This window comes from Arvicanthis niloticus, chromosome X (genome assembly GCF_011762505.2).
Source record: "Arvicanthis niloticus isolate mArvNil1 chromosome X, mArvNil1.pat.X, whole genome shotgun sequence".
Classification (NCBI taxonomy): domain Eukaryota; kingdom Metazoa; phylum Chordata; class Mammalia; order Rodentia; family Muridae; genus Arvicanthis; species Arvicanthis niloticus.
In genome coordinates, this window is record NC_047679.1 from 125,484,275 (window position 1) to 125,545,274 (window position 61,000).

General features: G+C 42.7%; 1 protein-coding gene and 2 pseudogenes across 2 annotated transcripts in view; 2 read left to right on the forward strand and 1 right to left on the reverse strand.

Annotated features, from left to right (window-relative positions):
• Tmem185a (transmembrane protein 185A) overlaps positions 1 to 18,238 on the forward strand; it is a 24,124-nt gene extending 5,886 nt beyond the window's left edge. The window contains exons 2-8 of one of the 2 annotated variants that reach the window (XM_076918997.1): positions 882 to 962; positions 1,911 to 2,087; positions 4,584 to 4,791; positions 11,929 to 12,012; positions 14,631 to 14,807; positions 15,351 to 15,474; positions 16,660 to 18,238. In XM_076918997.1, coding sequence (XP_076775112.1) covers positions 2,029 to 2,087; positions 4,584 to 4,791; positions 11,929 to 12,012; positions 14,631 to 14,807; positions 15,351 to 15,474; positions 16,660 to 16,904 — 897 coding nt within the window. In that variant the 5' untranslated portion in view covers positions 882 to 962; positions 1,911 to 2,028 and the 3' untranslated portion in view covers positions 16,905 to 18,238. The remainder of the gene's footprint in view (positions 1 to 881; positions 963 to 1,910; positions 2,088 to 4,583; positions 4,792 to 11,928; positions 12,013 to 14,630; positions 14,808 to 15,350; positions 15,475 to 16,659) is intronic. The other variant, XM_034486073.2, reaches the window with a different exon arrangement.
• A 17,642-nt stretch (positions 18,239 to 35,880) lies between these two features.
• On the reverse strand, positions 35,881 to 36,615 carry LOC117695178 (melanoma-associated antigen 10-like; annotated as a pseudogene).
• A 23,333-nt stretch (positions 36,616 to 59,948) lies between these two features.
• LOC117695179 (melanoma-associated antigen 10-like) lies at positions 59,949 to 60,716 on the forward strand (annotated as a pseudogene).
• The last annotated feature ends 284 nt before the right edge of the window (positions 60,717 to 61,000 follow it).

Here is a 61,000-nt window from a genome sequence, read left to right on the forward strand (position 1 = left end):
CCCTACAGATAGAATAGATAGAACTTATTATTTCCACCATGTTTCCACTTACCTTTGTCTTAATGAATCAACAATATAAGAAATCAGATGAGATCTATGCTATAAGGATGATTGAGTGTCCATCTTCTTTACTAGCCTGGTATTGTTTAAGAATGGTTTTTTTTCTCTGCATTTTGTGCTTTTGTATATATTTATTAGTCAGATTCTCTTAAACATTTTATCTTAATAAAACAAGTTAATATTTCTACTAAAATATTTTCATATGGTAATAAAGTTTTATTTAGCTTAAGAGGTACAGTCCTTTTAATAATTTGTGAAAATAACCATAGTTTGTCAGTTGGAGCCAGTCTCCCAAGTCATAAACAGAAATATGTCACCTAAAGTGTGGTATATGTGTGGGAGGCTAGCTTACTTGCATTCATATAGACCTTAATCTATACTCTAGGCAATAGATTTTATTGGAGAAACCCAATGACTCTAAAAAGAGTTCAGCTGTATTCATTTAATTTAGAACTTTTATATGTAGTTTTAAAATATAATTTAGAACAATCTTCAGAACTTTTAAAGTTAGAGTCTTCTCTTTTGTGACTATCCATGAGTCTGAGCAGTAAGCATTTTATATATTTCAGAAAGGACAATAGCTTTTATGGGCTGGCTCATGGCACACCGCCCAGTGGTAATGCACTTATGCTGTGAAGTCAGATGTGGATGATATAACTCCATTTTAAAGACACATCTATGGTTTGAATTAGAATCAAAATTTTGTGTTTTGGAAACATAATTCTCAACTTAGTATTTTTAGAAAAATTACTGTTTTAATTTTGTATGAGTGTCTTGCCTGCATGTATGTCTTATTTACCACATGCATGCAATACACACAGATGAGAGAAGAGGGCATCGAAGGATGTCAGTTGCCATGTGAGTGCTGGAAACTGAACCTGAGGCCTCTGCAAGAACAACAGGTATTCATCACTACTGAACCATCTTTCCAGCCCTTTAAATTAAAATCCTAATGGCATTAGAGGCAACTTGAGAGATTATTAAGATACCACATACTTGTATTTTAAAATGTCAGCTTCAGAAGCAGGAAAAAACAATAATTTTATGTATCTTGACATCTGGGTTCAAAATTAATTCAATACTCCATGTGATGAGTTGGGAAGAATAGCCAGTCTGCAGTAGATTGGTGCAGCAGTGGTCAAGTGGAGGAAAAAGTACTGCTGTGCCTGATTTTCATGCGATTGGAATAATTTAGAACAATAACTAACGGATGAGACTGATTATTTGTATTAGGATCTTTGATTTTCCAGTTACCTCTGGAAGCAGTTTTGTGGTCACCACTTCTCTTCTTCCTACTGCCTCAGTCAGATCCTATACTTTCTTTTCCTAGCTCCCATCTCACTTTGTCCGTCCTACCATTTATACAAATGTTCCACATTGTAACTGTGGCTTTCTGTGTAGACTTCTATCAGAAAACCTTTGGAAGCAGGAGACTTAATTACTCACTGTTGCTTTCCCAACCCCAATATAGTATGTGTTCTACATGGAACTTTCAACGAAATTGTATGGAATTAGTGACTTTAAAATGTATTTTACTTTGTTTTATGTCTATGAGTGTTTTGCTAGCACATATATCTGTGACCTGGTCTGTACAGGGTCCCTGAAGTCCAGAAGAAGAGGTTGTACTCTCTGGAACTGAAGCTATAGTCAATCATTAACTACATTTTAAGTACTGAAAACTGAACCCATCTCCTCTAGAAAAGCAGCTAGTGATCTTAACTGTTGACTCATCTCTATAGCCCTGAATTAATGACTTTTTATGAGCTGAAATGTTTCTGTTATTTCTCCTCATTTCATTATCAGATATTTGTTAAAAATGAGCTCTTTTTCACATTTTGCTTTCCTTCTAGTAAATTCCTCATCTATGCCTGTCTGCTGCTGTTCTCTGTGCTACTGGCCCTTCGTTTGGATGGCATCATTCAGTGGAGCTACTGGGCTGTCTTTGCTCCAATATGGCTGTGGAAGTTAATGGTCATTGTTGGCGCATCAGTTGGAACTGGAGTTTGGGCACGAAATCCTCAATATCGGTAATACTGCTTTATAAAACCCACTGATGTATATCTTAAGAGAACAAAATCATGATGGTTCTCACTAGAGATAACATTAGGACAATTTCTATTTGAAGTTTGTTTTGTAGTCCAACAAACATTCCTCATCGGGGTTTTGAAAACAAAGACACTTGTTATGTATTTTCTTACAGAACAGTGTTAGTTTGGATGGTTGAGTACCTAGAAAGCCTACAAGCATAACACCAGACACCCACAAATATAGAAATATTTTGCTGTAGCTTACTAAAAAGCACAGAAACACTCTATCTATAGTTCTCTGGCCATGTCTACCAAGGATCTGACTTCTATAATTTACTTTTAGAACTAGGCTTCCCTTTCTTCTACTCCTCTAATCCTGTTAGTTACACCAGGGAATAAACTTGGGCCAAAGGCTATGAGTCCCTTAGATAAGGTAAACTATCTGAGACTGAGGTAAACTGAGAACCAGATGTTAAAAAGAAGGTAGAGATTTGGGGGTCATGGAAATGGTGGCAGCCTGTTGTAGCTGGATTCTGTGGGGGTCACTACATTTCTTTTCTCAAAGATAAGGGAGGAGAGGGAGGAAGTAGAGAGAGTGAGGACCATTAGAAATCAACATCAGGAAGATGAGTGCAGATGTTCCTGATAGGACAGTGAAAGAATATAGAAGATGGGGCCACTTCAGCTTTAAAAATTCTTGATTATCAACTTTTAAAAGAACCTATAGTTTAGAATGTATAAAATGTATATCCCATAGAAATGTAGGACTTTCAAAGGGCTCTATACAACAACAAATTGTAGCAAATGAAGGACATTAGTGTGTGAATATTTCTTTTCTTTTTTCCCCTGAGATTATAATATGCTAGGGAGTGGTGGCATATACCTTTAATCCCAACATTTAGGAAACAGAAGCAGATAAATCTCTGAGTTCAAGGCCAAGCCTGAACTATAGAGCAAGTTCCAGGATGGCCAGGACTACACAGTGAAACCCGGTCTCTAAAAACAGAGGAGGGGGAGGGAATAAATAAATAAATAAATAAATAAACAAACTATTTCAAGACTTATGTTTTATTGTTATTCATATGAATGTATATCTTATGTATGAGGATACCCATGGAGGCCAGAAAAGGATGATGAATCCCTGGGCTAGGGTTATAGGTGGCTGGGAGCCATCCCAATGTGAGTGGTGAGCACTAAACTCAAGTGTTCTAGAAGAATAGCAAGCAGTCTTAACCGCTGCACCATCTCTCCAGCCCTAATCTGTGGTTTTATATCTCTTAAATCTCTCCCTTTCTTCCTCCTCCTCTTCTTCCTCCTCCTCCTCCTCCTCCTCTTCTTCTTCTTCTTATCCTCTTCATCCTCTTCCTCATCCTCCTCCTCCTTTTGCTCCTCCTCCTTTTCTTCTTCCTCCTCCTCCTTCCTCTTCTTCTTCTTCTTCCTTCTTTCTTCTTCTTGACAAGGTTTCTCTGTCTAACAGACCCAGCTGTCCTGGAACTCACTTTGTAGACTAGGCTGGCCTCAAATGCACAAAGATCCACCTGCCTCTACCTCCCAAGTGCTAAGATTAAAGGTAAGCGCTACCATGCCTAGGTTGTATATCCCTTTTCTATGGGAAAAATTCAGATATCTAATTCTTGTTTCTCAAAAAAAATCATTAGTTGATATTTAAAAATTATATGTACTTTTTCCTCTGTTTTGATATTTTTAAGTAAGGAAAACCAGTTATGTTTGGGGCTGGCTGGATGTATGGTATACACAGGCACAGTTATTCCCTTGTGACCATTATTCAGTAGTATGCTAGTGAAAGCTACAGGAATTACCTGTGACCTTCTTTTCTCTTTGCTCTAGTCCCTAGAATATTTACCACCCATAGGGCAAGTGTGTCACAAATCTTTCTGTATTTTGAATGAACATTATAGACCTTTCAAATGCATTATAAACATTTTTAATTTTAGTTTATTAATAGTTTATGTTTATATTTATACAGCTAATTAAACTAATTTTTGAGCAAAACCTTTAACTTTTTTTTAATTTATAGGTTTTAATTCATTATCTTACTAAAATAAAGATTAATAAAAGAGTTATTACTTTTTATTTGCATCTTAAAGTAGCACCTAAGAAAATTGCCATATCTTATTGAATGTAACCTACACTTGCAGATGAAGCTAAAATTATATTTATAGAATTTCATGAAATATGATTTGTCTAGTTTTTAATTCAGTGAGAAGTGAGGATCATGAGATGTGACAGAAGTAATTAATAGAATAATTTTGAAAGTAACTCTGATAGTTGAATTTAAAGTTAGGAACCTAAGTGTTCCTGGATATTTGCAAGATTGTCTATTAAAGATAAGCTTAATTTAGCTTTCTACTTCATCTTTTGTTTTTCATATTTACAGTTGAAATTCAGAATGGAAATTGACTTGGTATTTGCTGTGCACTATTGAGGATTCTGAAAGTGTTTTTTTCTTTCTCTTCTTCTTCCATCCCCTTTTAGAGCAGAAGGAGAAACATGTGTGGAGTTTAAAGCCATGTTAATTGCTGTGGGCATCCATTTGCTCCTGCTGATGTTTGAAGTTCTGGTCTGTGACAGGATTGAGAGAGGAAGCCATTTCTGGCTTCTGGTCTTCATGCCATTGTTCTTTGTTTCCCCAGTGTCTGTTGCAGCATGTGTCTGGGGCTTTCGACATGACAGGTCACTAGAGGTGAGATTTGTTTATTTAATCATGTTTTTAAAGCATTTACTATAATGTCAGTCCCTTATCCTTCATCAGGAACAGACTAATCCTTAACTCTAGATTGTGGTTTACAAGAGAACAAAGACCTTCAGCTTTTTCCTAGTGTTCTGTTTTATAAGCTACCTGTGTTTGTCAGTCTTGTGAAGCAACCAATAGGATAGATAGAGACATAGCTACAAAGAGAGAGACTTTAAGGAATGGATCCACATGGTTGTGAAGCTGGCAACCTATATCTATAGAACAGACAGGCGGGCTGAGGACTCAGCAGGAATTGACACTCTAGGTTGGCTGAATTTCTTCCTTTCCAGAATAAAGCCTCCAACTGTTTGGAAGAGGGCTAGTTACCCTATATTATTGATAATAATATCCTTTAAAAACTTGATGTTGTCACATTAACACATACCCTAGTATTTAATTAAATATCTTGGTAAAATAGTCTACCTAAATGAATACATAAATAATTTTAATTTTCTCACTACCTGATCCCCTATGCTGTCACTCCTTAGCTGCCCTCTAGTTGCCTTATCCTGTTATGCCCATATATTTATTTGTTTATTTTTTAATCAAGTACCTCTATATGTAAGCCCTTTAGGCCCAAGAAGAGGACATATAGAATTAATTTAAAATGCTAAGACTAGTAATAGTAATAAAGAAAACAATTATGGATAATATTGATAATATCCTTAATCTATGCCAGACATTTGGATGGTCACTTCACAAATAGTAGCAACTTAGTAAATATTTACAACAACCTATGAGAGAGGTGCAGTTGTTTTCCCAGGAAGGATAATTTATTTATGGCCACACATTAAGGAGAAAGGCTAGAATTCCATTTCAGTCAGGCCAAATTCAAAGCCAGGAGTATTAACTAGAAAGAAACTGCGGACACAAAGCAATAAACTAGTAGATTTAGAGGAAAATGGGAAGCACTAGACCCCCTTTCCCCAACACACTTCTTATCTGAGATAAGATTCACTGCCTTATTCCTTACTTAATCTGTACTCACTCAGCTTTACTCCACATCATCCAGGACTTGGCAAAATGTCTGGGGCCCTGTACAGTAGGTTCCTTTCAATAATTTATCTTTTCAGACCACTGACTACTATGTGTTAGCTTTTGCATCTAGTGACCAAAATACCACAGAGAAACAGCTTTTAAAAGATAGAATTAAAATGTAATGGACTAATTAATCTTCTAGAAGAACTTCTAAGGTAGTCTGCCATTCGATCTGCAGAATGGATATTACTGGCAGCTTTTTGTCAGATTTATAGTGAGAATTGTGTGCAAAAAGAACAGAAAAGGTTGAGAACGTCTGTCATTTGGGTTTTGTAATAGTTACTGTCTTAGTTGGGTTTTCACTGTTATAAGGAGATACTATGACAGAGGCTACTCTTATAAAGGAAAACATTTAATTGGGGCTGTCTTACAGTTTCAGAAATTTAGTCCATTATCATCTTGGCAGAAAGCAGGCAGGGAGACATGTTGCTGGAGAAGTAGTTGAGAGTTCCACATCTTGATCCAAAGACAGCAGATCCACTGCCACGATAAGCCTAGCTTGAGCATAGGAGACCTGAAAACCCACCCCCAGTGACACACTTCCTCCAACAAGGTCATACCTCCTAATAGTGCCATTCCCTATGTGCTGAGCATTCAAACACTTGAGTCTGTGGGGACCATACCTATTCAAACCACCAAAGTTATTTTTCTGTTGCTGTGATAACATACTCTTACCAACGCAAAGTATAGAAGACAGAGCTTTTTTGAGTTTTCTGTTCAGATGGACATATATCCATGATCACTGAGGCAGGAGGCATGATGGCAGTGGGGGAAGCTGAGAGGTCAACATCCTCAGAGTCATGAAGCACAGAGAGACTTTAATCTCAAATCCTATCCTCAGTGACATTTTTCTAAGTTTCCTGAGACACTGCCGCTAAGTTGGAACCATGTGTTCAAATGCTTGAGACTGTGAGGGACATTTCTCATTCAAATCACCAAGGGTATATAAGGCCATGTGAAGTTGTGGCTAAAGAAAGCATGGCATTGAGAATATTAGATTTATTAAAAAAGATTTCAACTGTTTTAACAGTATGGCAATAGGAAGGTGTCTCTGTGGGCTTGGTAGGGGTTTCAAATTCAAAGGTGTGAAATTTCTCACCTGAACGATTTTCCTTTTTTGCAAGAGAAACACTTCAGGGTTCTCTGTTTGCACAAGAAAATCTGGATGTGGAGAGCTTTGGGGGCGGCTGTTTGACAGGAATCTGACATTTGCCAAGGACAAGGAAATGGGCTTCAGGCAGGAATCTGACATTGGCCAAGAACAAGGAAGTGGGCTTCAGGCAGGAATCTGACATTGGCCAAAGACAAGGAAGTAGGCTTCAGGCAGGAATCTGACATTGGGCTAGAACAAAGAAGTGATTTCAGGCAGGAATCTAAATCTTAGGCTAGAACAAAGAAGTAGGCTTTAGGCATGAAAATGACTTTGGGCTAGGATAGGGAAGTAGGTGCAGATATTTTGGTCATCCTGATAAGTCCTTAGAAACAGTGATCATGGGAGCATTCATAGACCTTTGTTTATTGCCTTGCTTGTTCTTTGACTATTTGTGTTTATTGTCTTGTTTGTTCCTTGACTATTTGCATCTATTGTGTTGCTAGACCCTCAACCTAGAACTGGCCTTAATACTTGCATGTAGTCAAAATGGTATAAAAGCAAAAAGGAGGAGGGGGGATGGGATAGGGGTTTTATGGGAGGGATGGGGAAAGGGGATAACACCTGAAATGTAAATAAATAAAATATCCAATAAAAAAGTAGGCTTTGGAAAAAAGAAAGAAAAAAGAAAATCTGGAAATTGTTTCCCCATGTTTTTCTATCCAGGTACTCAGTGGCTGCTATAGCTATGGTATGAGCAGTGGTAGACCTTGATGTCATCTACATGTTGCTAATTTTGCAGGCAAAATGCAAAAGTTACAGAGTCACAAAGAATTATACTTATATTTCAAAAGAAAGCCTGTGATGCCTGGCAATGTGTGCCAGTCTCACAGTCCAGCAAACAACCTCTGATAGGACAGTGTGCAAAGCTGTGAATGTGAAGCCAAGATTCAGTGGAGAGCACAAGATATTAGATATACCAAAAATGTAGAATATCTATCAAGGGAAGCTGGAGGAATTGAGAAGTTCTCACAGAGATAGAAAGGAGGACCTTGGGCCTGCCAGTGGGCCCCATGTTGGGAAAGTAGAAACGGACCATATTTCAGGCATACTAAAGAATAAAGACAAGAGAAACTCTTTAGCCAAGCAGACCACAGAGTAGCTAAGGTGTTTCTGGAGTAGAAATAGGAGAGAAATGTGGAAGCTGGGGAAAGCCTTTGCACAGAGATAGCCTGGACAGGGACTACATCTCCAGCTGTCAAAATATGCACTGCTGAGAGATAGCTCACTGATTAAAGTGCTTACTGTGAAAACATGAGGAGCTGAGTTCACATTCTGTCTTAGCTTTACTGCTTTGAAGAGACACCATGACCAAGCAACTCTTATAAAAGAAAGCATTTAATTAGGAGCTTGCTTAAATTTTCAGAGGTTAGTCCATTATCACCATAGTGGAAAGTATGGTAGCATCCAGACAGGTATGATACTAAAGAAGTACATGAGAGTTCTATATTCTAGATCCACAAAGAATGAGAAACAGACTGGGTCTGGAGAAAAACTTCAAACCCTATCCTCAGTGACAACTTCCTCCAACAAGGCCATACCTCCCAGTCCCTGTAATATTTCCAAACATATCTATTCCCTAGTGACTAAGCATTCAAATATATGAGCCTATGGGGGCCATTGTCTTTTTCATTAATTAATTAATTAATCCACTTTGCATCCCAATTGCAGCCCCCTCCTCCTGGTCCCTCACACATCTCCTTTCCCCATTTCCCTCTCCCCTTTTCCTCTGAGAAGCGGAACCCACCCCCTCCTGGGTATCATCCTACCCTGGCACATCAAGTCATTGCAGAATTTTGCATATCCTCTCCCACTAAGGCCAGGCTAGGCAGCTCAGTTAGGGGAACAGTATCTACAGGCAGGCAACAGCTTTAGGGATATCTCCCACTCCAGTTGTTAGGGGACTTGCTTGGAGGCTGAGCTACACATGTGCTACATATGTAGGGCCTAGGTCCAGCCCATGTATATGCTCTTTGCTTGGTGTTTCAGTCTTTGGGAGCCCCAAAGGATGCAGATGAGTTGACTCTGTTGGTCTTCCTGGTGGAGTTCCTATCCCCTTCGGGTCCCTCAATCCTTCCTCTAACTCTTCCTTGAGCTCTGTTCAATGTATGGCTATGGGTCTCTCCATCTGTTTTCATTGGCTGCTGGTGGAGCCTCTCAGAGGAAAGCATAGTAGACTATCATTAATAGTGTCAGGGATTGGTTTTTGCACATGGGATGGGTCTCAAGTTGGTCCACTTATCAGTTGGCCATTCCCTCAGTCTCTGCTCCATCATTGTCTTTGTACTTCTTGTAGGAGGGGCAAATTTTGGGTCAAAGGTTAAGTCAAAGGACATTGTCAATATGACCAAAGGGCAAGATAAAGAATTGGAAAAGATCTTCACCAATCTGACCACAGGTTAATATCCAATATATATAAAGAACTCAATAAGTTAGACACCAACAACCCAAATAACCTAATTAAAACATGGGGCACAACTAAACAGAGAATTCTGAACAGAAAAATCTCAAGTGGCCAAGAAACACTTAAAAAATGTTCAACATCTTTAATCATTAGGGAAATACAAATCAAAACAACCCTAATATTGCATCTTACACCTATCAAAATGGCTAAAACTTAAAAACTCAACTGACAGCACATGCTGACAAGGATGTGTGGAGCAAGGGAAACACTATTTTACTGCTGGTGGGAGTACATAGTTGTACAACCACTCTGAAAATAAATCTGGCAGTTTCTCAGAAAATTGGGAATAGTTCTACTTCAAGATCCAGCTATACCACTCCGGGAGGGGGCATTTGTATTCAAACTACCACAGATTTCTAGAATCCATGTAAAAGCCTGGCTAGAGGCATATTTCTGGCATGCCAGTAGAAGGATGCTGAAACAGCTAGATCCTGAGGGTCTAGCTGACCCTAGAGCCTAGGCAATAGGTCAAGCTAAAGGTTTAATAAGAAACCATGTCTCAAAAATAAAGTAGGAGCCTGACATAGTGTCCATTTTTAGTCCTAGTAGTCAGGAGGCAGAGGCAAGTGGATCTCTGAGACCATCCTGCTCTGCATAGTGTATGTTCCAAGCAAGTCAGGACAACACATGAGACCCTGTCTCAAAATAGATAAATGGATAGATATAGATACATATATACATGCATACATACATACATACTTACATACATACATACATACATAGATGCATGCATGTACAACACACTAAATTTCTTTAAAATATACAAATGAGGTGTTCTCATCATCCTAGTGAACTCACAGTACACCAGGAATAATATCCAATTTGAGGAAAACTGACTGATACCTGTACCATGCACATCCCTGGCTTGAAATGGTTTGTAGCATTTCCCCCCATAGGTTCCAGTGCTTTACCTGTATTGGTGCAAGAGGATTAAAAACAGAATTTTCAGCAGTTGTGATTAAAATCTGGTATTTCAGGAAAATATTGGTGAAGAGCTGGTAGAGAGTTCTCTAGAGTAAAAATGTATAGGCAAGGACAAAGACTCATCAGAAGAAAGCCTCCTGGGGATCCTTGGGTGCAAAGGTTCATCTATCTTGAAGGGAATAGAGCTGTGGAATTGCGATTTGGAGGGTTGGTGAAAAAATGGGTCATACTTAGGAAGTCACATGTAACTAAAGGAAGCAAGGCCTCCAAGAGAACATTAAATGGGAGAATGGGCAGAATGTGATAATTGAATATGAGAATGTAGAGGCTACTATAGGCTATTGTGTTGCCTTACCGTAATGGAAAGTAGAGAGACAGAGTTCAGGAGAGAGTGAGCTCAGTTGGGGATCAATTTAATGCCAGGTACTTCTAGGAGAGCCATTTGGCAACTGCACACTGGACCTGTTAGATAGCAGTCCAGCTAGCTTGCAGGCACATTTCAGAACTAATCAACTAGGCAATATGTTAAGCTGCAGTGTTGCTGAAACTTTCTCCACCCCAGGTGGTGTGAATGAGTGCTAGTGTGTGATTCAGTGAAAGGGATGTCTGTTTGGGATGCTAGAAGTATAGCCATTTAAGGAATAGAAAGGAAGCCCAAGAAAAATTTCTCTGAGTGCTCACAGCATGCCAAGACTGTATAATATGATTCTTGAAACTCAGTAATACAAGAGAAAATAATTGGTCAACCTTAAAATGCTGTTGAAATAGCCCAGTAAGATACAGATATAAATATTCTGCTGCCTATTGGTACTGAGGCCCTTGGTAAATAGGAGTTGTCAGTAGCTTAGAATGGAAGATGAGGCAATGGGGCCTTATGTAGCCATTCTTGCCTCACAAAACTGGAATGTACCCAAAAAGTGGGTTAGGCCAGGAGTGCTGAATCACAAGAGACGTGAACTTACTTCTATTTGGACATTTTGGGTTTAATGGGAAATTGGCAAGTAGTTTTATTTTTAAACTGGGAAAGATCAGTAGCACAGTAAGAATTAATGATGCAATACCAAATCTATAATTGTTGGCTTAAGGTGACAGGGTCCTCAGAGAACTGGGAAAGAAGGCATGTGATTTATGGCAGAGCCCTAGTTAGAAGTAGAAGGAAGTTTTAGGGTATAAATCAGCTATATACTGGTTATTAGCAGAGGCATAAAGAAATCTATTGTAGACTGCCTCTTTTTTCTCTCTTCTTTCAAAAGAGGTTACTATTAGGCCAATATTCAGATCGTAAACAACAAAATGGCCAAGGCACCAGCTTACCTTAAGAATGGGACAAAAGACAGTTCCCCTCAGCATGATCCTTCTCTGCATTTCTGTTGCCAAAACAATCAGAAGCTTCCTGCCTAAGATCATTAAAGTTTTAGAGTAATAAAATTTCCATTGCCTATGAGTGTGTTAAACAAATAACCACTATGTTCAATGCAACTTCTTTAACTGTTTTTTTCTTCATTTTTAGCTAGAAATCCTGTGTTCTGTCAACATTCTTCAGTTTATATTCATTGCCTTAAGACTGGACAAGATCATCCACTGGCCCTGGCTTGTACGTAGCCTTTTTAAATTTTTTTTTGTTTTTTTTTTTTTTGTTGTTGTTGTTTTTTTTGTTTTTTTTGAGACAGGGTTTCTCTGTGTAGCCCTGGCTGTCCTGGAACTCACTCTGTAGACCAGGTTGGCCTCAAACTCAGAAATCCACCTGCCTCTGCCTCCCAAGTGCTGGGATTAAAGGCGTGCACCACCACCACCCGGCTTCCTTTTTAAATTTTTAAACACACCTTTTATTATAAAAGTAATTCATATTTATTTCAAAAATTTTGGAAAAAAAGCCAAGCAAACATGAGTAGCAACTAGTGATCACATAGTACCAATACTGGGAACTAACACAGTGGGCTTTGTTCCCTTGTACACACATAGTTGAGATTCTTTTGTATCCAGCTTTTTTGTTTTAATATAGCTTAAGCATTTGTTCATATCAGCAAATATTGTAAAGATGACACATAAGGCTTCATTGACTCATAAGTTGCATTTATGAAACATATCTGTTTCTAAATGTTTCAGTTGCTGCTCATATTTGTGATATTAAAATGTGCCTCTTTGTATACCTGTTTTTAAGTTTTCTAAATTTTTAACTACACCCTACTTATATATGTTTATGAAGAACAGTAGAACCTTTCATTTTGTGTTTTTAATATGTAAAAATCAGATCAGTTTAATTACCAGTTTACCTCAGACATTTATCATTTATTTATGCAAGGAATGATCAACATACTATTCTCATTTAGCTATTTTGAACCATTTAATTATTATCAATCATAATTATTTTAATGTTCTAGAAACATTACAAGACTTTTTATCTCAAACCTCTGGTGTATTTTTGTGTATAAAAATTCTTGTTTATTATTTTAATGTTTTCTTAGAAATTATTCTAGAAAAGGCATTACTGAGTTATAGATAATTTTTACGTTTTTGAGATTTTATTATTTTTATGTGTATGAGTGTTTTCCTGAATGCATGTCAGTGCCCCATATACCTTTAGTGACTGAGGAAGCCAGAAGAGAGCATATAGGATCTCCTAGGACTGGAGCTACAAATGGTTGTGAGCCACCTTGTAGGTGCTGGGAATCAAACCCAGTTCCTCTGCAAGACTAGCAAGTACCCTAAATCCACTGAACCATCTCTCCAACCCCAAGATAGAAAATTTTTAGAGAATTTGTTTTCTATTGATGTGTTTAGTGTATCAAATAATGGGTTTTATTTTTATGTTTTCATATGAATATATCATTCATTTTTATTTGCCTAAATTTGCCCCATCCCTCTCTCTCTTGTTTTTCTATCCTGCTAGCCTTTTCTCCTCTATAAGCAGATACCTTCTACTTTCATGTTATATGAAAGATCCCCAAACTGTTCAAAAGGCCTAAAAGTTATGTAACAACTAAAATCACAAGTGTTTAAGTTAAAATGTCAAAATTATAGCACTGTTAGAAGAAAAGGGAGGAAAAATTATTGAAATCTGCAAATCAGTAAAATATTCTTTATACATGGCACCAATAATATGAGGCATAAGATGAAATTATAAAGTTAGACTTCATGAAACAAAATAAAGGGAAAGACAGGTCACTGACTGAGGAAAAGCTCTTGCAAATACAAAAACTTTGACTTTTAGCAAATATATACCACGGAGTCAATTAAAAATAAGGACTTATTTATGTGTACACAACCAGGCAGACACATCCAGACACATAGGTGATTGAGGGAGTCAGTGACTGGTGTTGAATAACTCTGAGTGAGAATAAATGTGCAGGAGTGAGTGCTTTAGAAGTGTAAGTAAACAGATATGTGAGCGACTGAATGAGAGGGAGGGGGACTCTTGGAGGGAATGTAAGAATAGGGATGTGGGAGGAAGTGGGAGGAAGTGGGAGGGAAAGTTGTCAGAATAAGAATGTAGCAGTGAGGGGTAATCCTTCCATGAACAGCTAGACAGATTGAGCATGAGGGACTGTTTGAGTAAAAGGAGTATATGAATGAGTGCCATGTAAGAATTAAGTGGATGAGAGCGAGGAGTGAGGAAAACACAGGGGAGGAAGAGGGGATTCTGCTGTTCTGGGGTCCATGTGTGGTGCGTGAGGGAGACTCAGTGGGGGTAGGAGAGAGGAGTACATGATTGATGACGAGTGAGGAAGTGAGTGGGGTGACAGTGGGTATGTAAGGGGCAGTGAGGACATAGGAGAGAGCAGGTAAGGAAGATGTAACTGGGTTTGGGAGCAAGCCACTGGGGATGCAGCAGTCAGTGACTGCGAGTAAGGGAGTGGAGGAACTGAGAATGAAGGAATGTGGAAGTGACTGAGAGGTGGGAAGCATGGGAATGGGTGGATGACAAAATGGGGGACTTGAAACTGAAGGAGTCTATTCAGAAGAAACTTAAAATATGCTATGTTAGAGGACCAGATGCCAGGTTTGTTACCTGAATGCCTAATGACATTATTTCCTGGATGGAAGTCCTTTGATGAATGTGGTGTTTCCCATGCTACCTCCATGACAGCCCTGGGCAGTAGGACTGTAGTCATGCTTCTCCTTGACTACCTGAACAGACCTAGTAAAATGATAAAGGCAGCTGCCAGAGCTGTAGAGAAGCTCTCAAGACATCATGTTTCTACTCCTCTCCAGGTTGTGTGTGTCCCTCTGTGGATTCTCATGTCCTTCTTGTGCCTGGTGGTCCTCTATTACATTGTTTGGTCTGTTCTGTTCCTGCGCTCTATGGACGTGATTGCAGAACAACGCAGGACACACATAACCATGGCACTGAGCTGGATGACCATTGTTGTACCTCTTCTTACTTTTGAGGTAAGCTTTCTACATGAAATCTCTTCTGCTCCCACATTCTACTTTTATGTGGGACAGCATCTACCATAGCTAGCTAGATATACTGCTATCCTTGTGGGAGAGAGAAAGTTCAGAGGGAACTTGGAACAATGAGACTGTGCTTGCAGGACTCACAGACAGCAGTATCTCTCTGCCCACAAGGCATTTGACCACATCCAGCTTCTACTCTAAAAGGATGTTGGACAATTTGGTTTTGTATTGAAGTTCAGTAGGGAATACTAGACTAGATACTATTGACTCCTTTGAACAAACCCTGGGAAGAATTTCTCATAAAACTCCTGGCAGTGGGGGATCTTTCAGCTGGTAGACTTTAGTTTGGCCCTGGGGAAGGATATGAAATTTTCCATTGTCTTTTTCTTCCCCTGGATGGATGCTGCCATTACTTGTGGTGGCCTTCTCTCTTCTCAGATACGACAGAGGGAGGGATTACAATGTGGACAGCTGCAGACTTGGTCCATTTTATGGTGATGCATCAACACTAACCTTAACTTTGTCTTTTTGTAGATCCTGCTGGTTCACAAACTGGATGGCCACAATGCTTTCTCCTGTATTCCAATATTTGTTCCCCTGTGGCTCTCGTTGATCACACTGATGGCAACAACATTTGGACAGAAAGGAGGAAACCACTGTATGTCCACAGACTAAGAAACAGTGTGTTTGTGTGTGTGTGTGTGTGTGTGTGTGTGTGTGTGGTCTGCACATGTGCTGCTCTTTACAAAATGCTGAGACTCAGGACCTCAGTTTAGAAGTTGTTCTGTGTATTTTAAAGATGAGGAAGGGGAGCAGTACTCCATAAGAAGAGCATGCAGTCTCTGCATTGGGATGCGCATCTGCATTCCACCTCGTTCCAGTGCACACTATAAGTGGACAAGTGGAAATAGGGCCATACATGGCAGCTTGTCTCTTCGAGTTCCCATTCCCTGCTCCTTAAAAATTGGCTCATGATGGATTCAGGGAAAATCCACATATCCCACCAAAATTCCAAGAGCATTCAGGACCCTTTCTGTCCCTCTCTCCTCAATGGAATGGAATATTTTCAGTTTCATGGAGCTAGACGACTCTGTCTTGACTAATATTATATGGCATGTGCTTTGGAGATGGTCTTTGAGGAAGATACTATTCTCATAAGGCTGTGAGCTCCACTTCATGTGACCCAGAGAACTGCCCACTTTACATCTTTGGAAGGGGAGAGTGTACAGTGCAGTGCAGGCTGAGCTAATATTTTTATACTGGTAGAGCTGGCAATCCCCTACTGAAACAGCATAACTCACTGACCCAGTTTGAGGGGTTCCCATGAGGTCAGACTCAACTTTGGCCAATTCCTTCTTGTGTCTACTCAAATTTCAGATAGTTACAGAAGTCTGCTTAAATATCACTCTGTCAGCAGTTAGTTTAACCTGGGTCTAGAAAATGGGAAGAAGGTGGACTGGTCTAGGTTTTGCAAGTATTTGAGAATCGCTTTCATAGTTCTGCAGCCCCAGCTTCCATCTGAGTCAGTGGCTGGTCAGGTAAAGCCACACTCTCTAGCCTACCTCACCATTTTCCAACCAGGAGCTCTGATTACAGGCTAGAAAATCACTGCCCCTCAAATAAGGACCTGTGGATGCTGCCAATACTAGCCTGGGGTCTCACTCTGAGAACTTTGGAGCTGGAGGTCTTCATTCCTCTGCTTATTGGGCAGTTAGATCCTGGCCAGATTTTACTTCTGAAGAACCTGGGTAAAGTGATACATAGTGCCAGTAGAACTCCTTGTTCAGGAAAGATGTGTGATGTGAAAGCCTACAGTTTGAAAGGGAAAATTCTTATTTTTCAGGGTGGTTTGGTATTCGCAAAGACTTCTGCCAGTTTCTGCTTGAAATATTCCCATTTTTGAGAGAGTATGGAAATATTTCATATGATCTCCACCATGAAGATAGTGAGGAAACAGAAGAAACCCCAGTTCCAGAACCTCCTAAAATTGCACCTATGTTTCGCAAGAAGGCCAGGGTGGTCATCACTCAGAGCCCTGGCAAGTATGTCCTTCCTCCACCCAAACTAAATATTGAAATGCCAGACTAGAGGACGCCACCAGGGCCGGAGTGTGCGTACACTGAGACTCACACTCCTACTTCCCTTGCCCCTGACCTAGACCTGGAACCTCGGACCTCCGTTTGAAGCCTCTTTTGCATCCAGTGTCAACTAGCCACTCATAACAGAACATAGGTGGCAGGGACTAAGGCTATCTATCAATATGGATGCCAGTGACACATGAGCAAATCACCCATTTCTTTCTATATGGGTACCTAAAATGTGTTCTCATTCCTGTGGTACCCACCCAGGGATGACTGCTGCCTAGGCCCACAGAAAGCATATCTGTGCTCTGGGCAGATTTTCTAGTGCTAAAATTCCTATTAAAGTATTGAACAATGTGGTTCTTATGGGACCACTTACATTTGTGGCTCAGCTGTGCTGCTTATAGGTAGCCAGTGGGGACTGTAAGTAGGTCTGTACACACCTATTGTGTTCAGATACAGCCCAGCCTTGCTTTCCTTGTCCCTGCTGTACAGAAATTTCGCTTTAGGCAGGATGACAGCAGGTTTGCAGGGCTTCATCAATGAGCCCTTCCCAATGGCATGATTCCATGCCTGTATAGTATTTATACAGCTATTTTAGCACTGTAATATACAGTGTCAAATTCTAGTTCTGTACAGCATATTCTCTGTTAAAGTATTTTTTTACAAGCTTGTGCTGGAGCTAGATGGGTTAAGCCATGGAAGAAGCAGAGAGCTCAGCTGCTGTGTCTCAGACAGATGCCCCACCATGACTACTGACACCCTGGAATTCCTGCCAGCACAGCTACTATAAGTGAGGAAAGCTCTGTGCTTTTCTAACATGGGGTGTGGAAGAAGTGGCTTACAAGCCCAAGAAATGCCCCCTTGAGATCAAGACACTAGAGAAGGTTGCCAAGGCAGGCCAGAAAGAGCCAGAGACTCCTGTCAAAGTCCAGAGCATTCTGTCTACCAGCAAGAACACTGCATACTGGGCATGCAGGTACCATCACCTGTCAGCAGTTTCTCCAGGCTCTGCTGGTATAGCCAGCCCAGAACCCATCATACCAGAAAATAACCTTCAGTCTAAATCAAATGATTCATTTCCCAATGGAAGTAAATGGAGCCTTGATCTTCCTGATCAGGAGGTACAATGTGTTTTCATGGTCACCTGATCAGTAGCTTCAGTCACACATCATTGGAGTCTACTATGACCCTAATCCTTCCCTTGGCACAGGCCTCCAGTGAGCCTGTTCTGTTTCAGGAGAAAGGGGAAACAGTGTAGCAATTTTTGTTCAGTCTCTTTAAAATGTGGTTGAATCCACTATTTTTTGCTCCTGTAGTTCAATAAAGTGGTTCATTTTACATGTGTATGTGTGTATTTCACTTTGTAGAAAAACTGGAATTATTCTCGCCTTATGACAAGGACATCCTCTGGCTACCACAGGCAAGTAAAGCAGGCAGATAGGGCGAGCATCCTTTACTGTTTCTTCAAGCAGCAGTAGAGGGAAGAAGCTCTTGCCATCCATCCCCAGTGGCTGCTTGATGGCCTTCTGCCATTGTGAAAGCTTGGGGGGGCCTTCTAGACTGTTTCTGAGGTTCTAGAACATGCCTGCAATTGCACTACACAGTTTTATCCAGTCTCTTAACTGCCTCTGCAGCTTAGGGGGAACATTACTAGGAGGTCTTTCAGGTCATGGTTGACAGCATCTGGCAGGAAGATCAATTCCTTGGCTGTTGATTAGAAATACCCTGCATGTAGCCAGAGATCAGGCATAAATTCTTTCTCGAGCTCCTTGGATTTCAGAAAACACTTTGTTAAGTCAAAGCAGTAGCAGATACTCAACTGCCAGGTGCTTTACTCCTGTTTGAGGTACCACTGGTTCTCAGTCTTGGCACTTGGATGCCACTACTCTTCTCCCTTTGAGAAAATGAAGAGATGTCTGCCACTACTGCTCCCAAAGGCCCAGGACTCTGGGGTCACTATGTCTCCAGTGTGGAGATTTTATTTATTCATGGAAATGGGAAGTGGAAAGTAGTCCTGTGTGGGATGGCAATGGGATACCAGAGCTGCTTTGGAGTAGATGGCTGTCTTCATCTCTGAGCACCATACCCTAGATGAATGATTGTATAGAACATATTATATATGCAGGTAAAAAAGCCAACCCACATCTCTATTGCTGTTTCCTGGTCAAGTTAATTGAAGTTATCTGTGAAAGCCAACTGCCAGATTTCTTGACCTTTGCATAACTGCAAAGACCCAGTAGTAGTCTATGTTTAGGAAGAGAACATATGAAGGCTAAAGAGATACCAGAAACAGGCTGTCATCTACTTTTCTATATACTGTGACACTAATAGGTAGCTGAGCAGCTTTTATAGGAGGGTCTTTAGGAGATTTCATGCTATGCCCTATTTGTGTCAGAAGAAACACATAACTGTAGCTCCATCACTGTTCATCATCCTTGAATTAACTATGTTTTGATAAGAATCAAGGTTATACGAATACATGTAGTCTATGGGTTCTCTCCAGGAGCTTATGTTGCTTAGCCACTACATCCTGTGACAGTGCCAGTTCTGAAGAGTGTTAAAACAAAGAGGCATCGCATGGCTTGTGCTAAAACTTTGCTACATCACCTTAAATGGAAAAGGGTAACAATGTTGTCTTTTATTATGGGGCAGAAAGTTGACATGCTGACATCACTTGTCTGGCTAGGACATTTAAGAGATGTCCAACTGGTTGTGTTGTGATGCTCCTCTCTTAGGAGACCTGGGTCATGTAAGGTGCCTTTGGCAGCATCTGGATCAAAGGGTGCTATTGCCCACATTGCACTCTCATGTCTACATCACTAAGTATAGCTCGATATAAGGAAGATGACCTGAGAGGCTGGGGACTCATTTTAGGTTTGGAAAGATACCTTGTCCTCTAGATACAAGGGATCCCTGGATGAACAGAGAAATACTGCTCCAGAGGAGAAAGACCCTCTCTCCAGCAAGGCCTTCACTGTGCTTCAGAATAACTAATGTCTTTGCTGCATAGAGTGTTACAGAAGTACTATTAGGTCCATTTCTGTATGAAACACCACTCCCCATGATTCCTTGGTGAATTTCTGTCTGGATTGAGTTTACATCGCTAATAGGGCATTGAAGTCCTGTATTAACAGGGTTGGAAACATGACTCAGCAGATAAAAATGAATACTGCTCTTGCAGAGGAACTGGGCTTGGTTTCCAGCACCCACATGATGGTTCATAAACTTCTGCAACTCTAGTTTTAGGAGATTTCATGTCCTCTTCTAGCCTTCTTGGGCTCTTGTACATGAAGTCATTCAAACACAAACATGCATGCATTTGCATGCACACACATATACACATGCATGTGTACCTGCACACACACACACACACGTCTTGTTAAGCCTACTTATATTTTATGTCTATATTTTGGTGATCCAACATTGGATGTTCCTATGTTTAGATGAGAGGGTGGAGGCTCCACTGTGATCTCAATTTCTCACTTTTACTGCCCAGGACCTTGGCCTTCTCTTGGCTGGAGCAATGCTCTTTGTAGGAAAATCCCTAAGCTCTCTCAGACCTGGATATGGAAATCAGGAATCACTTGCATATCACCTCTGCACAGTGGTTGTCTGGGTTCAGAGCAGGGATATTACTGGATCCTATCCAGCATACTCTCAGTCCAAAAGTAGTGGGAAGGTTAAGATGCTTTAGAAAGCTTAGGATGGGGGTGTGTTGCCTGAGAAATCTCCCTTATGATACAGGACTGAGAAAGGAGGAATTGCTTTACAGTGGAACTTTCTCAGTCTGTACTCAGCATATTATCATTTCTACTAAGTGATCCAGACCCATTGCTCTTCAGATTCTAAGCCAAGGCATACTTCCCAGTTTCTTTGAAGTAGAAGTGAGCTGACCTTACTACAAGTCTGTCTGCCTTGTGAGCTTGGCTGTGTTATTGGGGATAACTCTTTCTGGGATGAGGCTTAAACCTAACCTCAATTCATCACCATGTTCCCCTACAGATTGATATTTTCTCTCTCCCTCCCTTCCTCCCTCCATCTCTCTCTCTTACTCTTTCTCTGCTCTCCATGATCCTCAGAAAAAGGCAGCTCTGAGAATTCCTTTCTGAGGGAGATGCAAAGGAAGTTTACCCCATCTAAGGAAGGCTCTAATAACAAATCATAATATGAGTCTACCATAGTTTATACTGAGGCTCCAATGGATTTATGATACATCAGTAGAGTCTGGGAACTGGGTAAGGGAGGGCCAAGCAGCTACAATGGAAAGTGTGTAGGCAGCATGGAGCCTCTGCAGTTTTCTACCTCCAGTGTACTTGGTGGGGCTGACCCATTCTCACCCACCTAAGGCCAAGGGGAAACTGGGCTCCATTTTCATTTGCTGCTTAGGCTGATTCCTTGGACAAGAGATTAGTACAAGGTTAGTTAGCACTCTGGCTGGAGTTGCATCTATTTCTTCATTCACCATGCTGGGAGATAACCTTGACTTTTCAAACCATCTCCAATCCTAGCATAAATTTTTGCCAGAGGGAACTAATGGTACCCTGCATAGTCTAAGGGAGGATAATTACTCACTCTGAGACAGTCTTGATCATATTCACCTATATTTTTATGAGAATGCTTTCATTCAATTAATTGCTTTTCAGACTTTAAATTCTTCCAGAAGCTCATTAGCATAGAATTTGTCTTTCTGTCAGTTTTTTTCCTTAGGCACTTGGGCTCCACACAAATCTCGCCACATTTGCCTTTAAGTAACCCAGACAGACCTCCTCATCTGCTTTGCCTTTTTCTTTTTTCTTATTTCTTAAAATTATTTTATTTATATTCCAAATGTTACCCCCCTTTTCAGTCCCCCCTCCCAGAGTTCTTTACCCTATCCCCTCTTACCTTTGCCTCTGAGAGGGTGTTCTATCACCCACCCACCCACCTGCCCCCTCACATCTCCACCCACCCTCACCTCACATCCCCCCCACTCAGCATCCCCGTTCCCTGAGGCATCAAGTCTCTACAGGATTAGGTACATCCTCTCCCACTGAGGCCACACAAGGCAGTCCTCTGCTACATATGTGCCAGGGACTGGCCTGTGTATGCTCTTTGGTTGGTGGCTTAGTCTCTGGAAGCTCTGAGGGGTGAGGGTTAATTGATACTGTTGTTCTTCCTACAGGGTTGCAATCCTCTTCAGCTCTTTCAATCTTTCCCCTAACTTTTCCATAGGGGTCCCCGACCTTAGTCCAGTGGTTGGCTGTAAGTATCTACATCTGTCTCAGTCAGCTGCTGGTAGAGCCTCTCAGAGGACAGCCACACTAGGCTCCTGTCTGCAAGCATAGTATAACATCAGTAATAGTGTCAGGGTTTGGTGCCTGTGCATAGGATGGATCCCAAGTTAGACTGGTCACTGGATGGCCTTTCCTTCAGTCTCTGCTCCATTGTTTTCTCTGCATTTCCTTTAGACGGGAACAATTTGGGGTTGCTGACCCCATCCCCCCACTGGGGGCCTGTCTATATACCAGAGGTGGTCTCTCCCAGTTCCATCTCCCCACTGTTAGGCATTTCAGCTGAGGTCATCTCCATTGTGTTGTGGAAGCCTCTCATAATCCAGGTCTCTGGGACTTTCTAGAGGTTTTCCCACTCCCCACCCCACACTGCTGCATATGTCCATTCATTCTCCTGGCCCTCTGGGCTTCTCTCCTGTCTTCCTTTTTCCTCCCCCACCTAGGTCCCTCCTTCCTTCTACCTCTCATGATTATTTTGTTCCCCCTTCTAACTGGGATTAAAGCACCCTTACTTGGGCCTTCCTTCTTGTTAAACTTCATAGGGTCTGTGAATTCTGTCATGAGTATTCTGTACTTTTTGGCTAATATCCACATATCAGTGAGTACATACCATGCATGTCCTTTTGGGTCTGGGTTACCTCACTCAGGATGATATTTTCTAGTTCCCTCCATTTGCCTGCAAAATTCATGATGTTCTTGTTTTTTAATAGTTGAATTTCATTGTGTAAATGAACCACATTTTCTGTATACATTCCTCCATTGAAGGACATCTGGGTTCATTCCAGCTTCTAGCTATTATAAATAAGGCTGGTATGAACATATTGGAGCATATGTCCTTATTATATGTTGGAGCATCTTCTGGGTATATGCCCAGGAGTGGTATAGCTAGGTCCTCAGGTAGAACTATTTACAATTTTCTGAGGAACCACCAGACTGATTTCCAGAGTGGTTGCACCAGCTTGCAATCCAACTAGCAATGGAGGAGTGTTCCTCTTTCTTCACATTCTCGCCAGCATCTGCTGTAGCCTGAGTTTTTGGTCTTAGCCATTCTGATTGGTGTGAGGTGGAATCTCATGGTTGTCTTGATTTGCATTTCCCCAATGACTAAGGATGTTAAACATTTCTATAGGTGCTTCTCGCCATTTGAGATTACTCAGTTGAGAATTCTCTGTTTAGCTCTGTACCCCATTTTTAAATTGGGTTATTTGGTTATTTGAAATATAACTTTTTGAGTTCTTTGCTTTACCTTTTTCTAATCTCCTCTAAGTTAGTCTACTTCAAAGACACAATGTTTACATTTGTGAAAATCACTTAGGTCTGCCCACACCATTCATCCTCTCATTTACCAATATTCTTAAAATTTCAGAGGCAACTGGATGTCCCTATATGTAATTTTTCTATTATAGCTCCTCTCTTGGGGTAGCCATCTTGGCCTCAGATATTTTCTTACTACATGTATCAGAAATTAGGATGCCTGTGTACTCCAATGCCAAGACATTCCTTCCTCTCAAGATACTATTCTTAGGGACTTGAATGTCTGCCCTAGACCTTAGCAGTTGACAAAAAGAATATAAAAGCCAAGCTGGAGGAAAGAGTTTTGTAGAGTACTATCCTCTGACTAAAACAGACTCTACCCTCATCAGATCAGCTGTGCCAGCTTGAAAGCATCAACTATGATTGACTCTATGGGCTAAATAGAATGAAGGAGTGGGGAGGGTCATTAGAATACCCAACCATTCCTTCTAGCCATTTGAATGCAAGTCTATTCATATTGAATGTAGCTTGTGGGTTTGTAGGAGGTGCTAGAGTACTCAGTCTGGAAAATACTAGGACAAGGAAGCCCCATCTATGTGGCAAAGGGGAACCAATCATCTATGCTGACTCCAGACTTTCCAGTAAGGATGCTTTAGGTGCACCCACATTCCTGCCTTCACAGAATCCCTAACCCATGTTCTGTAAGTAAGCCTAATAAACTTCCTGGTGTAGTGAGCCGCTGTTTCAGTGGCTACACACGCGCATTTTCCAAGATGGCGCTGGCCTCATGTTTCCCCAGCAGTAAACAATTATTCTGCGCAGCTGCTAGGCAGAAAGAGCGCCAAGTCACTGGCCTATCCCGAGGCGTAATATTGGGTGGTGAGCGAACAGCCATTCAGAAGTGAATACGTCACTCTAGGGTGTATTTAAACTAGCCTCTTCCGGTTTCTTCCGTCTTTCCGCTTTATCGTGTGGAGTAATAAAAGGTACTCGTGGCAGTACACCCGATTACCGCCTCCCTGTCCTTATTCGCGGGCGAAAAGGGATTTTGGGGGCGCTCGTTTCATCTGGTGCCAAAACCCGGGAATTTTAAGGCGCTGCGGGAGACCACCCAAGTTTTGGGACAGGTTAAAAACTGAGGGACTCACGAGGTGCATCTTGGAAGGTATGCTTGGCGTGGAGACCTTTGTTGTGACCGAATTTTCATTCACTGCCGCTGCTGCAGCAGCTGGCCTTGTGCTCGTGTGGTTTTCGTTGGCAGTCTATTTTTGTTGTGAGGATCCAGCCCGAGGCACAGCTAATAGGGTGAGCGGAGAGGTTTCAAAAAAGGTCTGCTCTAAGCTATCAGAACCAGGATGTGGCAACAGGCGCTCAGCCATAGGGTTGGGAAAAGAGAAACAGACGAAGAAGTCTGGAGAGAGACTGGCCAGAGAGTTTGGTTATAGGAAAGAATGTTCAGGAGGAATACAGGCCACTGCAGGGCCTATTAAAGCTAACAAATCTTCACCGGCTGGTGAAGAGAAACCGGAGTTCAGGGGAAGCCCCTTGCACTCCATTAAGGAGCCTGCTTCCATACACCCTAGCAGCTCCGAGGAAGATCTAACACAAGGAGAGGAAGAGGGCCTGGGGCAGGAACCAACTGCCTGTACAAAGGCTGGCGGTTCCAAAGTAAGGCTAAGAAGGACTTTGAATTCCTCAGCCCCACCCTTGCCTCCGACTTATGATTCAGGCGGAGACCCTAATTCATTCCTCAGCCCGGCAGATCAGAGGCAGCTACAGCTTGCATTTCCGGTCTTTGAAGCGGCAGAAGGCGCCCGCGTTTATGCTCCCCTAGATTATAGACAGGTCAAAGAATTAGCGGAAGCAGTGCGTGCATATGGAATTGGAGCTAATTTTACTGTAGCCCAAGTAGAGAGGTTAGGTACAGCTGCCATGACTCCAGGAGACTGGCAGGACACAGTGAAGGCGGTACTTAACAATATGGGCCAATACCTAGAGTGGAAGGCCTTGTGGCATGAGGCGTTACAAGCACAAGCTAGGATTAATGCAAATGCTGAGGGACAGCAATTATGGACTTTTGACATGCTAGCGGGAGTTGGCGTACACTCGAATGACCAGACCGCTCATTCTTGGCAGGTCTACGCACAGATAGCAGCAGCTGCGATAAAGGCGTGGAAGTCCCTCCCTAGGAAGGAAGGCAGTAACCTTTATTTGTCCAAGATAATTCAGACAGCTAATGAGTCGTTCTCTGACTTTGTGGCTCGGATGACCAAGGCAGCGGGTAGAATCTTTGGGGAACCAGAACAGGCGATGCCACTAATAGAACAGATGATTTTTGAAAATGCCACGGCGGAATGCCGCGCCGCTATTGCGCTGCAGAGAGCTAAGGGGCTACAAGATTGGTTAAGAGTCTGCCGAGGATTGGGAGGTCCCCTTACTAATGCAGGGCTCGCGGCGGCGAACTTAGAAATGGCGGCAGTGCTGCTTAAGGGTCAGAATCGTGGAACCTTCCCTTCAAAACATATGGCCCGGAAGGCCGGACATAGGAAAAGGGAGTGCCCAAATAATCAAATACCAGCGAAGCTGTGTACTAGGTGTGGACAGGGCTACCATTTGGCTCAAAATTGCCGCTCTATTAGAGATATAAAAGGTCAAATTCTCCCCCCAAATCTCTCAGCCATTAAGGAGGAAATTTTTTCAAAAAAACGGATATGCGGGCCCGAGATCCCAGGGCCCCAAAAGATATGGGACACTGCGAAACACTCAGGGGACTCTTTTCACTGCAGAGCCACAAGGGGCTCCGCAGGACTGGACCTCTGCTCCACCTCCCGAGTCGTACTAATGCCACACATGGGGGTGCAGCCGATCCCGGTCGATTACAGAGGCCCCCTGCCAGAGAGAAGTGTTGGTCTTATATTAGGCCGTTCCTCTCTCACCTTAAAAGGGCTCGTGGTACACCCCGGTGTAATAGATCAGGATTATACCGGAGAACTTCAAGTTCTCTGTGCTAGTCCACAAGGTGTATTCTCTATCTCCCCTGGGGACAGGATTGCTCAATTGATTGTTCTTCCAAGCTTGCATGATTGTTTTCCATCCACTGAGAAGCTTAGAGGTTCTCAGGGGCTTGGTTCCTCAGGAACTGACTTCGCTCATCTGGTGGTTGATTTTAAAACTACCTTACACCTTACAGTTAGCAATAGAGGGGAAGAAATTTACCGGAATTCTGGACTCAGGAGCGGATAAAAGTATCATTTCCGCTAATTGGTGGCCTAAGGCATGGCCTGTAGAGAGATCATCTCACTCCCTACAAGGATTGGGATATGAGGCCAGTCCTGCAGTCAGCTCCCGCTCGTTGACTTGGAAGTCACCAGAGGGTCAGACAGGAAGTTTTATACCTTATGTGCTTCCCCTCCCCGTCAACCTCTGGGGAAGGGACATTTTACAGGGCCTAGGGCTAGTTCTGACCAGTGAATACTCCCCACAAGCCGTAAACATTATGAAAAGCATGGGATTTAAAGAAGGGAAAGGTCTTGACAGGAACGAACAAGGAAGGTTAGATCCTGTCTCACAAGAATCAAACGCAGGAAGACAAGGACTGGGTTTTTCCTAGTTGCCACTGAGGGTTCTATGCCCATACCCTGGCTCACAGAGGAGGCTGTTTGGGTTCCTCAGTGGTCTCTATCCTCTGAGAAATTGGAAGCTGCTACAAAACTAATTAAAGAACAAGTGCAGCTCGGTCATTTAGAACCTTCTACCTCCCCCTGGAATACACCTATATTTGTTATTAAAAAAAAATCTGGGAAGTGGAGGCTTTTACATGATTTGAGAGCCGTCAATGCACAGATGCGACTATTTGGCTCTGTGCAACGAGGCTTGCCTCTACTCTCTGCCTTGCCTAAGCAGTGGAGAATTATAATTATAGATATTAAAGATTGTTTTTTCTCTATTCCCTTATGTCCACAAGATAGGCCAAGATTTGCCTTTACACTACCTACTGTTAATCGTTTTGAACCTGATAAGAGATATCAGTGGAAAGTTCTGCCTCAGGGCATGGCCAACAGCCCTACTATATGTCAGCTGTATGTACAAATGGCCCTCGAGCCAATTAAGAAGCAATTTCCTTCGCTGTTGCTGGCTCATTATACAGATGATATTATTATGTGTCATAAGGATTTAGGTACTTTACAGACCTCATACCCCTTATTATTAAAAACCTTAGAACAGTGGGGTCTACATGTTGCTACTGAGAAAGTTCAATTTTCAGAGATTGGTTCCTTTTTAGGGACAGTTATCTATCCAGAAAAGATAATTCCTCAGAAATTGGAGATTCGTAGAGACCATTTACATACTTTAAATGATTTTCAGAAATTATTAGGTGATATAAATTGGTTAAGACCGTTTTTAAAAATTCCCTCGGCCGAGCTGAAACCTTTATTTGATATTTTAGAAGGGGATGCTCATATTTCCTCACCGAGGCCTTAACACCAGCTGCGAGCCGTGCTCTGCAAGTAGTAGAAAACGCTTTGCAAGATGCCCAGTTGAAACGCATAGATGAAACCAAAACCTTTGACTTATGTGTTTTTAAAACTAGACACTTACCAACTGCTGTATTATGGCAGGAGGGGCCCTTGTTATGGGTTCATCCTAATGCGTCTCCCGCAAAGATCATTGAAAGGTATCCAGATGCAGTTGCTCAACTTGCCCTTCATGGGCTAAAAGCGGCCATTACTCATTTTGGAAGAGAGCCTAAGGTTTTGATAGTGCCTTATACTGCCCATCAAGTCCAAATATTAACGGCAACCTCTAATGTGTGAGCAGTGCTGGTTACTTCCTTCAATGGTCAAATAGATAATCATTATCCTAAGCATCCCATCTTACAATTTGCCTTAACTCAAGCCATCATATTTCCACATATTGTGTCTCAGGAGCCACTCCCAGATGGAATGGTAGTTTATACGGATGGGTCAAAAACAGGAGTGGGTGCCTATGTGGTTAATGATAAGGTTACATCCAAACAATATCATGAAACCTCACCTCAAATTGTGGAATGTTTAGTGGTGTCAGAGGTTCTGGAAATCTTTCCAGGTCCCTTAAATATTGTTTCAGATTCCTTCTATGTGGTTAATGCAGTAAAAGCATTAGAAGTTGCCGGGTTAATTAAGACATCTAGCAGACTTGTAAAAGTTTTTCAAAAGATTCAGCTTACCCTGGCTAAGCGTAGATCCCCTGTCTTTATAACTCATATTAGGGCTCACTCAGGCTTACCAGGACCTATGTCCCGTGGTAATGACCTGGCAGATCGAGCCACAAGGTTAATTGCAATTGCCCTTTCGCCAAAGTTAGATTTGGCTAAAGCTTTTCACAAAAGGTTTCATGTGACAGCTGAGACATTACGATGTCGATTTAACATCTCTAGAAGGGAGGCCAGAGATATTGTGACTCAATGCCAAAACTGCTGTCAATTCCTACCTGTTCCCCATACAGGAGTTAACCCTCGGGGAATCAGGCCCTTACAAATCTGGCAAATGGATGTTACCCACATCCCATCCTTTGGTAAATTACAATATTTGCATGTCTCTATTGATACCTGTTCTGGAGTTATATTCGCCTCTCCTTTGACCGGAGAAAAGGCGGCCCATGTTATTCAACATTGCCTCGAAGCTTGGAGCTCTTGGGGAAAGCCTAAAATCCTTAAAACTGACAATGGGCCAGCCTACACTTCTCAAAAATTTCAACAATTTTGTCGCCATATGGAAGTGACACACCTGACGGGTCTTCCTTATAACCCCCAGGGACAGGGCATCATTGAGCGTGCTCACCACACCCTTAAAACTTATTTGATAAAACAAAAAGGAGAAGTTGAAGAAGCTCTGCCCACGGTGCCACGAGCTACCATTTCTCTGGCACTTTTTACCCTCAACTTTCTGAATTTGGACAGTCAGGGAAACACAGCGGCTGATCGCCATTGCCTGGAACCAACTAGGCCAAAAGAAATGGTAAAATGGAAAGATGTTTTGACTGGTCTATGGAAAGGCCCGGATCCTATTTTAATAAGATCCCGGGGAGCGGTCTGTGTGTTTCCACAGGGGGAAGACAATCCATTTTGGCTGCCAGAGCGACTGACGGACTGACGCGGCGACTCGTGGTTCCTGAAAAAGACCCCCCCCCCCCCCAAGGATTCATCTGCAGACGCTCTCAGCTCCCATTTGGACTCTCCTAAATCAGGTTCCTAGTATATACAGTGAATTTAGATGGTTAACCTATCTGCTTCTCAAAAACCTATGCCCTTGCCTTCTTAAAAGTCGTTGCTGCTGCTAACTTGTACCAATGTAACTCGCTTTATATTCCAGTGCTGGTCTGCTTTTCTATAAGCAGGCCTAATAGCCAGTTTACCACTCTGATCCCTATCCCCGTTCAGACGTCTGAGACCTTGATTTTATCCTGACAAGAAAGGAGATTTTGATATAACTGCAGCCCTTATCGCTGCTATTACCATCCCTACAATTGCAGCTGTGACAGCTGACTCAGACATGGTTAATCAAGTTACAGCAGCTACTGTTGTTAATCAAATTTCAGAAAAAACCTCTGAGGCTTTGACCCTCCCACAGAAAGTGGATGTGTTGGTCAATCAGAGAGTTAATTCGCTCCAAGCCCATGTGAAACAGCTCTCGGATGTGGTTCAAATGAGCTGTGTCTCAGTGACCCCACATCCAGGTATTTCACCTCTGAGATTTGTGAATGATACATTTATTTAAAGCCATGATCTTTCTGCTTATTTAAAAGGAAAGTGAAATGGGAAGTTGGACCAGGTACAGCAGCAATTGCAGATCCGGATTTCCAGTGAATGGAACCTGCTGCCCGTGGAGATTTTACTTCTTAAATTTCTTCTGCCTTTTCTTTCTTTCTTTCTAAAGAGCGGGAATAGGCCTGCTTGATACAGCCCTATGATGTGAATTAGTATTCATAGATGGTTGGTTTGTAAGCTCAAAGCCCAACAAAAACGTGACAAGGTAGCTTAAAGCCTAAGCACTCGCAGCCTTGGAGCAAGCATCCCTCCCTGAAATTTGACTATCTAGGCTGGAAAGTAGCCAATGACTGCGACCCTCAGTCTATGCACTCCAGGGGTTCGTCCCATTGCACTGGGTAGATGAGAGGTCTAAGTCCAGTCAGCCCTTGCCTGAATAACCGGTACCTGAGCAGTTAGAGGTGTTTGCGAGTGGGTACTCGACAGGGAATGTTCCACGAGTATGGATAGATTTCCCGAAAGTATGCCTGATTGCACAAAGGTTTGATGCCAAAAACCTCCCCTGGTGGCACCCCAGGGTAGAGACTTCCTTTCCCCGTCAAAAGGCATCGAGATTGGGTATGGGAATTAAACCCATTACAATATCTCATTTTGCACAGGGGATCAGGCCTCTGCTTTCCCTCACTGAGTTGGTGCTGCGTTTAATGGGCGAAAGGCTGTTTTATATTAATAATTTAAACAGGGAGAGATGTAGTGAGCCACTGTTTCAGTGGCTACATACGTGCATTTTCCAAGATGGCACTGGCCTCATGTTTCCCCAGCAGTAAACAATTATTCTGCGCAGCTGCTAGGCAGAAAGAGCGCCAAGTCATTGGCCTATCCCGAGGCGTAATATTGGGTGGTGAGCGAACAGCCATTCAGAAGTGAATACGTCACTCTAGGGTGTATTTAAACGAGCCTCTTCCGGTTTCTTCCGTCTTTCCGCTTTATCGTGTGGAGTAATAAAAGGTCCTCGTGGCAGTACACCCGATTACCGCCTCCCTGTCCTTATTTGCGGGCGAAAAGGGATTTTGGGGGCGCTCCTTTCATCCTGGGTCACTAGAACAAGCTACAGTGGAATGATACTTTGGTTTGCCATCAGCACCTTAGAAGGGCATGGGTCTTGTTTATGTCTTTGCCATAATTCTCACCACAAAGGCTTTAAGATCCAGAGCCTCCCGAGGTAAATGAAGAAAGTACTCTGCCAGCAAGTTTGCCCATATTTGGTATAGGTCTGACAACATTAATAGATTATTTAGATTCTCTCTATTTGGGGGTAGTTCCACCTCAGTCAGCCTCAGCTATCTTTTTCAGGGCCTGGTACATCTCTGCTCTACAGACCTGCTCCAGAGACCACAGAATAGGCTTTCATTTCACTGTGATTAATTGGGCTGAACTCAGTGGTTGTCATGTCCACAACCATGTCTGAGGTTCCCCTAGTGCTGGCAGCAAGGACAGAATTAACTTACCTGGAAAACCTCAGCTCTCTCTCAGCATCTTCCCCTTGGTTTATTTCCTCCATGAATCCCTGTCTGTTCTCTGTAGAACTGCAGAGTCTACTGAGGTGGCACATGTGTGAGGGAAGTAGTCAGGATGGGAGACCCTTTCAGGGTGAAAAGAAAAACTGATTTGCAGCATTCATGGTAGTTTTTGAGAAGCTGGGGGGGACTTTTGGCAAGTCTTACTTTCATTTTAAAATTATCCAACATTTCATAGTCTAGTGATTTGCATTTGTGCAATGTAAACATCTTTGTAATATATACATACAATTTATGTGTCTGTATTTGTATACATGTGTTTTATATATTTGTATATAGTTATTTTATTAGACTTTGCTATGCATGAGCTACTCATAATTACTATTCTGTTCTAGTGACTTCTGTGTCTTCTGTAATACCATAATTGTAATGAATAGCCACAAGTGTAGCCACAGATGTTTATCAGCATAGACTGGAGCCAATGCACCAGAATATTTTCTCCTGTTTTTTATCTTGTCTGTCCTCTTTGTTAAACATGGTTTTAAAAGGACAGACACATTACATTTTGATGTAATGAATATATTCATAATTACTCATTAATTGATTATGCTTTTTATCCTGGTTAAGAAACTGTTTCTATGGAGCAAAAGTTATGCACCTACAAGGTTCATTTATTTAAAGCCTTAAATGCTAATAGGGCTATGCTTGGGAGTGGAGCCTCTATAGAAGTAATTAAGGTTAAATTCGATTATAAATGTAAGGTCTTGATCCTATTATAGTAGTGTGTTTTATAAGAAGTATCACTAGAGAGTTTGTTATGCATATCTACTGAAAAAGGTCATTGGACTACTTAATAGTAACCAGATAATCACTGTAAGCCATGAAAAGAGCCCTCATCAGACACGCATACGATTAGTCATTGACAAGGAACTCTAACGCCCAGAATTGGAAGACAAAATGTAAGTTTCTGGTATTTTAAATATTCAATGTATAAGTGAGCAGAGTTGAACCACCTAATTATACTGCCCCATGGATAGAAGAAAAAGTTTATTTGGGCAGCAAATTTCTGGGCTGCCTCAGGCAGTGGCTAGTAGGAAAAGCCTTGAGGGTGAGAACCAGAACAGCTTCGGGGTTAGCACAGGATCTTGGATCTGTTTTGTATTTTCGGATTAACTGGGAACTAGATGTCCTAAGTGGTGGATAGAAGTACTGGCTTTCCTGGTAAATAGAAACTCACCAGAGATCCTGAGAAATGGTAAGTTTAGTTTTATGTTACTCACAAACAACCTTTCTGTTTACCCAGTCATATTCCTGCTTGGGTTAAGTCCAAGGTGGCATCTTAGAACACTGTTGGCAGCAATGCCATTGGGGGTGGGGATGCTTTTGACCTAACTCAGTGTGTGGTGTTTTGTTATAGAAATATAAGACAGATTTTGGTACCAGGAGTGTGGTGCTGATATAGACACACACACACACACACAGTGAGATTGGCTTTGGAACTAGATGATGAGAAGAAACTAGAACAGTTATGAGGTATATGCTAGAAAAAGATTATTATCTTATAGTAATTGATAAAAATTTAAATTATTCTGGTTTCAAAGGGAAAGGAGGAATCTATTGAAATTTTATCATCTTTGAGAATAAACATTATATCATGAATGGAATGTTGAAAATGTTAGCATTTCTTCTAGGCCCTGTCCCACAGTTACCTGGCAACAGTCAAGTATGCTTGACTCACTATAAAAAGGGGCTGTTTGACTTCTCCCCTCTCTCTCGTGCTCTCTTACCCTCTTCCCCCTCTGTACCTTCTCCCCCTATTCCTCTCCCCCTGTCTCTCCAAGTGCTCATTGCTGGCCTCTACTCCTCTTCTTTCTCTCTCTGTCTCTGTCTCTGTCTCTGTCTCTGTCTCTGTCTCTCTCTCTCTCTCTCTCTCTCTCTCTCTCTCTCTCTCTCTCCTTTCTCTGTCTCTACTACCCCCTCAACTCCCTTCCCCATGCCCTAAATAAACTCCGTTCTATACTATACCCATCCTGTGGCTGGTCCTTCAGGGAAGGGATGCCTCGGCATAGGCCTACAGAGGTACCCCATTCCCCACACCATACAGCACCTTCAACAAACAAAGCCCTGGCTTCGTTTTCTTTTTTATAAAACACATCAGAAAGCCATTTTGGTAAAGTCTTATATGGAAGTAGAGACCTGCTTTTGGGAAATGGGCTATTTTGTTATAGATGGACAAGAACTTGATGATTTGTACCCTATGTTTTTGTGGAAGATTGACTTAGTGAATGGCAAATATGGTATTACACTGAAGATTTTTCTAAGCGAATGTTGAAATTATGGTTGTGACTTCTTTTGGTTTGTTTGTTTTTTATTTTTTCTTTTGAGATGGGATCTCCACTATAAAGACTTGGCTGATCTGTAACTCATTATATATAAACACACAATACATACATACATACATACATACATACATACACACACATGTATACACACACATATAACTAGTTTCAAACTCAGAGAGAGATCTCTTTGCCTCTGCCTCTAGACTGTAGGATTAAACCTGCCTTTGCCTCCTAGTGCTGGAACTAAAGGCTTATTCTACCACACTTGGCCCTCTTCTGATTTCTAAAATGAAAATGTCATCAAACAGAGCTTAATTGAAGAATGGATTAAAAGCCAAAGAAAAACATATCTATTTCTTTCATAACTCCAAGAGTAACTAAGGTTTCTGGTGTCACTTTTATAAGGTACATAAATTCTCATGAGAGTTCTGACCTCAAAGCCAAATCACTTCTGACAGATTCTTCATTTTAATATCATTATGAACACCTTGGTCAGCCTGGACCATAGGTCTAGACAGGTACCTGGTATCCGCCAAGCCTTGTCACTTATTAGTCAGGGATCTGGGAAATTCCCAATACTAGGAACTTTAGGCCTCTTCACCTGGGAAATGGGTATGATAGTCTGTCCATTTGGCTTGCTAGAACACATATCTTGCATGTAAAAATTCTGCTACAGTGCCTTGAGTGAGAGGGACAGTAGGGAAAGGTAGATGGCTGGCAGCCCCTTCCACCCTGGGGTAGTGTCTTATGCCAACAGTTTCAGAGAGTCAGTTCATTATCATATTAGCAGGCAGCATGGCAGTAGGCATGGCAGGCATGATGATGAAGTGGTGGAAAGCTATATTCTGAACCATGGGTAGAGAGACAAAGAGAGAAACAGGCAAGGCAGAGAGAAGATAGGGTGGGGGCAGACAGTCAGGCAGGCAGGCACAGGGTCTGGCATAGGCTTTTGAAAACTTAAAGTTCACCCCTAGTGACATACTTACTCCAACAAAGCCACATTTTCCTAAGTCTTCTAATCATATTAAAAAAAAGGTCTTCTCCCTAGTGACTAAGAATTCTACTATATGAGGCTATGGGGGCCATCCTTACTCAAACTAGCACAGATGCTGTTGTTATCACTCCTCTAGGACATATCAAAAATATGTAGCCCAGCAGAATACAGAAAAAAATTTCAGGAATAAAATTAATCTCTCTTTTCTTGGACACGCTTAAAATACTGGGTGCAAGTTACTCTATTCTGCAGAGAAACTCCTAGAATGAGTTAAGGACTAGGTGCTCCATTCCATCTTCCCCCCTCCATACCTCTCAGTGGTTTTTCCACTCAAATAACTGTTCAATCTCACACTAACTCCCCAAACCCAATGCCTCCTTACAGTTGGCCAAATTTCTCTGGAGATAAATGAACTAAAATTTTATTGCTGAGGGAATACCAATTCAAATGCGATGGTCACTGCCTATAGAATGGAATGGAAAGCATCTTTGTTTTTATGCGATAGTAGACTCTTTTAGCATAATAAACACACACACACACACACACACACACACACATATATATATATATATATATATATATATATATAATACTAATATAATCTACAACTTAAAAATCTCGTTAATGAACCTTGTAGTAAAAGCAGGAACATTTTGTAATAAAAAGAAACCCCAAGTCACCCACTCAGAATAGAAAGAATGTAATGATTCAATTCTCCTCCCATCAACTCTTAAATGAGCTCTAAGTACTGTACTTAGACCAATGACTCTGCCTGACCTGATGTTGGATGTGCACTGCCAGTACACTAGAATGGGGTGCCAGTCAGAGCAGAGGTACCATTTGCAAGGTGCTCCTGACCTAGGACCTCAGTAGCTCTTCTACCAAAGCCTCTGCATACCTGAAGGGATTGGATCTGGGATGCTGCCTAACTATGCTGGCAAAAAACATCCAGACTTTCATCTTGGTGTTTTCGGCACGGGCCCTTGGGCCCCACAGGAAGTCACGGCTAGGAGGGAGGCTGCCCGGCACCAGTCTGTATTCCAGGTACCCTTCCTGTACAAAATGCTCAGTGATGAGTTTCCTGGGCTCCCCATACATGAAATGTTCACTCCCAGCATACAGCCCTATGTTATTCAATAAAGGCCACAACTCCTCCTCACTGACACAGTTGTCGTGCAAGAAGATGATGAATAAGAAGATCTAGATTACAAGGTCTGTCTTGGGTATACCTGGAACACCATGTAACATCCCATCATAGGTAATCCCCAGTGTAGGGACAGGACCATACGAGTGGACAAGGGGGTACACTACCATAACTTTAATGGCAAACAATAGCCACATGCAATCAGAGGCCTTAGTAAATATCACATTGTAGAACTCGTAAGCTCCTGGGATCCTATCCAGCATTTCTGGCTTGGTGAGCAGGGTCCTCATACTTAATGAGCAGGAAATGCACAAAATAAAATATATTTGTATTTAGTGCTTAAGACTGGGAAAAGGAAGGGTCTGTCAGTTATTGTACCTGGTTGCCAGAGGCCTCACCAAATGGTTTCTCCATAGTGGAGTCATGGCAGAGGAAAGGGGAGAAGGCTACCTAGGGCCATGCATGAGGAATGACAAAGGGCTTTAAAACTAATTGGAATGCAAGCCACAGGGCCTTGGTGTGGCACTGCCCCAGGACTGAGTGTCTAGAGGACTTCCTGCTGTCATGGAGTTCTGCTGTGCTTACTGACTTCACATCCCTCTTAACCTAAGAACACCATGGGAACTTTAATGGAGATTCAAGTCCCTCAATGGACAGTATCTCTGGCACTCAGAGTGCTAAAGCTTGATCTCTTTTAGGCTTTGCTGCTAGAGCAGAATAATCATTCAATCACCACACTAGGAAAGAACTTAGAGAAGTAGATTGTCAGCAGTGACCACCACCCTTAGGAAGCATTTGGAAAAATAAAATTGTTAGTGACGCTAGGCTGGGATGTTTTTACTACTGGCTCTGATGTAGAAAATCCTGGGGAACAATCTGAAGTTCAGAAAGACACTCTTATTACTTAAGCTAGAGACATTTTATGGTCAGGGAAGAAGAACAATGGCAGCACTGGCTGGCGTGACTCTCACTGAGGCTGGACTGGTGATGACTGATTTCTTCTACCCATTTTTACCTCAGCTTCCTGATATGATTTAATAAGAATTGCTGATGAGTAGATATGCATTCTGAGGAGTTAAGGTAGATATGACTGATTTTTATACAAGAGTTTAGGCTTGTGAGTTTATTAAGATACTTATAAGATTACTTTTAAAGGTAAATAATAAAATAATTACTCCTTTCTTCGTGACCACAAATTGCTGCCTGCCAGTAGGAGAAGCTGGCTGAGAAAACTCCCTTGCTTGCTCACACTTTGTTCATCTATTACAAGCTGCTTAGTTACAAATGTGTGTGGGTTCCTGGGAAAAGTTTAGTTTTTGTTTTGCTTTTGTATTTTGTTTTTCGTTTTCTTCTTTTACCTGTACTACATAATGTTATTTTTTGTAAAGGTATTAGGGAACGTACTGTTTATACATAATTATTTGCTAGAAGAAAACTAAAATGTAATCACATTGTAATTCTAAAGTGCTTGAAACATTATGCTGGGATATATTAGCTATGGAAGAAAAAAATAAAGTGTGGGGTTTGGAACATTGTTTCTGGTATGTATAGGTGTAAGGTTTGTGTGAGTGGGGGTTATAACACCGTTCCTTCCACCCACCAGCCATGTGTATGTATGTATATATGTAAAGCTCTGGGTGTGTGTTGGAGCTTGCCCCATCCATCAACTGTGTGTGTATTTGTATGAGATTCCTGGAGCCTGTTTGCTGGACCTTTGCTCTAATCATTTTATGTGCAAATGTGTAGATGTCTGTCCATAGGTCTGTATGCACGTATATATGCATGCATGTATGTTTGTATGTATGTATACATTTGTGTGTATGAAGTTATTTGGACTCTGCTTTTTGTTTTGCCCTCGTGTGTGTGTGTGTGTGTGTGTGTGTGTGTGTGTGTGAATTTTCTCTCTTTCCTTCTCTTTGTCGCCTGCCCCAAAGAGTTAAAAGAGTTAGTTCATTGTTTTTCTGCTGGCCATAGGGAATGCCAACCCTAATGACTTAAGCTTTATTCCCTTAGAGAAAAGTCTTCTGGGTAACCTCTCTAACTGCTGGCTGCCATGGACAGCAGCCCCTGTAGGCAACTGGATCTAAACCTGTCAGCTGCTCTAGGCACTGACCCCCAAAGGCTGCCTACCTCAGTTTATCCTACTGGTGAGAACTGGTCTTTGACACCCTCAATTAATGTACATATGGATTGTATGGATTGTATGCATACTGAGTCAGCATCACTCATGTTAGTCTCGGACAGAAGGCTTATATTCAATATTAACAACCTACTTTGTATAAACTTAGGTAATAGAGCTAGTTGAAAATATTCCTTCCAAAAATTAATTGAAACATTAATTCCAAGTTACACCACTTGTGAAAGCAACCTCATTTGACAACAGGGATTTGTAGTTAAGATGAGATCATTAGAATTGGTTGTTAACCCAATATGACTATGTTCTTATGAGAAAAGGGAAATCTGGACACATACACAAAAGAAAGTCATCCATATGCTTCTTCAGAGCACATGTTTATGGTTTCAAGGTCTCACAGAAGCCCCCAGGAAACCTCAGCATCTTCCTGTGGTGGCCATGAGGGAAGGAAGCTCTTACCTGCTCTGGCTTGCACAAGTCAGTCCCTGGATGGTACAGGTCTACCCAGGAAGCTGGTAAGCTCACCAGATGCAGAAAATATACCCCCAATGAAGTGAAACTTAAGGGTTCTTTGTAAAGTCGATTGGATGGTGGTATCCTGGGGCAAACTCATGAAGGAATATTTCCCTGAAGTGGACACTGGTAAAAGACTAAGGGAAACTCGTGAAAGAACTTTTAGGTGAAGTAGACACAGGAGAAAGGATGCTCTGCTAAAGCAAGCCCATGAAAGGACACAGTGATGAAGGATTCTTTACAAACAACACACATGTATTGGTCTGCCTTACACTGCATAGCTGAGCTGCATTCGTCAGGACTCCACAGAGAGAAACGCACCAAAAACCTGGTGGTGTGTTGCAGTTTTTTGAAGTTTCCAAGAACTTGGGCTGCTTGGCAGAGTGATGTCAGCTGAGACAGATGCATTTGCTGAGGCAAGGCCCGTGGAGCACATGAGACACAAGGACAGTATAAATAGGACTCAAAGGACAATGACAGAGACTGAACTTGGCTTGCTTATACAGCTAGCTGTGCAATACTTGTAGTTCAGGGTCTTCCCTGAACTTTGCTTCTCTGAGAGAGGCACAGACTAGAACTTCCTGCCCTGCTTCCTTGTCCCTCCTGCTGCCTGGTGCTGAGGCTCAGGGATGTCTGTCTTGCTAGGTTGTGCCACCACTGCTGATTCATGTTTGGAATCAGGACTCTACCTAAGTGGACTGCTCGTGTATCCATTAAGTGTTTGTGAGTGGATTGAGCTGCTGCCGCCTGCTGCCTGCTGACCTGTGAACTGCACATCTGATTTCCAGACAACACAGACAGAAGTTGCTCCATAGAGCCTTTCTAAACAGGTTCACTTCCCCCATATTCTTTCCCCTTTCCCCACTACTTCTAGTGGTTGTTGGTCTACAAGGCAGGTTAGTTTGTGGTAGTCATTGGTGGGCCATTCTCTCAGTCTCTGCTCCTTCTTTGGCCCTGCAGAACTTGTAGGAAGGACATACTTTGAGTCAAAGTTTTTGTGGGTGGGTTGCTGTCCTTATGCTTCCACTGTGAATTCTTCCTGACAACAGGAAGTGGCCACTTCAGGATCTATATGGGCCAGTGATAGGAGTCTCACTATGAGTCACCCCTAAAGACTCCAGGGGCCTCCCTCCATGCCAGGTCTTTGGCATGTCTTGCAATTGTGCTCACAAGACCAATTTCAACACTTTTCCCCATGCTGTCCTTAATCTGATCCTGCCACAACCCTCTCCCAGTCCTGTGTCTACTACCACCCAATTTCCTCCTTCCATCCATGCCTAATAACTGTTTCATTTCCTCTTGTGAGGAAAATTCCACCGTCATGCTTTGTACAATCCTTGTTATTTGGATTCTTTGGTTCTTTGAAGTGTAGCATGGGTATTCTATATTTTATGGCTAATACCCACTTATAAGTGAGTACATGCCATGCATGTCCTGTTGGATCTGAGTTACCACACTCAGGGTGATATTTTCTAGTTCCATCCACTTGCCTGCAGAATTCATTATACCTTGGCTTTTAATAGCTGAATAGTATATTCCATTGTGTAGATGTACCACATTTACTTTAGCCATTCTTCAGGTGAGGAACATCAGGGTTGTTTTCTGTTTCTAGGTATTACTCATAAGACTGCTGCTATGAGCAAAGTTGAACAAGTGTCCTTGTGGGATGGTGGAGCATCTTTTGTGTATTTATGCCCTGGAGTTGTATAACTGGGTTTTGAGGTAGATCTATTCTTGCTGTTGTAAGAAACTGAAAAATTGATTTTCAGAGTGGTTGCACAAGTCTGCACTCCCACCAGCAATGGAAGAGTGTTGCCCAGGCTCCACATCCTTGCCAGCATGTGTAAAAGCACTAAGTTAACAGAAGGACGTGGGCCCCAGATTTCAGCAGGTGACCAACAAGCTGGAGGATTTAATGATGTTTATTTCTGAAGTTTCACTGTGTCCAGTTAGCTATCCTGTGTCCTCCTGGACTACATATATTCTGATTTATCCTGGAGAACAGTGACAGTACAAACACCCCAGGGGCAAGGGGGTGGATAAAATTCTAGTGGAACTAACAGTCTCCTTCCTTTTAGTGGGGCTCCCCTCACACGAAGTACTACACCAGGGCCTTGACATGTCTAACACATGTACCAGCAGTCCTGATGGGTAGAGTATCAGACCCTCTTCCCAGGTGAAAAGCACAGAGGTTCCCAACATGGGGATTTCCTCATCTGTGCCTTACAGGTTATGGGGCTGTGGGGAGCCCAGGTTTTCTCATTATCCCAGTCCAATGCCAACCCACCAACTCTCAGCACATCTACCAGTGGCAGGCCTGGTCTTACAGGTATGTCTGATCTCCCAGATGTGCTGGAATAGCCCCTGGGGAAGGATTCTCTAAGGTTCCCTAAAGGTGACATCTATAATAACAGGCTGGGTAGAATCAGACTGGATGGGAAATTCCTCAATGAGAGGAAAGTACGAGAGCATCGCGGACAGAGATGTTCACAGAAGGTGTTGGGGACAGAGCCGGGAGCCCAGGGATTCCCAGCCTAGGGACTGTCATAGAATAGGTGCTGCTGAAGGAGTAGTCTGAAGTGGACCACCCAAGTATGACAGAAATAGGATGGGAAAGGCAGGCCTAGGACAGCACAAGGATTATGTACTTAGTACCCATGACAAGCCCTAAGCTATGATTAGAATGGTCCTTCAAGTGTGTAATAACCTATCTTCAGGTGTATGGGCTGTGGCAGGCAAATGCGAGCAGGCTCACTGTTTTACACAAAACTGACAGCAATGACTGACCCCCTGAACAGGAAACAGTAATTGCCAGTAGTTCAGCCAAGAGCAGTAGAACACTGTTCTGAGTAGTTTTATTTCAACTTAGCAAAGGCTATAGGTGTCTTAGAGAAGGGAACTGTTAATAAAAAACTGCCTCCATGAGACCCTGCTGCAAGCAATCCTTGTAGGGCATGTTCCTAATTAGTGAATGATGGGGGAGGGCCCATCCATTGTGAGTGGAGCTTCATCTGGCTTGGTAGTTCTGGGTTACATAGGAAAAGAAGGGCATAGGAATTATCATTAAACAAATGAGGTTATCAACTTGATAGGAATGAGGCTGGAAATGTTTCGAAGGAAGGTAACTGCAAAGGTCTGGAGAGGAGGTAATTGAGGGCCTGGAGGGAGGGAAAGTGGGAAGGAACACAGAGAGGAGAGAAGTGATGCAATTCTATTCAAATGGAAAACATTTTTGAAAAGAAACACAAAGTGTATCTGTAAAATAAAAGAGATATTGCTGTGTTAGTAAGTGACAAAATTTGCATTAGGGAAATCTGTGGAATCTAAGCCACCTCCAGGGACATTCCAGTTGATTCTGCTTTGTTTTGTATCTTGTAAGCACAGGGCCTTAAAAGGAAATGCACAGATACAGTCCTCCCAGCACCATGTTGGTTCAGTCTAGAGAACATGGCTGTGTCAAGATTGGCTGTACCTGCTGAGGCATCTGACCAGCCCCAGAATCACAGCTCTTGAATGAAGGCTTAGGAAGAATATAAAAGTCCCATCACCATGGCAAAAGCCTGTCTAGACACGGACTGTGCCTACCATCTAGACAGACTTTGAGCTGAAGGACACCTGCACAACATCTTCTTCAGGCCCTCATTTCCTTCTTTGAGAGGAATGGAGAAAAGCCTTCTTTGCACTACTACCTTACCCCACCACACACGAGCTTGAAACAATGGGCTGCCACTCAGAGAGGCCAAAGTGGACCACATAATGAAGAGAGGGACCTGTTAGGTCTGGGTTGTAGCTTTCCAATTTCCAATATATGTCCCTACATAGATCGATACTAAAGATGAGATGACTTCATTGTGGGTCACTCACCTGAGCTGGAGGGTGACTTCCTTTTGGGCCTCCTACCCTACCTCACACACACTCACACACTCATCTGATCATCAGATGCACTCTGGTACCTTTCACATTTGAATTATCACCATTGCTTTTGGCTAAACATGTAGGTTCTTTACTCAGGATTATCGAATGTGGTTAAATCAGGCCATGAAATCCAGTGTGTCAGGGGACAGAAAATGGCATCTTTGGAGAAGAGTGGGAAGCCAGTAGCAATTCTATTGTGCTCCCCAGACCAAGATTTGGTGTCAAGCCAATGTATACATGGAAATTCAAAGGACACGTGGCCCTTTCATCACATATGATTTTAGAATAAAGTAGCTCAGTGTGTCCTACTTGGGCATAGCACTATACAGGAGGCAGCCTGTCCCACTTGTAGTGAAACACATTCCTTATTCGGACCTATGTGAAGAGATGCAAACATCCAGCAGGAGCAGTTGGAAGTGACCAATGCCAGACCAAGAGAGGGGTGTGAGGTGGGACAGGTAGGTGATGAAGGCAAGGCTAGACCATGCTGCTTTGAAGGGAGAGTCTTCTAGCAGCCTATCTTAGCTGAGCAGTCTTGGTATTGCTGAACTTTGGACTTACACCAGGTTAGCCTGTGAGCAAAGCAGAGTTGGAAGAAACAGACTGCTGTCCTGTCTGCTGTCCCCTCCACTGCTTGAGGAATTGGAAAAGAAATAGTATCTGTTGTCAGTTCATGCAGAATAGGCTACATGTGCCTGTCAGAAAACAGCAGTCTGTTCTGGAAATCATTGGGGAAATCTGCTCAGTTTTATTCATTTTTAGACAACTCCCCTACACTGAGACATGGCTTCATCTCCAGATTGGCCTTGGGCCACTTTGTGACATCACGTGACAAACAAAGAGAACTATGACTTCATCAGATGGTTGCCCCACTACTGAAGCTAGCATCCAGTGGCCACTATTTGTGGGACAACCGCCCTGGAAAGACAGGCATCTGGACTATTTCGAGGGATGTTTAGTGTTATAGGGTCCAGAATACAACTGTTGGCCAAGGAAGATGCTGCCTGAGCAGGCATTTACCAACAAAACAACACCTACACGTGACCACTCCATGGAGCCTTCGAGAACATACAAAAGAAGCAATGTACCTGTAAGTGCCCCAGACGAAACTCCAAGTCAGGAGACCTGTAGCCCATGTAGAGATGGCTCTTCAGATAATGATACAGATTGTCTATCAGCAACTGTTGATATAGACATACCTGAGCAAGAACCCACCAGCTCCTCATGGTTCCTTAGCTACGGCCCCATGAGGTCTCTATACAAGTTATGCAGCTCTATCCTGGAAGCTGCTCGATCATGCATGTATAAACAGGAGAACTCTATAAAAGAAGAGGAGGAAGAGGAGGAAGAGGAGGAAGAGGAGGAAAAGGATGAGGAAGAGGAGTGGGAAGACGATGATGAGGACGAGGAGGATATGGGGGAGGAGGAAGAGGAAGGAGACCCAGAGGAGGAAGAAGAGGGAGAGGAGATGGAGGAGGATGAAGAATATTTCCAGGAGCATCAGTGGTCTGATGAGGAGGACGAGGATGAAGAAGACGAAGACTACTACTCAGAAAACCCTTGCATAATCTGTGCTGTATTACGATACATAAACTTGTTCTTAAAATCAGGGAGCTCTACTACCTGAGGATAATTACTCTTTCCTCAGTAAAAGAACATGTTCAATTCTTTTACTTCAAAAAATAAACCATGTGGTAATAAATAAACCTCTTAAACATGGGCCTAGAATCTGTGTGTGATGCTGTCTAACCCTTGGCACTGTTCCAAGTGTAGTCTTCCACACACTTGGGTCAGCCTAGCCCTTTCATGAACAGCAGCAGCATTTTTGTGCCCTCAGCATCAGGGTGCAGAGGGTGTGGCTACTGAACCTACAGGTGTCACCTCACATTACTGAAGTGTGTCAGAGGAGGAGATTCCATTCTCCTGGGTCCCCACATCCAGCAGATATTTGCAGGAACTTTCTGGGCAGCAGGTGAGGGTCCTTACAAAGCATACATTATCCCAGAATAAGCCCACTTCAAACCAGCTGTCTTTCAGCTGAGGGATGAACAGTACTCTACCCTTACCCCTAAGATGTAGGCCTCTCCTCTCAGGACTTGGAAGTGGGAAATTGCCTGACACAAGAGGAAGACAGACTTTAGAAACATTGCAAAGACCCTGTAAAATGATACTACATAATGTCCACCACCTAAGTCTTCTTATCCCACCTCAAGGAATCAGAGTTGTATTGAGAATTTTTAAGATAAATAGCTGGGGGAGACTCACTCCTCCTTCCCTCCAGGAACCTCTACACAGAGCTCTTGCACTGCAAAAGGATTGGACATGTTGGGCTTCTCCATGGGTTCTTCTCTTGAGCACAGATTTCCCATAGTATTGATGTCTGCTCAGTACATGACCCGGGACTGAAATACCAGCATGGGAAGCCACATATGGTGTGTGCCTTTGGGGACAAAGGGCAGACAGGCATTACTATACATCGCTATTTTCCAGACAGCAGTAGGACCAAAGTAAGCTTGAGCACAGTAGTAATTTCCTGGTAGATTTCCATCTCCATAAATGCCAAGGTACTTGGGGCTGTGTCCTTAAGGTCAGAGGGGCTAATGAAGAGGGAAGTCCTCATTGCCATGCTCTTACTGACAGCATAGCAGTCTGGATGGATATGGAAAAATACAAAGAGGGTTGTTCTCTGGAAAAAAAATCATAGCTCTATGTAGCCTTGGCTTTAGACTCTGCACTGCAATACTGACTTGTCAGGGCTGTTGTTTAGCTGCTGCATTTGCACCATATCTGCCACCTCCTCCAAGCCCACAGTGAGCAAAGCATCCTCTCCAGGGGACCAACCTCTAAAAGCCACTCCAGGAGCCCAGTGTCCTTGCTCCCTGTCACTGGCACTCAAGTATTCACACAATCATGCACACACAGTCCCATGCCATGAACAGGCTCTTTTCTGACTTTAGCTCTAGGACCAGGGACAGGAACTGAGGCCCAAAATGGAGTAGTAACTACTCCAGTCTGAGGAAGCCTGGCTTGTGAATAGCAGCTCAGCTCCTCTTGTGGGTCTTAGAAGGGCTTAGGATTCAGGAAATATCAAGATACAGTCTGCAGCTCACACCAGAACAGACCCTAAGGACTCCTTCCTAAGCAGTCAGCAGCAGGATTGTCACACTTGCTGAGAGCATCAGTCAACTGCTCTGTCAAATCTGCACCCTGGATAGGGCAAGGCCTCAATCTCCTTCAGGGTCATTGGCCACCACCCCTTCTGCATCAAGGACTGGAAAGCCATTTATATGAGCATGCAGTAGTCTGAATTGGCCTCTAGGAAACCAGGTTGGACTCAGACTCTGGGAAGCTCGGTTTATTCAGTGCTGGGACAATGTCTGTGTGTCATCAGAGCCAGGGAGGAAAGCAAATTAAGAAGAAGAATGAAAAGGTTAAAGGAATCAGGGTGAAGCCGTGTAAGGGCAGTGCTGAGAGTGCTGAGGCCTTGCTGAAAGGTCTGGAAAAGGTCCAGAGGACAGCTGTGAATGAGCTGGGATGCAGGGCTGTGGGAGGAGCAAGGCAGGGCACTGAGTGCTTGGGACAGCTGGGGTCCAACAGGAGAATCATCCCTGGCTGGACTGTTGGGGTAATGTAGGGGTGGGGCTCAGAGGGCTGACATAGAAGTCAGGGTAGGACGCTGACTACTGACATTGCAGGACAGGGATGTGGGACGAGCTGAGCCAGGATGTGAGTGGGGCTGTGAGTAAGGATGTAGAACCTGAAGGGCTGAGGAAGGAAGAGAGATGGGCTGTGAGTTCTGAGGGAAGAAGTGGAGGCACAGCTGTGAATCCTGACCCAGGGAGGCAGACATGTAGAGTACCAAAGAGAGGTTGGAGCTGGAGTGTGAGGTGGGTGTCAAAGAAGGGTCCATGAATACTGATGTAATAGGCAAGATCTATGTACTGGCAGGAAGGGAGTTGGAAATTTTGAGGCAATTTTGCTTTGAATTCTGAGGCAATGAGATCCCCGAGGTCGACTTGAAGGGTCTACTGGAAGAGCTGGTAGGCTGTGAGTTCTGAGGAAGGAATTGGAAGGAGTATTCAGGACTTCCAGATGAAGAAGGGGAAAGTGGATATTGGTAAAGTATGGAGAAGTGCAGGGCAGAGCTGTGGAACCTGAGGTAAGGTGTTTGGAGTGGGGCTGCAGACAGAGGAATAGATTTGTAATGTTTGGGCTGAAATAGGATTGTGGGTAGTCCATGTGCTTTGTACTCAAACTGTCCTGTAGAATTGCTGGGATGAATTGGAGGAAGACTGCATAAATGCTGGGTTACAAGGGACTGTTCTCTCCTTTCAAGTGGGATGCTCTTCTCCTGCCCAAAATGCTCCAGAAAATAAGGATTATGGGATGGGGTAGAGGGAAGGTCTGTGGCAGAGAATGCTTTCCTCATGGGAGAATCCATGAATGTGGCCAGGGCCCTCAAGGTCACTGGTTACTCTTTCTACCTCTGCCAGTATCATGCAAAGCCCCTTCTTCTTTGATGGCTCCTACTTCAACCTACCACTGGAGCACCACAGGTCCTCTGATCAGGATGTAAAAACTCAATCCTCTTCTGTATTGGTGGATCAATGATGGAGAAATCAGTATACCATGGTGCAGGCTTGTGGCACTTGTGTACCATTGAACAAATGACCAGAGTACTCCTCTGTCTTCATATTTAACTTCAAGCAGTCTACAGCATCGCTGTTAATGATCTGCTTCTTGAGGCACGAATGCCCTTCTCCTCAGGGGCTTCTTCCTTCATTCCACTGATGGGGTCCTGGAGGGATCCTGACTATTCCCTCCACTTATCTCCCCAAGGCCAGCCTTTGTTTCACTTTGTTCTTTGAGAGAGCACTGACCAGAAGCAACTTGAGGAGAGGACTTATTTGGCTTAGATTTCTAGATCACAATCCACCAAGAAGGAAAGTCAGGGAAGTAGTTTTAAGGTAGAAAGTCTGGAGAAGCTGGCTTCATGGCAGTCAACTATTCAGCTACCTAGATAGCCATTGTTGTGATGATTTTAAGTGTGTTCACAAAGCCTTCATTCAGGAGTCTGTTTCTTCTTAATCCTCTCCACTCAGAGCTTAAGACATGAAGTAGAGTTTACAGAGGTGTCTCTGGTGGGGACTTGTAAGTTTTTCATTCACCCTTTCTCCTTTACTTATGTAATAACTTCATTCCTCTCAGGTAAGTTCTTAAGAGTATATGTTACATTTTATTACAACCTTTATTAGCAATCCCAGCTGGCTCCATGTCACTTCAATGAAATGGCTTAAAAAATATGTAAAAGGAAAATTTTAGTTGGCTCCTGGCTCTGGAGATCCAAATTTGCTTGTCACATCTCTTCAAGTCTCTGTTGTGGGGAACCACACAGGCATATGAATGAGTGGTACAGAACCCTGCTGATACTCAAGCCAGGAAGCACAACTAAAGGATAAAGTGGGCAGGGAACCCAAAATTGCTTTCCTAGGCATTCCAGGAGGCTTAAAGGCCTCTCACCATATCCCACATCCAGGTAATATTTCCCTATGGGCCAGGGCTTTAACACAGGAAACTTGCTGATACTTTCAATATCCAACCTGCATCATTAACATGTGGATTCTCCTTATTCCTTGCGTTCCAGGCTCCAATTCTCCATGTTTAGCTGCATGATTGAGAGAACAGCCTATGGGACAGACTCTAGGGAGGCACCTTCAGTGAGAGCTTATTTGATTGGAGTAAATTAAAGGCCATTTAAACCCTTGGATGGTGAGTATGGCCTACTGGGGTGAGTGTCGATCATTGCCCTCTAAAACCAGGATGCTGGGGACACAGCACTTCTATAAGTTGGGATTCTAGGGGCTTAATGGACCTTCACTTATAAGGGGAGAGATAGACTAACCTGGCTACTGGGCTTTGAAGTGACCTCCTCTAGTGGAGCAAGGAGGGCCCAGGCCTACATGCACTAATACAGAGGTCTGGGGTCACTGGGAAGCTATCCTATTCCTGCTAATCTCCGGAGGCATTTGTCAAACACATGTAACAAACTGAGCATACACTAGAGATGACTGCAATGCACAAAATGGAGGGCTTGTGGGTAACAGCCTAGAAAGCAGTGAAAAAGTAAGGCCTGTGCTATTCTGTATCACTCCCTTTCTTCTTTACACATCCCTTTCACCTTCTCCTAAACACTTGGAAGAGGACATGCCCCCCACCAGGGAGATTGCATGGAGGTTTCTCTACCTCTTCCATCTACTGGTTCTAATATACCTTTCCAAGACTTGTGGGGTCAGAGGTGCACCTCAACTTTTCTACTGCAGTCCATTAGCTGAGCTTTCTCCTAAGCAAAGCAAAGTGTGCATGTGCTGTAATTGCCAAGCCTACAGATCTTTAAACTAAGAGGGAACAGAAGATGACTGGGAGCTGATCTTCCTCTGCAAGGTTGTACAGATCCATAGTGATCTAGCACTGAGTGTGGGAGACAGATGGATACAACTAGGGAGTTGTGCCCTGCAAGTCAAGGGGCCTGGGCTTATATGGGGCTGACCATGGAACACAGGCAAACTAACCAAGAAGTGGTGCCCATCCAGAGGACACTTCTTGATCCTACACCCCATAGACTGTCCTGAATATCCAGCATTCACTCACCCAAATTATTCTTTCATTATTCCTTTCTTCTGCCTTCCTAGACATGTGCTGGGATGATGGGATTGTCAGATGCAGACATCTGTCCTATGCTGAGGAACCTGACATAGAGACTTTGTCACTTACAGAGTTCCCTAACACGTGCCATGTTCCTATGCTGAGTCCAGACAGCCAGACAATTCCTAGGTAATGGTGCTCCCTGCTTTTCTTCACTGTGATTTTCTTCCTTCTGCTCTATGTTGCCATAACTCTCATCAACTTTGTCTCTGGCTGCCTACCAGAGACTGACTGTCTTAATCCTGGGAGTATGGAGATGCCTTTCCCACATGAGAAGGCATTCACTTGAGCATTGGCTCCAAAGAGGTGAAACCTGTTTATTTCTCCTGAATGGCTAATTAGTAAGATGACTAAAGGCTAGAGCCACCCATCTAAGCATCCATCTATCTCTGAGCCTAACAGCACAATACCTGAGGACTTTTGTTTTTTAAGGAGATAGCCTTAGTACTGAGAGGGATACAACATGGCCAACTGATTGAAATCCCAACCTGAGATTCCCTGCCCAGCTGGAAACCCTTGTACCTTCTGGTTCATTCCCACATGTGCTGGCCAGGAGTAGAGCCCCAGTGCTGGACCAGATCCCACACAGCACAGGCCCCAGTTGTAGCTCGAATCCTCAGCTTGACTACCCAGGAAGAACAGGCTCCAGTTAGAGATAGCAAGGCCAGATAACATCAGAGGTATCCAGATGGCTAGAGGTAAGCTTAAGAACATAGGCAATAGAGACCAGTTTGACTTGGCAACATCAGAACCCAGTCTTCCCACTACAGCAAGTCCTGGATACCCCAACACACTCTTAAAACAAGATTCAAATCTAAACCCTCATTTCATGAAGATGATAGACATAAAATAACCCCCTTAAAAAATACAGAAGAACACTATCAAACAGGTGAAGGAATTTGAACAAAACGGTTCAAGATCTAAAATTGGAAAGAGAATCATTAAAGAAAACTCAAAGGGGGACAGCCCTGCAGATGGAAGTCCTAGGAAAGGGAATAGATGCGAGCGTCCCAGATGCAAGCATCATCAACTGGAGACAAGAGAGAGAATCTCAGCAGCAGAAGACACAACAGAAGACATCAATACAACAGTCAAGGAAAATACAAATGCAAAAAAATTCCTATTTTAAAAACATTCAAGAAATCGAGGACACAGTGAAAACATTGCCCTGAGAACAATATGTATAGAAGAGAGTGAAGATTCTCAACTTATAAGGCCAGCAAATGTATTCGACAAAATTATAGAAGAAATCTTTCCTAACCTAAAGAAAAAAAATTGCCCATAAATATACAAGAAGCCAATGGGACCAGAAAAGAAATCCCTCTCATCATATACAAATTAAAATAGCAAATGCACAAAACAAAGAAAGAATATTGAAAGCAGTAAGGGAAAATGGTCAAGTAACATATAATAGCAGGCCTATCAGAATTATACCAAGAACATTGAATTAATCCCATGTATTCATTCTATGGAACCACCACTCAATAAGGCTGGTCTTCAATAGCAACAAAACCAACAGAAAGCCCACATACATGTGGGAGTGAACAACTATCTACTCAATGATAACTTGATCAGGGAAGAAGGAAAGAAATTAAAGACTTTTTAGAATTCAATGACAATAAAGACACAACATATCCAAACTTAAGGGCCACAATGAAAGTAGTGCTAAGAGGAAATCTCATAGCCCTGAGTGCCTCCATAAAGAAAGTGGAGAGATCATCCCCCTAGCAGTTTAACAGTTCATCTAAAAGCTCCAGAAGAAAAAGAAGCAAATATACCCAAGAGGAGTAGACTGCAGGATATAATCAAACTCCAGGCTGGAATTAACCGAGTAGAAACAAAAAGAACTATAAAAAGAATCAAACAAAACCAGGAGCTGGTTCTTTGAGAAAATCAACAAGATAGATAAACCCTTAGGCAGACTAACCAGAGAGCACAGAGACAGTATCCAAATGAACGAATTCAGGAATGAAAAGGAAGACATACTGACAGAAACTGAGGAAATTAAAAAAAAATCATCATATTTTAATACAAAAGTCTATATTCAATAAACCTTGAAAACCTCAATGAAATGTATGATGTTCTAGACAGATACCAGGTACCAAAGTTAAATCAGGGTCAGATAAATCTTCTAAACAGCCCCATAACCACCCCCATCCCCACCTAGTGAATAGAACTGATCATTAGATATCTCCCAACCAAAAAAAAAGAAAAAAAGAAAAAAAAGAAAAAAAAAAAGAAAAGAAAAAGCTCAGGATAAATAGTTTTAGTACAGGATTTTATCAGACCTTAATACAGATACTCCTCAAACTATTCCATAAAATAGAAACAGAAGGAACACTACCCAATTCTTTCTATGAAGCCACAGTTACACTGATACCTAAACCACAAAAAGACCCAACAAAAAAAGAGAACTACGGACCAATTTCCCTTGTGAATATTGATGAAAAGTACTCAATAAAATTTTCACAAACAGAATCCAAAACACATCAAAATGATCATCCACCATGAACATGTAGGCTTCATCTCAGGGATGCAGGGATGTTTCAATACATGGAAATACATCAACGTAATACACCATATAAACAAACTCAAAGAAAAAGACCACATGATCATCTCACTAGATGCTAAGAAAGCATTTGACAAAATTCAACACCTCTTTATGGTAAAGGTCTTGGAAAGAACAGGAATTCAAGGCCCAGACCTAAATATAATAAAACCAATATACAGCAAATCAATAGCCAGCATCAAACTAAATGGGGAGAAACTCAAAGCAACCCATTAAAATCAGGGACAAGACAAGGCTGCTCACTCTCTCCCTACCTATTCAATATAGTACTCGAAGTTCTAGCCAGAGCAATTAGACAACAAAAGGAGGTCAAAGGGATACAAATAGGAAAGGAAGAAGTCAAGATATTATTATTTTCAGGTGATAGTATACATAAGTGACCCCAAAATTCTATCAGAGAGCTCCTACAGCTGATAAACAACTTCAGCAAAGTTGCTGGTTATAAAATTAACTCAAACAAATCAGTAGTTTTGCTCTACTAAAAGGATAAAAGGCTGAGAAAGAAATTAGGGAAACAACACCCGTCACAATAGTCACAAGTAATATAAAATATCTTGATGTGACTCTAAACAAACAAGTGAAAGATCTGTGGGACACAGAACTTCAAAGCCCTGAAGAAAGAAATCAAAGAAGACCTCAGAAGATGGAAAGATTTCCCATGCTCGTGGGTTGGCAGGATTAATATAGTAAAAATGGCCATCTTGCCAAAAGCAATCTACAGATTCAATGCAATCCCCATCAAAATTCCAACTCAATTATTCACAGAGATAGAAAAAGCAACCCTCAAATTCATTTGGAATAACAAAAAATCAAGGATAGCGAAAAATATTCTCAAGAACAACAACAACAAAAGTCTTCTGGAGGAATCACCATCCCTGACCTCAAGCTATACTATAGAGTAATAGTGGTAAAAACAAAAACAAAAAAACTATTTGATGATATTGGTACAGAAACAGGCAGGAAGATCAATGGAATAGAATTGAAGATCCAGAAATGATCCCACATACATATGGTCATTTGACCTTTGACAAATACTAAAATCACCCAGTGGAAATAGGACAGCATTTTCAACAATTGGTGCTAGTTCAACTGGAGGTCAGCATGTAGCAGAATGCAAATTGATCCATACTTATCTCCTTGTACAAACCTCAAGTCCAAGTGGATCAAGGACCTCCACATAAAACTAGATATGCTGAATCGAATAGAACAGAAAGTGGGGAAGAACCTTGAAAACTTGGGCACAGGGGGAAACTTCCTGAGCATAAACACCAGTGGCTTATGCTTTAAGAGCAACAATAGACAAATGGGACTTCATAAAATCGAAAGCTTTTGTAAAGCAAAGGACACTATCAATAGGACAAAATGGCAACCCACATATTGGGAAAAGATCTTTACCAACCCTACATCCGATAGAGGGATAATATCCAAAATATACAAAGAATGTGAGAAGGTAGACTCCAGAGAACCAAATAACCCTATTAAAAGGTAGAATCTTGAATGGCTGAGAAACACTTGAAAAATGTTTAACATCCTTAGTCATCAGGGAAATACAAATCAAAACAACCCTGAGATTCTACTCACACCAGTAAGAATGGCTAAGATCAAACATGCAGGTGACAGCAGAGGTTGGCAAGGATGTGGAGAAAGAGGAACAATCCCTCTATTGCTGGTGGGACTACAACCTAGTAAACCACTTTGGAACTCAGTCTGGCGGTTCCTGAGAAAATTTGAAATAGTTCTACCTGAAGACTCAGCTATACCACTCCAGCTATTATCTTTTGGGCATATACCCAAAAGTTACTCCATCATGTAAGAAGGACACATGCTCCACTATGTTTATAGCAGTCTTATTTATAATAGCCAGAAGCTGGAAAGAATCCAGACGTCCCTTAACAGAAGAATGGATACAGTTAATGTGGTACATGTACACAATAGTGTATTAGTTAGTGATTCAAAGCAATGTCTTCATGAAATTCACTGGCAAATGGATGGCACTAGAAAATATTATCCTGAATGAGGTAACCTAGACACAAAAGAACACACATGGTATGCATTGACCGATAAGTGGGTAATAACACAAAAGCTCACAATGGCCATGATACAACCTACAGACCATAGGGAGCATAGAAGGAAGGAAGACCATGGGGTGGATGCTTCAGTCCTGTATTCAGAGGGGAACAGGATGAATGTGGGAGGTGGAAGGAGAGGGGGACAAGGGAGGGAGAAAGGAGGGGGAGGAAATAAGGGTGGCAATATCAGAAACTGGAGGAGATATGAGAGAGGTACAGAGGTTAAGGAGATCGAATAAAAATAGGTAGCAGGATAGATGAGGAACTGCAGATAGCCACTGGAACATCTCAGACACCAGAGGAACGTGCGGGTCCCAGGACCCAACGAGATTGACTTTAGCCATAAAGTGCAGAGAAGGGGGGATAGAACCTGTGGAGACTACCCGCAGTAGATAAGCACAGACCCTGGTTGATGGATGGGGCCACCCATCCATCTCAAAGTTTTTTTAACCCAGAAATGTTCCTGTCCAAAGCAAGAACAGGGACAAAAAATGGAAAAAGAGACTGAAGGAAGTGTCAACTGGGAATCCCATCTGAGGCTACATCATGTCTGCAGACACCAAACCCAACACTGCCGGCATGGTCAAGAGGCACTTGCAGACAGGAACCAAGTGTGGCAGTTCCTGGGGAGGTCTTGCCAGCAACTGACCAATGCAGAGTGGGTTGCTTGGAGCCAACCATCAGGGTGAACTCAGGGAACCTGGTGGGGGAGCTGGCAGAAGGACTGGGGGAGCAGAGGGGGATTGTAACCCCATTGGAAGAACAACATAGTCTGGCCTGGATATCTGGTTCTCCCAAAGTATCGACCACCAACAAAGGAGTGTACCTGGAGGGATCCATGGCTCCAGATACATGTGTAGGAGAGGATGGCCTTGCCTGACAGCAACTAGAGGGGAGGCCATTGGTCCCGGGACGTTTGATGCCCCAGAGTAAGATTTGTGCCTTAAAAATAGAAAGGTGTAATTGTGGAAAGCATAAATTTAAAGGAGCTGAGGTGCAGAGTTGCAAGCAGTGAGGTAAATAGGAAGCCCAGGAAAAAGCAAGGTCACAGTGAAATGGTCTTTGAATTTATGATGCATTAAAATATTAACTTAGAAATTTTTAATTAAAATTGTGGTTTATGGTAGATTATAGTAAATCAAGACATACACACACACAGACACACACACACACACACACAATACATGTAAGAATAAAGTCAAATGTTTTGCTAACATTATATAGTATGTATATATGCATATTTTATATACACATATACTCACATATAAATATATATGATTATATATGTATATATATTTACATATGCATATACCTGATGAGTAGTTTTTACAAATGTATTTTATAGTTAATAAAATAATATCTAATGTTCTTTTTAATGTTTCATAAAACCTTACAATTCTACCTTTGGATATGAAAACAAGCATTTTAACGGTCATGGGACACATGCTTCATTAACCCACAATATTTAAGATTGAATATACAAATGTTCATTAAAGTTTCTTCCAAAATAATTGTATTACATTTTTAATGAAATAACTTTAATCTTCGTGAAAATATATTATTAGATATACATAAAAGAATGAACATATATATGTTTGTCCAATGTCTTTAGGTTAAATTTTATTTTCATTTTCAAAACTATAGGAAATATACTCTCAAGAAATATTTAGGTTCAGAATGGAGGTAATCTCACTCTTTCATTAATACAAATGGCTATGTCATTAAGTCTTTCTTAATAATAATGGCTAACATCTTACATTTTAGGATAAAGTTCATTCTATATTTATAACATTAAAACACAAAGCTATTGTTTCTGTCTAGTGAATTCCTCTTCAAAATACTAGTCTTTCAAGGTTCATATCAATCCTGATTTTAAAGTAAAGAAATCATTTTAAAGCCCTCAAGTCTCCTCAAAAATAGGTTAAGAAAATGGGGATGTGGTAGGGGCTCGGAGCCATTTCTGAGGTGTCCGGAAGTGTGAAGGCCGCATGTGTTCCTTGCATCTGTTACTTCCGGTATTCAAAGCCATTCTGTGAGGCTCCTGGAACAGAGACCTTCACGCAGGGGGTACCAGGTACTTGAGGGGTTCAGAGTCTTTTTCTGTGGAAGGCTGTCTTTAACTTAGTGCTTCAGGTTGGTAGGAATTGGGGGTGAAGACTCGGGGCCATTTTCTGAGGTGTCCAGAAGTGTGAAGGCTGCACTAGGAGTCTTGAATGTGGGAGATTGGGAGAAGTTGAGACCATTTTGTGAGGCTCCTGGAACAGAGACCGTCACACAGGGGGTACCAGGTACTTGAGAGGTTCAGAGTCTTTTTCTGTGGAAGGCTGTCTTTAACTTAGTGCTTCAGGTTGGTAGGAATTGGGGGTGAAGACTCTGAGCTGTTTTCTGAGGTGTCCAGAAGTGTGAAGGCTGCACTAGGAGTCTTGAATGTGGGAGATTGGGAGAAGTTGAGACCATTTTGTGAGGCTCCTGGAACCGATACCGTCACACAGGGGGTTCCAGGTACTTGAGAGGTTCAGAGTCATTTTCTGTGGTGCCTCGAAGGGCTTCAGTAACTCAGGGCTTCAGGTGTTTGAGGATTTGTGAAGGAGGCTTGGAGCCATTTACCGAAGTAATTGGAAGTAGGAAGGCATGCTAAGCTTCTTGCATCTGGATCCTTAGGGGACCGAAGACATTTTGTGAAGTTCCTAAGGGAAACCTTCAAGAAAGGACTGCATTCTATCTGCAGGCACTCAAGGGCTTAGAGCCACTGTCAGAAGTGCCTGCAAGGGTGTCATTAGTACTGTGTTTCAGGTCCTTTGTTAACTGGGGAAGAGGAGGAGATCAGAGCTATTTTCTAATGCTACTGAAAATGTGAGGTTCCTGGGATGGAGACCTTCACCCACAGGACTCTTTACCCAGGCCTTGGCAGCAGGAGCTCAGAGTCGTTTTCTGTGGTGCCTGGGAAGGAGTGGATAATGCCACTCTTTAGACATTAGGCCAGAGAGGGGCACAGTCATTTTCTGACGTACCTAGAACACTTGAGGCCATACAATGTTTCTTGCATAAGAGGCTTTGTGGGGTTCAAAGCTATTTGTGAAGTTCCTGGGAATAAGACTGAGTGGGGGGGGGGGGGTCGAGGACATGTCACACATGGCATTCTACATCCAGGCACTTGGGGGTGGGCATAGCCATTTTCTGAGGAGCTAGGGAGTAAGTCACACCAAGCTTCCTGCATAGACAGATGGGAGCTATTTTGTGAGCGGACCACAGTGTGACACCCACCCCATGCTTTCTTAGTGTATGTGACTAGTTTCCAGGTTTGCAAAGGCCCCTTTGAGAATAAAAAGCTTTCTCTTTTTTTTTCACTTTGCCCAGATTTATTCATTGCTACTGTTTATCCATATTGCTTTTCTCTTTTTATTATTTTTTTTTAGTGTGAAAACAAGTGGGGACTGTTTTTAATTTGTGACTCCATTACCAACTGTGTTGATTGTGTATGAATCTAGCCTCAAGGCCCCTTCTATTTTAAAACTATTTTAACAACTCCACACAAGTATACAGTGTTTGGTTAGCATGTCCCCAAGGGGAACAGACAGAATTGCTAGAGGTCTTGAGCACTTTGTAGAGACACAATGTAGCTACATTGTATTCCTTTTGTCAGTCAAAGAAACAAACCTAGGGTGACTGGGAGTATTACCACGACTAGGGCTTCCAAATCTCCCTCCTAGGAATTGACAGTTTTAAAGCCAAGGTTTTATGTTCTTGTTGCTTACAGAATGCCCAAGTACCCACTTGCTGCAATGAGCCACTTCCCCCACTATTTTACATACAACAGAATTCCTGGTTGGGATAGATACTCTATCAGAAGCAAAGAGACACTATAAGCTTGACCTAAGTGAAAATTTTCTAGATAGTAGGTTAAGAATTACTGCAGCCTGGCACCAAGTATGGTCCAAATTAAACAATAATGCCATCCTTGCCATTCAGAGCACAGTTGAGTCACTATACACCCTTGTATTCTGATGCCTTGAGGACGCCAAACTGTTTCACTGTGCGTTTGCTTAAGACTGTGGTGTGAGAAAGAGCAGGGACATTTTTTTCTGGTGTAAGGCCTCCGATATGTAAGGATAAGGACCAGGACCACCCAGGAGGAGCATAAGACCCCTGATAAAGGACATGCAAAAGCTGCCTGCTCTGCTGCACAGAATGTGAGTGGAGATCTAGCATACACCAAAGATGCCGTCTCTGACTTGGAGGTTAGATGTCATCTCTGACTTGTAGATTAGCTGCGAAGGTGGAATTCAGAGGTGGCATTAGCCTGAAAGATGGAAGTGGGGGTGAGTGGGTCAGGAAGTGCTTTGTGTTGAATGAGGAGGAAGAAAATCTTTGTAATTTGAAACAAAATACAGGACCCTGACCACTTTGCCAGTTTTTAGAAGCCCCTGCCCAAGAATATCCAGAAGTGATACATCTTGACTTCTGTCTCCTCTCTCAGGAAGGTGAGCCTGTTAAGTCTGGGATACCACCAGAGCCCACGGGGTGCCAGGCATCTGTGCCAGAGTAGGTATCCATTTTGACCAGGAATCCAGGTATGTAGTCATGGTCAAAATGAACAGGTGAAGTGGGCCCCATCCCCCATACAAAAGAGTGCATAAAGCATGTATGCTCCTGTTGCAATGACTGGGAGCCCTTATTAGGGGCTTCCATGCCTTCCATGGAAAGCAAGGATCTCGAGAGAGTGAGCTAAGATGCTCTGCAGGTGGATTTTGGGAACTCCTATCTCCTAAGAGATGAGCTCAGGACAGTTGGCCATTATAGTATATCCCCCACAGGGGTCCCAGTTCTCTGGAGTGGACTACAGGGTATTCAAGTGAGGAACTTCACCAGAGTGGGAACCCTTCCTTGAAATCAGGTCTTCAGATAGGAAATTCAGGAAAGGATCCCAGGGCATGAGCAAAGGAGTCTCCACTCCAGACCACAGACAGTGGCCCCACAAGAGACTTCCCCGAGGCACACAAAGAGTCCTGAGCAGGTATGTCTCCTGCCCTTGTTCAAGGCAGAAGAGTGCAGGAGCTGAAAGGCCTGCTGAGAGCTCCTTGGCCTGGATCATCAGAGGAAGGTCAAGTTTGTGAGGACACAGGGTGAGAGCTGAGGAGTCCCTTCCTCATACGCAAGAGTCCTCACTACCTACCTGCCTGCCTGAGGGCCGAGGGTGGGTAAACCAAGGAACTTAGAGTGGATTCCCCTCTCCTGTTCTGCCTTTCTCGCAGATTAGCATCTTGCCTTAAGAAGTTGGACAGCAGGATCATCTAGAGCAGGTTAGATGTATCCATTCTTCAAGGCAAGAATCAGGGTACTGTCCTGTTTTAGCATAAATGAACCACACTGAATTGGGTTCTCTCTTTCAGTAACCCTTGACCAGGTATCAGGAAGTGGGAGGTGCCCTTACTGCCTTCTGTTCCACTTCAGAGACACAGAAAGTTGTTCTGAGGATTTACCTCAGGCAAGAGAAGGCATGCACAGTGAAGCCATGTATATTCTTCCTTTAGGCCATGATATATGCAGTACCACTATACTTTGACCACAGAGCATTCCCCAAGCAAAATCCTCTAACAGGGATTTGAGAGCTGACCAAGTACCTGCTGTCAGAATCCACTCACCTTCTTGCTTTCTCCCTAAGTCCTGTGAGTCTTCATCCCTGTGACCTCCAAGGTGTCCTGTCTGTGATCTCAAGTATATTCAACATGGATCCTCCTAAGAAGAGCCAGAACTTCAATGTCCTGGACAGTACTCAGTCCCAAAGCAAGCCAGGGGACCTGAAGGGTACCCATGTCCCATAGCAAATGTGGGGGAGGTGGTGGCCACTGCCTCAACCTTAGGGGATGTGTCTGTGCGAGGATGCTGAGATCATCTCAGAGTTCTCAGAGTGCCTCCTATCGTCCTATTGTCATGCACTTCATTGCAGGGGTACCATCTGCTGTAGGGTCTCATAACCAATCGAGGGAAGTGGCCAGTGCAGTGTTCCCTACACAGGAAGCAATAAGTAGAAAGGTAGTTAGTCTGGTGCACTTCCTCCTTTTCAAGTGTCGAAATAACCAAATAGTAACTAAGGCAGAAATGCTGGCTGAGATCACAAGAGCTTATGAGTTGTCCTACCACGTGATATTTACTAAGGCCTCTGATTGCATGTGGCTATTGTTTGGCACTGACGTTATAGAAGTGTACCCCCTTGTCCACTCCTACTTTTTTTGTCCCTGCACTGGGGATCACCTATGACAGGATGAAGCATGGCCTTCCAGGCATACCCAAGACAGGCCTTGTCATCATTGTGCTATGCATCATCTTCTTGCATGACAATTGTGTCAGTGAGGAGGAGTTGTGGCCTTTATTGAATAACATAGGGCTGTATGCTGGGAGCGAACATTTCATGTATGGGGAGCCCAGGAAACTCATCACTGAGCATTTTGTGCAGGAAGGGTACCTGGAATACAGACTGGTGCCGGGCAGCCTCCCTCCTAGCCGTGACTTCCTGTGGGGCCCAAGGGCCCGTGCCGAAAACACCAAGATGAAAGTCTGGATGTTTTTTGCCAGCATAGTTGGCAGCATCCCAGATCCAATCCCTTCAGGTATGCAGAGGCTTTGGTAGAAGAGCTACTGAGGTCCTAGGTCAGGAGCACCTTGCAAATGGTACCTCTGCTCTGACTGGCACCCCATTCTAGTGCACTGGCAGTGCACATCCAACATCAGGTCAGGCAGAGTCATTGGTCTAAGAACTATACCCTCATTTCAGAGCTGTTGGGAGGAGTTCCATCCTATTTCTCCTTTTATGACTGGGTGTCTTGGGGTTTCTTGCTGTACCAAAATGCTGTTACTTTTACTACAAGATTCCTTGGCTGTAGACGTTTCCCTTTATGAATGGAATTACTAAAACCTGTATTCTTGATCCAGAC